The sequence below is a fragment of the Cebidichthys violaceus genome, unplaced genomic scaffold (assembly GCF_023349555.1).
Source record: "Cebidichthys violaceus isolate CVI_PGR_0920_01 unplaced genomic scaffold, fCebVio1.0.p SCAF_15, whole genome shotgun sequence".
Taxonomy (NCBI): Eukaryota; Metazoa; Chordata; class Actinopteri; order Perciformes; family Stichaeidae; genus Cebidichthys; species Cebidichthys violaceus.
In genome coordinates this window covers 8,733,848-8,805,936 of record NW_027176318.1, presented here as the reverse complement: position 1 = coordinate 8,805,936, position 72,089 = coordinate 8,733,848, and the positions used below count along the sequence as shown (strand labels likewise).

The 72,089-nt window shown below is 40.8% G+C and overlaps 4 protein-coding genes across 5 annotated transcripts in view; 1 reads left to right on the top strand and 3 right to left on the bottom strand.

Annotated features, from left to right (window-relative positions):
* ube2wb (ubiquitin conjugating enzyme E2 Wb) overlaps window positions 1-6,082 on the bottom strand; it is an 8,775-nt gene extending 2,693 nt beyond the window's left edge. The window contains exons 1-3 of the mRNA XM_068709845.1: window positions 6,050-6,082; window positions 5,033-5,124; window positions 1,637-1,739 (exon numbers count right to left, since the gene is read on the bottom strand). Of these exons, the coding sequence (XP_068565946.1) occupies window positions 1,637-1,739; window positions 5,033-5,124; window positions 6,050-6,064 (210 nt within the window). The 5' untranslated portion in view covers window positions 6,065-6,082. The remainder of the gene's footprint in view (window positions 1-1,636; window positions 1,740-5,032; window positions 5,125-6,049) is intronic.
* Window positions 6,083-8,017: 1,935 nt separating this feature from the next.
* Window positions 8,018-10,683, bottom strand: eloca (elongin C paralog a). Its single transcript, XM_068709844.1, has 4 exons — window positions 10,593-10,683; window positions 10,031-10,056; window positions 9,691-9,834; window positions 8,018-8,506 (listed from the first exon to the last, which is right to left on the bottom strand). Exons 2-4 carry the CDS (start codon window positions 10,032-10,034, stop codon window positions 8,316-8,318), a joined length of 339 nt encoding a protein of 112 aa, XP_068565945.1. The 5' UTR covers window positions 10,035-10,056; window positions 10,593-10,683; the 3' UTR covers window positions 8,018-8,315.
* A 7,537-nt stretch (window positions 10,684-18,220) lies between these two features.
* Window positions 18,221-47,226, bottom strand: jph1a (junctophilin 1a). The gene is made up of 7 exons (XM_068709842.1): window positions 47,134-47,226; window positions 46,513-47,013; window positions 43,187-43,955; window positions 26,400-26,518; window positions 19,194-19,927; window positions 18,882-18,978; window positions 18,221-18,710 (listed from the first exon to the last, which is right to left on the bottom strand). The coding sequence occupies exons 2-6, from the start codon at window positions 46,889-46,891 to the stop codon at window positions 18,898-18,900; spliced, it is 2,082 nt and encodes a 693-aa protein (XP_068565943.1). The 5' UTR covers window positions 46,892-47,013; window positions 47,134-47,226; the 3' UTR covers window positions 18,221-18,710; window positions 18,882-18,897.
* Window positions 47,227-47,828: 602 nt separating this feature from the next.
* gdap1 (ganglioside induced differentiation associated protein 1) lies at window positions 47,829-52,299 on the top strand. 2 transcript variants are annotated; one of them, XM_068709840.1, is made up of 6 exons: window positions 47,829-48,650; window positions 48,934-49,126; window positions 49,629-49,802; window positions 50,331-50,425; window positions 50,832-50,946; window positions 51,154-52,299. In XM_068709840.1, the coding sequence occupies exons 1-6, from the start codon at window positions 48,492-48,494 to the stop codon at window positions 51,504-51,506; spliced, it is 1,089 nt and encodes a 362-aa protein (XP_068565941.1). In that variant the 5' UTR covers window positions 47,829-48,491; the 3' UTR covers window positions 51,507-52,299. The 2 variants fall into 2 exon arrangements, with proteins under 2 accessions (XP_068565941.1, XP_068565942.1); XM_068709841.1 differs by having other exon boundaries at window positions 47,830-48,650; window positions 48,923-49,126.
* The last annotated feature ends 19,790 nt before the right edge of the window (window positions 52,300-72,089 follow it).

The window sequence follows — 72,089 nt, the reverse complement described above, 5'->3', positions numbered from 1 at the left end:
AAGAAGAAATCAGAGGTTATTAAGATGAATCATTGGATATGAGATTTATGGATGACCATTTCTATATTTTTAAACATTTACACATTTTGGTGGGCAAAGATACAACTTGGGAGAGCACTTGTCTGGGGAAAAAAAGTTGAGATTTTTTTTCCGTTAATGACAGAAAATAATGAGGACTGCAGTATAAGCTCAGGCTAAGCCTTCTACAGCGACATGAGGCTCTGGGATTAGGACAGAGGGGGCCGGTGATGGTGTGAGAGAGGGTAAGAGAGAATGGGACACTAAGAGAGGAGAACATGTTTTTACAAAATAAAGAAGACCTGTTCTATAAATAGGACGAGGGGGATACCAGCCAGCAGAAGGGTGCAAGAGTCGTGGCTAAACAGGGAGATACAGGAAGTGTGAGGCGCTAGAGTAGGGAGAAGGGGGGAGTCAGAGTGGCCAAAGAGGGTAATGAAGGCTAACAATGGGTTGAGGCAGTCTGGCACCAGACAGGGGCCTCACAGGAGAGTGCATCACAGAGCTCTGGAGGGGGGGGGGGGGCAGTCCCCCCTGCAGCAGTCAACACTGAAGATCCCTGAGGGCCCCGAGAGATCCGACAGAGGGCCACTTTGACAGCTTGTCCTTCCTATTTGACAGGATGCCGTCGTAAGTAGTTTAACTGATTTTCTCTACACCTACTCATCCTCTATTTTTAGGCTCCTAATGAGTGAAACCATATTGTTGAAATAAACTAATCCCCCTCAACTGTGGCTTCAGTGGGAGCTCTGTGCTGGTGTCTCTGTCGGTGATTCCTGGCTCCAATGTTTCCAAGCCGAGATTCATTCCACTAACAACCGCAGAGCCAAAGTGTTTCATGTGATTATTGCAGGCATCCAGTGGATATAGAGGACTGTTTACACAGCTCTCCAGCTTTTGGAAAAGAGAATCCATGTACTTTACCTGCAAACCAGCAGCGTGAATCAGTTTTGGGAGCCGCTTTAATAGTTAAGAACTTCATTCTTTGATCGTGGAAAATGGATATTGGACATTTATTGGACACTTTGAGTGACAGATGGGTGTCGTCACAGGCTAGCTACTAGCTCGGCCGTGTTTCTTGAGCCTTTTAAAGAATTTTTCATGCAAATATCGGACAAATAAAATGTCTCGCTATGTGGTTAATTGTACTAACAGTACAATTAAGTTATTTTACACATTAGCATTAACTAGCAGGTATTGATTCTGCGCTCACCATACCTGGTTTGTTAGCTTAGCTTGTTGTACTAAGAACTCAGCTGTTCATGTTTACCTGTAAGTACAGTACAAACAAGCCTGTTTTTTTGCTAGCCAAAATTAGCATCCCAGTTAAAATGAATTACAGAGGCACCTTTCTAACCAAACTAGCTTTTTAGCGCTAGTGTTGGCTGGGAACTTAGCATATCTTATGCTAATAGTGCATGGCCCTTCAATTCTTATATACAGTATGTGGTCCACATCCAGCTAAGCAGCTTGTGCATCATGGTTGAAGCAGAAAAGGACTTTCTAGATCCTTGAGACGAGATGGTTAATGGACTGCACTGACATGAGCCAGACAAAGAGCCTCACATATACCCACAAACAAACACACACTGATGGCTGCAGAGCAACCTGTGCTTACCTGAGGTGAATCAAATGGATATCGACTACTAAATTTGAAAAGCAGCTGAAATTTCTCTCCTTCATACAGTGTGCCAGATGCTCCCTCCATGTCTACAATCCACCTAAAAGAAAAGGCACAATATTAAAACATTTGAAAGATTTCACTCAAACAAAAAGAGTAGAACACATAAATATATGTACATTTAAATAATCAAAGCATCCAGCAGTGTGGGCCAGTGATTTTCCAATGTTGCTTCACCTTCAGACAACTTTAAGGCAAACATGTCTAAGATAATGGAGCGAGTAAGGCATGAATTCCTCCCGTCAGATATCAGGTTAACACTTCCTTAAACAACAAACCCTTACTATGCTTTAGGAGGAAATGGGTTTAGACATTGCAATACAGGTCTGTTTGCCATGCGAGATCAGTTGGTCTGACCCGGTCTCATTGGAGGGCGTATAAATAGTTGTGCTGTTTTAAATCCTTAGAACGCATTTTAGGCTTTTCTTGGTCATTTATACACCACTTCACACGTGTCACGCCACAAAGTTACGAGAAGAGGTCCAGTTATGTTCAGGCAACAAAACGACACTAATGGCCACAGCTAGGTTTACGCAACATTGCCACTTAGTTAGGTTCAGAAAAAACATCATCGTAGGGCTTAAAAATGATTTGAGCAGAGGTTAGACCTTTAACTAATGACATTTCCATCAACCTCAGCCGTACTTTATATTAGCTACTTATCAGGGCTGTCGAAATTGACCAAAAAGAAAGTTAAAATATTCCTTCTCAAAAAAACACATAGGTCCAAACTATTCAAATATTTATTTTGGGGCATTCAGAACCCGCCGCTCCGAGCTGAACTTTTGTTGGACTCCCCGTTTCTATTTATTTTGTCGCTCGCTTTGAAAGCGCCACAATGGACGAGGAACCGCTGATTGGTGAAGTTGAAATGATCTCTACAATACCTGCTCATTTTACTACAAAAAGCTAAATAAGGTAACATTGTGTTACTGCGGTCATGCAGTTCATTCAGTGTGCGCACAGCAGACAGCTGCTGCTTTTTTTCCCACAATCGAATACTAATTTTCATATTTGAGTATCCGTTTTCTTTTCATATTCGCCTGTATATTCAAATTTACAATAGTGTTAACAGTCCTACTGCTAAATAGCAAATGTTAGTATTCTTCATTAAGATGGTGAGTATGACGAAGGCCTCACAGAGCTGCTAGCATGTTGTTTACTAGTGATTAATATCATGCTGTATGTTATATCTCATAACTCTGGAGTAGATTAGTTGGAAACATATACAGGATGACTTGCATGTATCACATCTCATTATCTATAGAAAGGATCATACAAAATGTGAGCAGCCAATGCTGCAGTACGCGTGTAATCAAAAGATTTTAGTCTGCCTCATTCAAGTGACATTCAATCTTCAGCTGGGTTACGACAGCGGTTTAGTAATAATGTGATACTCTATTGATCTAGCGGACACAATCCATTTTCGCCTATGTGGCCAAGCTACAGGACTGTGCTGACTGAGCTGGGAGGGATTCAATGACTTGCTCGGAATGGAAGATGATCGCAAACACAGGGGCTTGATCCTGAGTCTTTGGGATGAAGGACAGTCTACCTGCTTTAATATACCTCCATGGCCATAAACCAGAGGCTTCGCTGGCAAAACGTCAAACATTTAAGTCCAGTCCGGATCATTAATTGGGATTGCCTGAGCATAAGAGAAGGAAATGGAACACTGACGGCAGCGTCACAATATCTGGCCTAATTTCTTTCCAGGCAAGCAGTGCAGATAGGTCAACGAAGAGACTTGTGGTTGTTGCTCGGGTTTATAGCCTCGTCTCTTTCAGATCTAGCCTCGAGCATGTTACCATTCACGCCTACATATGAGGTTAGCCCTGTTTAAAACTAACGCCCTAAGACAAAAGTGATCAGAGCGTCTGAAAATAGGCTTCATTTTCCCCCCAGGGAGTAAAGCTTCGAGGGAGGCAACATCATTGTACATGATGCTGAGTTACACCTGATGCAACCCACGCTGATCACAGGCAGTGACTCCAAGGACATTATGCTCCCCATTTCCTGGTGATCATCCAATCCAGTCAACAAAAATGACACCGAGCCATTTAGTGAGGGTGTGTGGGGGGGTACAGAGTACAAATATAAGAGACTTCTCAGTGCTTTAAAGCAGTAGTTTGCAATGGCCGCTGACTCATTACGGCAACTGCACTATCACACAGTCAACTGAAAGACATTGTAATCTAATGAGCAGCACGGAGAGACAAATTGTACTATAAACAAAAGCTATAAAACTTAAAACATGGTCACCTTATCACTGTCACACATCAACCATTGTCAGACAGCAATAAACACACACACACACACACACACACACACACACACACACACACACACACACACACACACACACACACACACACACACACACACACACACAGCGTTGTCACTAGTGGGTTTTTACTCCATGTCTGTTTAAAAAAAGGATAAGGTTCACTTGAATGTCAAGCAGGAACAGACTATTTGTATCTTACTCCTGTAGGACAGAATGGATAAAAACATGTAAGTCCCTACTACTGTCAGTCACTATGACAAAAACAAAGCCAGGCTAAACAAACCTTTATCATAGTAGAAAGAAGGGCACACCCATACATATCTCAAACCTGGGACGCAATGAACGAAGGAAGCTAGTGGAACTGGTTCGTAGACTTGTCAGTCATGCAAATCAAAACAACGTTCATAGTTGAAGATTGTTATCTAATGAGGTAGATCCCATAATCGCATAAGGGGATCTTTCATTGTTACATTACTAACCACAAGCACTGTAACATGTATTGTATGTATGGCTAGACATCTGTCTTAAATCCATATACAGGACTACAACTCAGTTCGTCATTCCTTACTGCTTATAAGACACAGTGTCATTCATAATAACATAATCGTGGGCGTTTAAGGGAACACCTAGACACCCGGACAGAAAGGTCAGCTAAGCAGCTTCTGTTTCTTGCTACCCTAGCCCAACTCCTGCATGCCAACCGTTACATATTTTATAAGGATGAATAATAAGTGACAGTGTGCATTAGAAACACTCTACTGAGGGGCAGAGTTGCCAGTCACCGGAATGACCCCGATTCTTCCTCACCACCGGTCACAGCTTTGCCTCTTAATACCTCCTGCCACTGTTCTTGCAAAAGTTACCTCTGTTGCATGTGTGGTACCAGACACCGGCTCATCATGGTGATCCAACATGACATTCTACAAAGCCACGTTAGATTGGTGTTCATTTATAGATGGAAAACGTATTCAATGACTGTGTGATAGTGGCCCCAAAAACGCTGCCACATAGAAACTAATCGCGCCAAATAAAAAAGAAATACTTACTGCGTAATGGTGTTCTGTACACTTTTTTCGTTGAGCGTCATTCCAGGGGGTGGATCATTTTGCATGGCTAATAATTCCTTTTGTAGCCTTTTCTGTTGGGAGAGAATGAGTTTGGGTTTCTACCACACCCACTGCAATGTTGAAACACGGCATCACAACAATAAACAAACCATAATAAGAAAAAATAAAAAATGGCAGAGGCAAAGAAAAACAGAAAGAAAAAGAAAGCGTATAGAAAATACCTGTTCCTCTATTTTACAAAGAGATTAATAACCAAAACAACGTGGGATATATTTGGATGATTAATTTTCGATTATAGTTTATATAAGTGTAAATGTAAGTAACGTCAACACGAAAACAAAACTCCACCCCGACAGATATGACTCGTTTACCGTGTACATAAGCCAAACTATGTGTTAAAGAAGGAACGTTACAAAAAAGCACGCAACAAACCCGGATCATCAGTGGATTGATTTATTAAATTGGATTTATGTTGGGGTTTTTTAAAGACAAGGCAAAATCTCGCCACAGCTATCTCCAGATAGGGATGCACCTATTCAGATCGAGAGGAAACTAGAACTGGTCAATCTGCTGCGTACTGTCTCGTTAGCTAGCTAACGTCAACGTCAGCCAAATAGCAACTAGCACTCGGTTAAAAACACCAGAACCAGTTTAAAACTCATAACATCACATTCCTTGAATCACCATCTATGTGTTGTTGCGATACAAACGCGTCGCAAGTCATCGATATATTTTCAGGAAGCTGGTTTCTAGCCTTGACTCGGTGCTGCTGGTGGTGATGATGATGCTAGCTAGCTAGCCTAGTTGTGTTGCTAGCAAACACTAAGCGCTAAACCGGAACAGTTTAGGATGAATCTCACCGCTTTTTACTTTAACATCATCACTACTTCGAACACATACATGCGCGTGAATTAAATTGTTAATAAACTACAAGGAAAGACCAGACTGAAGGTCAGGTAAATTATAAATATGCGATCGCTGTCAATGTATTCCTACCTGCATCGACGCCATGATGGAAACCCCCCCCCCTTCCTGCTTCAGAGCAGAGGACTTTACGTCAGGCTGTCACGTGACAGAAGTTGTTTTGACAGAGGCAAACACAATTCAACGGTGTGCACCGTCAGGTCACCTCTGACTCATTCTGTCGTTCACTGACTAATATAGTATATACGTATATATTTATATAATATAAGTGTGGTGGTAAAATGCACTTAGGTCACGTGAGTCAATAACCTCTGCTCAAAGTGGGATGAGCTGCCTGACATCCCTGATACCAAATATCGTTATCATGTTTGTCTTTTAGTTATCACAACCATGCAAATTATATATTAAAGATATTAAAAACACACGCTCCGATTTGTCATGTTATCATGCAGTTGAATATCCATCTTAAATCACACTACGGATGGATTATGCCTTTTATCATAGCATCTCCTTTTACATTTTGAGATTAATGAATATCTTATTTTTATTATATCAGCTAGAGCCCCCTTTTAGGCAATGAAGGAGTACATCAATGTGTCTTTGTCAGCAAAATTCATAGCTATTTATTCAACTGAACTGTAATTTGAGTAAACCTCCTAAGGTTTCCGCAAAAAAAAAACTGTACTCGATAGCCAATGTCAACTGAGATGTGAAATGAAATTACTTTGTAACTATGCACCATTTCCTCTAAAATCTAATCTGAAGTTAGACAAATTGTCTCATGAATGTGATTTGAAGTTAGCTCATGAATGCGATGTTGAAGGGCTTTAATTTTGAAATGCTACATCAGAATGTCCTGATTCTCTCTGAGTGACACCTTGAGGTGGTCTGCTATTAACCTGAGGTGAAATGATTTTGTAACTATGCACTATTTTCCTCTTCAATCTAATCTGAAGTTAGATAAATACCAGCAATAATATTACAATATATCATGCAGTAACATGTAACCATATTGGACATTTTTGCTTAAGGACATGTGTGTTTGCAGCAATATTTTTTCTGAATTATAGGATCATCTCCATCAACTTGCACGTGTAAATTGATCTTATATTGATCATTTAGCCATTTTTTCCCACTTTTTCTAGTGTAAATCAGAAAATGACATCTGAAATATCACGTCCAAAGCCTTCTGTAACATGTCTCATTGACCCCCTAACCAGCCAATCAGAGAAATCAAAGCATGTACTGTATCATCACTCCTTAATCTATTAGCATACAGTATCAGCATTGATTGGTTGTTTGGTATATGATCACTTTAAACAATGCCAGCTGTCCCGCCTTATTAGGCATGCAATAATAATCATAACCTGCTTTTCAATAACCGTAAGTGTACAACCATACTGAACCGTACTTAATGATTACACTTGGTCTCCAATTAATGAGTTAATAATCTACTTTACACATCCATCCATCCTCCCAAACCATTGATTAAATCAAGTGTCAAGTCCCTGCTTGACCTTAAAATGTCATGTTAAATGAGATTAACTGTTCTCCAAAATCTACTTCCATCCAACAATTAGAATTATGTTTGCAAGAACATGTCCTAATTACTTAAAAGCAGAAGCCATCATATTTGAGGCGTAACATCCTTTTACAAAGGATACAGTGTACAATGAAACACATTAAGTTAATATAAAGCAAAAGTAATATATTCAAAAAACATGTACATGTTGAGTGTTTACCTGTTATAATATTGCTCTAACAGAGAATCCAACACATTCTACTTGGTATCTATCCCATCTTCCAAACATCTCAAGCAGGTACGTCTAACCCCTAATGCGCAAAACACATAATTATGTATTTCAGTGTTAAAAATATGCCCGCTGTTCTTTGTGGTCTTTCAAACATTTTGTATTGTTTTACTTGAGCTAGACCAAAATACATATTAAAGTATGAAGCCGGTTTTTGAGAAAAGGGCATTTTAAGTCAGCGGTACGTCATATGGAACATGCGCTTTGAGGTAGCAATTTACAAATAAACTGTGCTCACCAAACTGGTCTTTATTAATCTGGAGAGGTGAGGGAACATTTATGGGGGGGGGCATATTTATCACATTCTGGGGCAAGTAATGCAGCCTGCCATATCCATGTATTACATTAAAATTAATCCTTTAATACTAATACAATTATGACAGAATGCCAGGTGCAAAAAGAAGTATAACATGGTGACATACATACTTATATTCAGGTTTCATATAAGTAAATGGCAAAACAATTTAAATATTCAAAAAAAAAAAAAATCTAAAAATGTTTTAAGCTTCAACATTGTTTTTGTAACTTTAACAATCCAAAAAGTTTGCAGCCATGAGCAGTTCCAGCGCGATCTCCGGAGCGATGGGGAATTCAGGTATTTCTGTGGAGCTGTTGGTGTAACGGACCTTGTAGGTGAAGTACATGCAGACCTTGGACAGGACGTGAGAGGGAATCTCCCTGAAGTTCACTTCGTTGGTTTCATTCTCAGCAAACTGTCCTGTAGATGGAGGGTTACAGTAGGTGTCATGAGCCGGAAACAATGAACTTAAATACAAAACTCTGAATTTATGCAAAGTAAAAATTACAACGATGAGTATCCTGTCCTGGATATAGCTATCAAACTGTATATCTACAAAATGCTACCCACGAGCATAACAAAAAAAAAAAGAAAAAAGGCACAAAACATTTACTAGGAGATATCAAAACCACTGTATGGAAGGAGCATAGTGCCACCAACTGGACACGCAGAATTAACACCAGAACCTTAATTAGGACTCGATCCCATGCCTATCTAAATCTCAAGCAAAGCATCACCACTGTACACATTTCCTATACAGCCTTACACACACACACACACACACACACACACACACACACACACACACACACACACACACACACACACACACACACACACACAAATGAGTAACAATGTCTTTATAAAAGTTAAACCCTGTTCATAACAAGTTTAGCACGCCTGAATTAGTAAAGATTCCAGTATATTTTAGCTACTTTAACTCTACAGGACAGTTTGATGAGTCTTAAAACAGTACTGCCTCAAAATATCCAAGCAACCGTTCTTTGTTCACATCTGTAAGCAGCACTAACTACCAAAAAAGCCTAATGCTGTGACACTACTTTCCAAAACATCATGTTTCTTAGATTATTGTACAGTCTCTCATTAGGCTCTTGGAAGAGCAAACCATGTCTGACTGCCAACATTTAATACATCTTAGACGCAAGCTATTTCTCCCCAGAAATATCACTCACAATATACATCACGATGGTAAATGGTCATGTGGAGTAAGCAACTCCATAAAACATCTTTCATTTCAGGAAAATTCTACCTGAACAAAATTAATTATTTGAATCTAATCTCCATTTAAACAGGTTAAAGACAATGACAGGTATCCAGCAGTCTGGATAGAAAACACTGAGCTTATCCCCTACTTCTCTCTGACGGCTCCCAAAAATGTGTCACATTGAACATAAAAAGAAAATTCAATTCAAACTGGACTTCTTCTCAGACTACCACTGAATGTGCTGATAATTCTGTTATGCATGGATTATTATTAGTCTACAAGATCTCAAATTATTTCAGTTTAAGTAAAGTCTGTATGCTAATTTTAACATTTAGAAGAAAATACAGCTATACTTTGACCACTTTGCCCGAATCCTCACCTGGTCCGCTTAACATGGCTTTGATAGTCCCAGATGTCAAAGCATGTTCTCTTTTCACAATAAATTCATGGCCATCTGAAGAGATCAGCTTCACATACATGGCATCTGGCCCTTCACAGCCACCGTAGGTTCTCTCTTCCCCGTCTGTGAAGCAACACACACGCTGATAATCTCAAACAGGTGGAAGCCAAGTGCTGCAATACCACACACATATTTTACCAACTGTAATAACAGTAGTGATACTTTTATGTGAACCAACATGTAATAAATTGGAAAACAAATGTATTAATTTCTGGGAAGGTATAGGATAATATGTAGCCTAGGTCAATTCATTACTTACCCATTCTGTTTCGTAATTTCTGTTAACTGTGAAAGGAAACATGGACAAATAAGTTACAAAACACCACTCGAATGAACGACTGTTAATTAGGAAACCAAGACCCCCGAGCACAAAATATAAAGTCGCCTTAGGCCGGACACTGCTGTTATGTAGAATAATCACTCCTAAATTACTGTTTTCGTTTGCTAACGTGAGGCCTTGGTTTTTTTGTGAATGTCTGACAATCACAGTGACGTTAACGTTAACCGAACAAATAGTTGAAGCTAACGTTATAAGTAACGTACCACAATCTAAAGTGGATATCGTTCAAATAAATAGCAATTAGTAACGTACAGTTGTAAAATGTCTTATCTAAAATTGGATTAGTGGTCATTTCTTTCTCTTCTTTAAGTGACTCCGCAGCCGTTAGTGTTAGCCAGCAAGCTAACGCCTTATCAAACGAAGGATAACGTTACAATTTATTTCAGCGATTATTTAGAGTTTCAAATTCATGTCGGAAAACAGTCCGAAACACGGCAACACAAGAATAACATGTAATCACAGATAAAACACAGTTTCTTACCACTTTGTTGTAGAATGTAGAGTGACGGACTGCGTTTCGGTTTCAGCTAACGTTAGCCACCAGGCTGTTACCCGGAACTAGTTTGAGTGAACACTCGTCCGCAATAAATGTCTTCCGTAGAATAGATTTTCGGGAGAAGCGGACCCATGCCGTCTAAATCCTGCCCAACCGAAACAAATGTCAATTTCACAATTAAAATGCAGTTTAATTTTTTGGCTAACACCCTCCTTACATTTTCTTAAAAGAAAAACGTTTTAATAACATGATAACTGTTGTAATGCTAATCGCAAAAAGCGCAGGTGATAGAATAATGTGCAAAGCAGAGGCTATTTCTGGATATTTACACGTCCACCGCCCGATATAAATCAGTGTCACTAGATAATACATTTAGATAAGAGAGGGGAAATGAGATTATATATTATTAATGTTAATGAAGAGCTGAAATGACTTGTCATCCATGAAGAGTTGAGATTGTCCTGTGAAGCCTATGGGGGGCGCCTGTGTTTCAGGTTACCCTCCCTGACTGTCTCCATTAGCTGTGATAGGGGAGAGCAGGTGCTGATTGGACATGACAGAGATATTTTGCAGACCCATAAATCTGGATTCAAGAAAGAATGAGAGAGGGAGAGAAATAGAGAGAGATGGCACGCACTCTGCACTACATACTTTCTAAAGTCCAGTTAGTAGAAATGAATCAATTCACCATATTGTGCATTCTTTTGATGACAAAAGCAAAAATATTCAATTCTTTAAATAGTAAATTTACAGGGCCCAAAAAGCACACATTTTCTAAACTAGATTATGAAGTTTGTTGTTTGTATCAACAGACAACCATTACAGTTCATAAAGTCTGTACGGTGTGTCTGCAATAGATCAGAGACAGTTGGGCACATACTGTAGTCACGGCCAGTTTCAGAATGTGACTTTGGCCTGATCCTGCCTGGAGTTCTGCTCATGGGGGGAAAAGTGATGACTGTTGAAATCTGAGACTTCCATATGTACGGAGAGTTATCTGAGCTGTGACACGAAGAGCAGACCAGCACAGTTGATACTCCTCATGGAAGATGGTAAGGAATTCCTTATACTGTTGCTCATTTACACACAGATATTAAGGTTCTTCTTCAACTGATGGGATAACGGAGACATTTTATTCCCAGACTTGTTTAATTGACTGTGCTCGTTGCTACAACAGATGTCAATGGTGACTTCTGCAGAGGTGACACCTGACCTGATATTTGTCTTACAGTAATACCAGGCTTAGCTATGCTGTCAGTTTGTGTTCCAGAAAGATCCAGTAGCCTCCTGCCTGTTGACTGCCAGTGTTGCCTGTTGACTCTCTAACACACACACACACACACACACACACTCATACACACACTCACAACCAAAAACAATCACTGACCTTCCAGTCCCCCATTACACCATTAGTGCTTATGATCAGAGCGTGCGGGTGGCGGCAGGCGCTTTGATGTGTCTCTGATACGACTCACCCCGCTGCAGCTGCTCTCAGCTCTATTTCGGGGAGGCTGCTGTGGGCCCTTAGAACAGGGCTTCCTTACACACACACCCATACACACACAATACATTCAAACGATCTTGTCACACCAAGGGATATCATCCATTCCTTTAACACATCGACCGTGTCTCTCAGATCACACTTTCTTGCACACACCCAGGCAATGAAATGGTGGGATGCAGTTAACTTGCTGGAAAAGGTACTTGTCCATCTTTATGTTTGTTAGTGTAATTACCTGTTGATGTTTGTTTGACATCTTAGACAGTCAAATGGGTCACATTCAGCATGGCTGTCATTCTTATTGGCTTGGGAATGTGCAGATACATTAATGTTCACTTGGTTTATATGTGTTTTAAACATTTCTCTCATCATTAAAGATACAACGTTATGTAAAGGTGGGTATGGTATGCTAGATAAGCAGACTAGGCCTTATTTTGACTACCTCATTTTCCACTTGTTTTTACCACCAGTTTCAATATGAGTTGGTCAAAAGTCAATGCACAGGATCATTTATGAACAGAACAATAGCTTAGTTGAAGAGGCCCTGAATGAAACCAGGTCAGAATTTTAGTCATTGTGGGGAAAGATGGGGGGAGGAATGTCTTTGGGCATATCTTTTATGAAAAGAGGGAAAGGCCTGTCACAATGAATTGGAGGGTACAGTTCCTTTGGCCTGCAGCAAGTCACAGTGCCCTGCAATCCTCGTGTTGCTCCGAATCACAAGAACCTTTGCAAAGGAGGAGCATCATCAGCAACCCATGGCACGTCAGAAACAATTATATCTCACTGGATGAAAGGTAAAATGACTCCATGGAATGTAATTAAGAATATTCATTTAAAAGAGCTCTGTTTCTATTTTTGTATAATGGAATTTGGTTTATGTAGCGTCTTCACTAAGAATATCAGCTGTAGCTATATTGTGTCATAATATGAAAAAAAACACATTAGACTCTGGCTTTATTGCGTCATTTCAGGTTCAGACATACTGAAGGCGCATCAGCTCACAACACAGTTGTGATACAGTAATATCCTTTGGGGACACACGTTTGTCCTGTGTGATTCCTGGATGAACATAACATCTTGCAAATTGTTAAATCATTCAATAATGCAGGAATGTGATTAAAAAAAAGTGAAAAGTGATACCCTTATGTACCCAAACACAGTGGTTGAGTCTCTTTATCAAGGGTTTCTTGGATAAATAGATGCGCAGGTAGCAGAGCTGTTAACAGACGTAGAGTCTGAAAAAACCTTTCTGAACAGGTTCAGCAGAGGGAATACTAACACAATGCATTCTTACCAAAGCAGCACTATTATGATCGTCATTATCAGCACACCCTGCAACACAATGAATATTCAAAGCCACCAACTTATGCAACCATTAAGACAAAGGGGTTTGCACATAATACTGAGTCACAAGCAGAGAATGTTGCATAAGAAATGACTTCCAAAGTCATAAAATGACCCTTTACATGTTTGTTTTCTACAAAACAGTGTTAGTTTATTGTTCATACAGAATGAACACCTCAAATGGCATAACAGACAGATAAATGGACCTGACAAGCATTTACTCTCAATAGCTTGAGGCTAATGCACCGTGTTGTTAGTTTGAACTGTGATGACTCACCCTACAGACCCCTATGATAAAACCCTCACCATAGCTCACATGTCGTTAGATAAACAGGACATGACAAGTCTTATACTGTATCAAAAATGCCATGTGGGATCATTAGCATATGAGAAAAAAAGAAAGTACTGCATGTCTTCTTTATAATTGTTTACTTTAGATGAGAGAGTGATAGCTTTATGGTTTTATGACAGATGAAGTGATGCTAAGCTAAGCTAGCTATGCAAGGCATGGAAAGGGGATCTGCTTAATACTGATGTCTGAGCAACAGTTTTTAAAAACACACCGGGCACCGATATCCCCTCACTGCTTACAAGCCTTAATCCAATTTTAGAAGCACAAGCAAGTTGCGTTAGTCAGAAGATGAAGGCTTGGTCTCAGAGAGGGGAGTTAAATATACACATGAGAAACTCTTGCTTTCATCTTAGTGGGTATATTCCAGACTTGTCTGTCCAAGCCAATCCTTACAGACACACATATATATATATCTATATATCTATATATATATATATATATATATATATATATATCTATATATACACCTTTATATCATGTTATTACAATCATTAATAATGAAAGATTACACTCAATAACAAATGTTACAGTACGTTGAAGCGCATTTGTTAACTGTTTATTCACATGTACTAATTATTTACTGTGGTCTAAAACTTATGAAGGCAATTCATTATGATTGGAACTATGTGATATTATATTTTATACCATTTATTAACTGTTTATATACCACTTATGGAGAAGTTAAGAAAGAGTTATAATTGTTGACAAATATTAAAGACTATAAATTGCCTTTCATCTACTTATAACTACATTTGTATGTGTTACAAACACCTTTCTTTATTGTCAATCTTGCTTTAAAATGGCAAAATGGGTGTATAGATTTGGGTGGAAAATATTTGAATATTTCTGGCTCTAGATTGTTACTTTTTAAGAGATTGTCATCTCTTGAATGTTTTATCATCAATAATTACCAGAAGCGTCATGGAAATGATTATTATGCTGTCCAATTAGGACAGTACTAACAGGAATTGATATGATATATTACAAATAAATTCATTAATCTATGAATACAAAAACTACATTTGTGAATTGAAAAAAATGTATCAAAAATAAATTGATTTACAAATTAATACTTTATTCCATTGATGAGTAGGTCAAATTAAGAAAAAGGTTTATAAAAAAGAACATTAAAAAAGACCATTGACAAGACACCGTTGGTCCTCCATAATGCACCTCTAAATTATTGTTTTTCCTGCCAAATTAACCTTTGGTGGCTGTGAAATCTTGAGAAACATTTTTCAGGTGGCTGGTAAGATAATTAGATGGCAAGTGGGAAACTTTTAACAGGCCACGGTCAGCGCAACCTAACTGAAATAAATGTCAAATTCATGCCAGGGTCAGGTTGGCATGTGTCACAGTCTGCAGTGAGCCCATATGGAGTCTGCTCCCCATAGAATAGAAGGTGCTGTACATCTGCCATTGCTGAATATAAAGATAATTGTAGATCATTTTCCAGCCTGGTCCGGATCGTAGCTGTCACTGGAATTAGTTATAAGGCTTCTGTGAATGTAGGATATACTTATAAGGTTTTGGTTTATATTCGTCCAGGACTGCTTGCGCTACCAAAATCTTGTCGAGCATGCTGTGCCATATCAGAATAGTAACAGAGATATTGTATACTATTACTGACAAGTTAGGCTTCACATGGAGGTTTTAAGTACCAGGATTACACACTCTTCTGAGTATTCCTTAAGGCAAAATGTCTGTGATACTATAATTGTCAGTTGCAATGACACCTGATATTGTAATCTGTGGGACAATGTAAACAAATAGCAATATGAGTGAGTTAGGATCTGAAATGTAGCCCAATCATCTCCAACATTTACACTATGTAACAGTTTGAGATGAGAGAGCGCTGCAGGTTTTGCACTGTCTGCCTGGCGTCAGGGCAGAGGGCACAGCAAGTGCAAGACATGGCGTTGCTGATTCCAGGCAGGTGCCATGGCTGGTGTAACACTACACTAATCCAAGGCCGATCAGCAGTGGAAACAGCACAATCTCACCCGAGACAAACTGGGGCACCTGCCTGCGCCTGCACCGCTAATGCGAGACCCCGACGAAGACTTTGATTTCACGCCTACTCTTTCCCCCCCGGATCTCATTATGAGAAGGTCATCATGAGGCCATCATTGCTGGGAGGCTAAGCACAGATGAGACGATGAACTTCGACGATACATACGTAGAAGTGAACAAGTGGAAATCCTTGCATCCATCAATTCCAATCCATCTGTTATTAATGTCAGTGTAATACATTCTGTTCCATTGATGTTTGTTGTAGAATATACGGAGTGCTGGAGTGTTTGTATTTCAGCATTAATCAAAAATATGAGAAATACGCAACATGTAGTTTAACAAGGCATAACATCTTTATTGTTATACACATAACTTCATCTCCAAAGACTTTGCACAAATCAGTGGGGTAACATGAACCTTGAGATATCAAAAGTCTCGAGCAGTTCCTCGTCATATCCTAAAATACTCAAACAAGTACATCTGCCTTTTACATCCCCAAATGGTACATACAGTACAACCAATTAGAAATAAAGTTGTTGTTTTTTTTCCACTGTCAAACATTATCATGTGCATTACATTACCAATTACAAACAAGTTATATTCATTGTCAAAATACAGGTGTGCAAATTGTTAGAAAAATACCAACTCATACCAGATTCTGGATTGTGCTCTGTAAAAATCCTTACAAATAGTATATAATAATCTATATATAAATGACTCCAACATGCAATGTTGCATTTCAAAAATTATCCCATAAACAGGCTGTTCTGTTAAACCCTCGGAAAACTCCAGTCTTCACCGTGCTCGTGTGAAGACAGTTAAAACAAGAAAAGAGGGCGTAGCAAAGACAGGGTGAAAAATTGTTATTTAATACATCACATTTGTAATATAACAATGTTTTTCCTTTTTTAATAATATAGTGTCTTTATCTGCTTTCATTGTCTATTCCACAATTTGAATATATTCTGATAGCTAGTAATGTGGACAATTTGCAAACATCTAACAGACTGAAGCATTCTCAAAATGCAATGTGCTGCTCATTGTATGACAGACAGTCAAGTTAAACCCCGAAACTGAATTGCAGCAAAGAAATCCGAGACATAGTAAAGCCCTTTTTATGATGACCAATGCTCACAAACACTTTGAATAAATAATTAACCTTGGTAGTGATGACAGTATATGTCAACCATATAAATAACCACTTTTAAAATCAAAAGAAACTCATGCCATACCTGCAACAAAGACTACGAACAGCTACGATGAGGCAAGTTAAAAGCATGATTCAGGTGATGACAACAGTCAAAGTATCCCCCCACAAGACAAAGTTAAGACAAGGATGGCATCTCCCCCCCCCCCCCCCCCCCCCCCCCCCCTCCCGCCCTCCCACTCCTCATCTTTTTCTGAGGTAAACAGTAGTACTGTTAAAGACTTATAAAGGCATCTCTCAGTCTCCCTGGTGCCACATTTACCATGGCCTCAACCTGAATAAATTCAACTTCCACTGTCCACAAGACTGTCTTGATCCAGTCTCACGAGCACGCACTGCTGGGCCTACAGAAGCAGCTGTGTGAACCGCCTCTTTGCATTTTAGTGGTATGCTGAAACATTGAAAGCAAAGAATAGAATGAAGGAATTCAAGCAAAAGGGTTCATTGACATGTGCAATGACACCGTTTTCCTTCTGATTTAATAAATAACATAAGACATTTGTTACTTCACTCTCGCAGAGCTAGGTAGCTTTTAAAGTGTGAATCTCCTTCATAAATACAATGCTGGCTGATAAGCAACACCCTCCCTCAAAACCAGTCTATTCAAATTTTGAGAGTTTGTCAAAATAAATGGAACATAGGATTTCTGTAATGGTACAACCTCCCTTCCCCCTCCCCCTTTTTGGCAAAATATACTATAAGCTTTTCTTTGAAAAAAACCCAAAACATATTGCACTTTCAGTAACATGAATGTGTAATGTCAAATTACAACTCAATTATTAGAAATGAGTAAAATGTCAAAATAACAAGGGAAAACAAATGTATTCACTCATTTTGAGAGGAGAATAAATTTCCTTTTCAACTACAAGACTGCAGGTAACCAACATTCAGAGAACAACATTGAACAAAAAAAAAAAACAGAAAACAAAAAAACAAAAACAAACGTTAAAACTGTACCATGCACGGGGAGTGTTTCAAAGCAGTGTATCCTGGGTTACTCGAGAAAAATGCGGTGATGATTGGGCGAACAGAGTAAGACTGGCTAGTGACCGTGCTAGCACTGACTGCTGGCAACGGCTGTGCCCAGTTTCCTGTTGCAAGAGTGGCGTGAACCCCAGAAAACGCTCCGAACACCCGAGCACGCTCCCGCTGCGACTGTCCCCCCCCCCCCCACCCCAACCCCACCCCCACCCTCGGCCGCCGGGCTCACATCTCCCCATCAAAACGTCAGATGGCAAAATAGAAAGGCAGCTGTTTGCTCCCGTCATCTAAAAGTGCATCTCCACACTCTTCCTGCAAAGTCCATCAGCCCACCGCTCTCTCTGCCAAGGCAGTGGCCTACAGAGACCAGTGCTTGGATCAGCACGCGCGTGGGTTTCAATTACTTCTTTTTATCAGACTGTGTATGTTTGGTTGTATTTTTAAACTTTTTTTAATCTTTTTTTTTAATCTCACTAGACACAACATTTCACCTCAGCTTTCAGAGAAGCCAGAGGAGTGCTAATTCACAGAGCTGGCCCTTAAGAAGGCCCAATGACAGGTTGGTGGTAGTGATGCCTTCCTCCTGATTCCCGTCGGTTTCACGCTGATTCCTAAACACCTACGGCCACCCCCGTGTCTCACTGGCGCCATTTTCATTTTTCAAGGCCAGCGATGCAACTGTAACCGGTTGCCATGGTTTCACTGCAACATAAAACAGTTTTCTTTGGCTTTATTTGGCTGCTTGTCACATTTCAGATACACATTGTGGCACACTGGACACACAAACACATGGAGTAGAGAGGGTAGATTCATCTTTAGAGATGCATTTATTCATCCGCTCCAAATTAATTTTTTTGAGGAAAATGAACTTACCTCAGAAACAGCATCATCATGTCAGAAAATGGACAAATATAATCGCAAGGCCAATATTCAGCAGCATTACCATAGCAACAAGGATCGAGTTAGGACCCTGCAAAAAATGACATTATGATAAAGATCAGATATCGCATGATAATCTACAACAACAATCAAATTATATGAACATGCAGCACATCCATATCCACAAACAAGATAGTTTTTTTCTTTTTAGCAAACACTCGACAAGGAAGCGAATAAGCGTATTTCCCAAAATGTCTAAACTATTCCTTCCAAAACACATTTGTCTATCCTTTCACTGATACTTACTGTTTCTTCCGTGTTTTCTGCAATCTCCATACTGGCTTTCTTTGTGTCTGCGAGGCTCTTTGGCTTTAGGGAATCCTGCTTCCTGAGTTTCGGGTCGCTCTTGTTCTCCCGTATGGAGGCTGGCTTAGGAGTGGGGGTACTATAGGACCTAGGGGGTTGTGGGGGCATACGTGCCAAGTCCAGGATAGTAGGCTCTTCTTCTCTATCCTCCTCAGGGTCCGGTGGCGGTTGGACCTTTATAGGGGTCTTCACGTAGTAACTGTGGTACTCAGTGTGGAGCTGGCCATTGACTGGCATCGCCGGAGGATGTGGAGCAGGAGCAGATGCTGGGGTAGGCTGCTGAATATTAGTGGGTTTGTTTGAAGCCTCGACGTGTACATGAGAACTTTTAGGGCCATCAGTGACGGACGGCCTCTCCTCTTTACTCAGCTTCCGACTAGACCGCTCATCCTTGCTGGTCTTATGACTTGACTTCTCTTCTTTGCTTGTCTTGCGGGACGGTTTTTCCTCTTTGCTGGTTTTGCGGCTGGTGCTGTTGGCGACCTGATTTTTCTTCTTGCTGGAGTGAGGCGAGGGGGGAGGCGTGGCTACAGGGCTGGTCACAGGGGAGCGAGGAGGAGTGGTACCTTTGCGGTAAAAGTGGGGAGAATCTTTATGGGAGTTTTCCTTCTTTTCAACAGGGACCTCTTTAATCTCCACAGGCTCCTTCAGTGGTTGTGTTATGTAGTCAGGTCCTACAGAGGTGAGAGAGGTGACACACATTAACATAATAAAATACATGGCTAAACCATAAGCATTCTTCTTATTATTCTTCGAAAGGATTTTGGAAAAAGTTTAAAAACTGTGTACATTTCTAACCAGGGATTTGCCTCTCAGAAAAACAGGCATTCAGCACTGTGACTTGAGTGTAATGATAATACATGAGAGGCACAAACATCTGCCTAGCTCACATATCCTGAGCTTTTTAACATATAGGCCCACCAAGATTCAAATGCCACCTTATCTGAGGTTCAAACAATTCAATGTTGACACTGGAGATCCAGCAAAATCCTGAAATTTCTGCTGTGACCACAAGCCAACGATGCCAGATTAGGAGAATGGAGCACTAAGGCTGCACTATCGCAATATGGCCCACTGCAAATTTCACATCGCAGGATTTCTTCAAGGCAAAATGTATGTTGAAATATAATTTCAAATTAAATCATCTCCATCATCATTTTAGACTTAAGAAAACATATTTGTTTGGTAGAAATTTCTGCAAAAATTACACCATAATAATTCAAATATGTTTTTCAATGAAAAAGAAAATAAAGATGTAAAAATTATCATTTGCTAATATTGCAAATCATATCACAATTGCAAAATCAGTCAAAAATAATCACAATTAGATATTTCTTCAAATTTGTTCAGCCGTATAGAGAACTCTTAACTTGCAATCCATCCTGCCTGACTGGAGAGTTCCACCGCAAGCTAGATTTAAATCAGAGGTGGCCCTAAGCACAGTCGAACTTTCAATTAAAATATTCATGAAACAACATTATATATGCAATCATTCTGCAAAGACTGGGGGAGACGGGGGAAAATAGACTGATTAATGCAGGGTCACAAACACCATTTCGCTAAGTAAGCCTCCTCTGCAGGCTCATTTTCTTTCATCAGCCATTATCTTTTATCAGCATGTTGTTTTCCGGGAAAGGCCCTTGTCACATCCATTCTCAACATCCAACCAACACGGCTGTGAAGATAAAGAGAATCGACCTTAAGGTGCAGTGATGACTCGTTTTTTGTCTGGGGAAGCTCATACTGTCGGCTACTTCTTTTCATTTATGGACTGAGGTCCTGGGCTAGTGGACACAGTATAGTCTAAATGCGCACTGGTCTTTTACTATATGTTTAGAATTTTTCTTATAGACATTATGTCCTCTAATGCGTGGACACAAGGGCCTGAATCTGAATGTAAATGCCTTTTGCATGTGAGAAAAATGACACTTTATCTGTCCCTTTGTCCTGTACTGAATTCATATTTATTAGAGACATCAGGCTCTTTGTTTGCCTGTTTTTTTTCACTTTGCCTAAATGAAATGGTGTCAGTGTGACTAAGAAAGAGACATTGCTGCTTTGTTTGAAGTACATCAGATGGCATGAGCAGAGAGGAATCGTGCACATCCCATAAAGACAATTTCAAACAGAGGGAAATATATCTAGAAATATAGCTAGAAGAAAGAAATAATACAATATAGAAAGAAATAATATTCTTAAGTAGACGAAAAGACTATCTTGCTTGTTTTTCACTCTTATTCACCCCCACCAGACACTATATCCTGAGTCAGTGAGGTGACGTGATTCTAATGTTGGTGCGTTCAGTATTGACTGAGTTATTGTGTTTAAAATTGTGTCAGAGAGCAATCAAAAGGATTTACGAGACGCCTCTTATATGCATGCCCCCTATTAAGTTTATACTCTGTAATTCAGTGGAAAATAATTCATATTGATTTAGATTTGACACTTATCCTCTCTAGGAGCAATTGTACAAACATCAAATACAAAAAGGGTAAAGTGTAGCCAATCCCATATCAGAGTAAACGTCCTTATCGCAGAATCTTTTGGGCCTCGGTACTCATAAGCCCAAAGTATTTTTTAGCTGCATGGCATTCCTAATTTGTTTCATGACGGCCACAACCAATAAGACCTACTACAAAGAGACTAGAGAGGGGACATTTGAACATCTGCGAGGCTTAATATATCCGCCGCGCTTAATTTCACACCATAACTCAATAAGAGTTAGGGCTTCGTGGGCGGGCCAGAGCAGTTTCACTCTGTTTGGGGACAGATTCCTGCGAGGGGTTCCAGGCATTTTCTGAATGGTTCTCAGCTCTAAAATGACCCACAGCCTCACACTAACATAGAAGTGCAACAAAGGCAGTCATTAAAAACTGCTTCCACTACAATTCTGAAGCAATGCTGTATTAAAAAATATGCTGAACATGCTTTTTTGTTTGTGTTTAAACACTAGAAAGCTGCTGAAGAAACTTTTTGACATTTTACTTTAATAAATCGCACTACTTGTGGTTGTTTTGTAGATACTTTAGCATGTTGTAGATCTTACTGTGGTGAGTGAGGGAAGACTATTCTTCCAGGTCAGCTGGAACATGTACTGGGACTCAATTACCCAAACGGCTGTGGTGTTTCTTTCATCTGAACAATACGCTGAGGCTGCAGCCTCCTAAGGAGGGCCATTAAAACGGGCCATGGTATTAATCATGACCAAGACAAAAATACTTATTTGTACAATAAGCACAAATAAATGTAAGTTAAGTGCATTTTATTCTTTTTTAAGAACTGTAATATATACTGTCTTTTTACCTCATCGTTGTCTCTTCGGGGTTACTAGAATACACGCTTTTGGTTAAGCTGTGGTTGACAGTTTGCCTCATGTTAATCCACAGCACATTTTCTGCTCCGGTGCACTGTTGGCAAAACACACACGCTGACACATGCGATCATATACTCTCACAAAACACAACAGATCGGCTCTTTAAGACCCAGCCTAACCCCTACTGACCTGAATATGAGATGGAGAGCAGCAGCAAGAGGGGACCTTCGGTATGCGTGTGCATGCATGTAATGTACAGTATATGTGTAAATGGGGGGGGGGGTACAGCATGTGCTGCAATCACCATTGTGCATCATCTTTTTCACCACCTGAATCTTGTTTATCATGACAATTAAACACTGACCCACGGCTGTTGCTACTTTTGAATGATGACAGGTCTTGGTTACTGTCAACGGGGACAGAACAATATACATATCCCAAGGCAAACTGTTTGCTTAAGTGTTTCCTTGTCAAATGTAATAGCATGTCTTCCATGTGGTAGTAAAGGGCATTTCTCCTGGTATACATTTGGTTATGTTTTATTCTGCACTGTTGTATGTAAAAGTCTGTTCAGTGGGTTGTGATCTCAGCATGTTCTCCACACTGTTATATTTAATATTCATGACTCAATTTGTAGCTTTTTAGATCTTCTCTTTCTTCCTCCTACTCACACTGGCAGATGGGCAGGGGGAGCTGTCATTGTTCAGCCAGATTACTTCCGCTACTGTTACATAGGGTGCGTTTACATGCACACTAGTATCTTGATTATTATCAAAAAGATAAGGCTCAAAACTGGGATACTAATGAGCATGTTAGCACACTTACTCGCATTTGCACTCATACACACACACACATGCAAATAAAGTAGGCCCATTGATCTGTAGCGACTGGCTGTGTGTAATCAGGGTCTTCCTGTGCTTTGTTTGTATGTGGCTTCATGCAAAGGACATGGGAGGCCTCACGTTCACGTGAACTGACATGTGACTGATGGACACAGGGCGGGTTGGACGACACTGAATGAAAAGAGTCAAATCCGGACGTTGAAACAAACACAAACTTTACGGCTATAAATACATCCCAATATTTGAGAACCATGTATGTTTTTTTTTTAAATCTGCCTTTCATACTATTCTGATGCACTTTTTCCAAAATAATACTTTTGAAATTTGTTTGGAAAAGTGGTATCGTTCAATGGTATCGTCAAATAATTAACATGCTGTATCCTTGAAAGAAGTTGCTGCATAACTTTGAAGTTCAGCTGAACTGTCATGAAACTTACTCCACGGCACCTGCTGCAATGAATATAAAGCAGCACCTGCTCATGTCTGGTTTTCAGCCCTGACAGGTCCAGGCTTTTATGGTTTCACCTGGTCAAAGTGTACCTTGACTGGGTCAAACAGGGCGAAGCGGGATCCCTGCTCCTCCTCCAACCCCCCCCCCCAGCACCCTGGCGACTGGCTGAAGGAAGGGACAGCTGCTCTGCGTCAGCCCAGGAGAGTGGCGAGTGCGGTGCCGAGCTACTCTCAGTGCATAAGGATTTCAGCTATGTCTCCATTAGACCCCAGTGAGCACACATCGGCACCAAATATAGCCCAATTAACGTCACCACTCAGGCCACGCCTTGCTAACCCTTGCTGCTCCCCCTCCAGGGTGCTGTGTGTGAACCAATCATAAAGGTCAGGGTCCCATTCCCTGTGACCCTCTCTTCCCTTTTGAAGTACACACTCCCAATCTGGGTGATAATCTGCTATGAGTCTGAAATGCCAATTACAAACAACAAGGGGTTTAGACCCCGGTTGTTACCCTTAGAGGACTTATTAGAAGCTGTGGGATGTGGGTAAGTGAGAATATTTCCACTGTAGAGGTAGACATCGAGGAAGCGAAGCAGATTAGTTTGGGAAAGTCACACAAATGCTTGGTCGTCAGATTGAGCGGCTTTGATTCACTGTAGCATCGAGATAGACAAAACGACAAATACAGAAATGTGTTCTACACCTACTTGGAATATTTTAAACAGTGCATTTTTTTCTTTGAAGTTAACAACAGTGGTGGTCATTTTGCCAGGAAGCTGCACATAGGGGAAACTGTTTGCACTCAAACATGGTATAACGTGCCAAAGCACAAAGTAGGCCATTCCAGATTCCCAAAACTGCTCTTATGTTCTGAAAGATACAAAGTTATATAATAACTTTCATAAACTAAAAATAAGATTTATGTATAAGAAATGTGTTTTTTTGCAGGTGCCTGTCTGGCTTTCGGCTGGGCTTACCAGACACGCTTACGTAACTGAACGGAACACTGCAGCTCAGATGTCGCCCCGCGCTGCACATTATTATGACATCGCCTGCTTTCTCATTCATGATCTGACTTATAAGGCAAGGACACTCTTCGCTCAGACCCGTGAACCCGGAGATAACCCGGCCTGCCAAGCATGAGCGCCGTTTTCCACAACACAAACAAGCCGCAGGATGTCTCTGGCCCGGGCTGGCCATTTCTGCGGCTTAGTGGAGGGACGTGCTTGAATGGGTCCCATTGTCAATCTATGTGTCACCCACTATTTTATGGTGACTGTTGGCAAAGTCCCAAGGTCGGCTAGCTCATAGGCCTAAATATATTACAAACAGTGAAAGAGGCAACTGTAGTACAGATCTTACGCTGTAAATAAAAATAAACAAAAAAATGTATGACATGGCAATTATGGCACTCCTATCCATCCAAATGACGGCTATAGAACAATTTAAAATTACTAATTCAATGTATGAGTTTGCTTTGCTGAAATTCTATGTTTGTTTATCTATTATACTATATTTAAGCAAAGATAAAAATCCTGCTCCCAGAAAATACCAGAATTAATCAAGAAGGGGGGAAAAAATAAGGCAATGCTACATTAAAAATTCAATTTGGATTCACTCTTTTCTGATGTTGCCCTCTTTGTGCCCTTGTGTTCCACCGCTGATCCCACCTCTTTGACCAAAAAGGATTTGTACCCCTCACTATTTGTGTAGTATTATATGTCTGGCATGGCCTTGTAAAACTCTGCTTACCTTGTAAATGAACTAAACAGAGTTGAGTCGACACCCCCCTGTGAGCTGCTGTATACTATGGCAGCGTGCCTGTTAAACCTCCACGCAGGGGAAAGATGAGAACTACTCGGTATGGGAGCGGTAGGTATCATTGACCTTCACGTACATACCGTACCTACAATCCACTAAAGTGCTTAAGTTTGATATGAACAGAAAACATCTTAGCTTTTCTTACTTGTTTTTGGCAGAGTGCACGGCTACAAAGTTGAGCGAGTATCTCCGAACTGTAACAACATGCCCTTGAGCGCAAAGAAGAGGTTTCCATCCAGAATACACATACACAGGCCCCCATTGTGGTGTCAGAAGTCATCCTGAATACCTCTCTAGTCTTTGATTACAGTCCTGGAACTGGAATCTGGAACTGGGTAAATGTCCCACTGTCGGGGGTGCAACAACTCATGTGTTAAACCAGGCTTCTGTGATAATCTTAGCAAGGAATGCAACTTCATCTCTGGGTCAGTCACGTCTTGTCTAAAATGTCGGAAAACCTTGTTTGCATTCATAGCCTGCCAAGGGTTTATGGAAATGTAGCCCCTTGAAATATAGTCAAAGTATTGTATTTCATCACACACGCTGACCTCCCTAACCCCTCAGTGCACCTGCAGTCCAAGTGTTTCTTTCAGAGAGTGGGAAAGTATCTAGTATCTTCGTATCGCTGCTGAGGCAGTGTGATGTCCACACTTTGCCTCTAGGAACACACTTTAAAATATACACAGGCGCTGTGTATGAAGACTTGTTGTTAAAGGTTACCTGGCTGGTAGAAGTTGGGGGCGAGCTCCCTAGCAACCGCCCTGGCAATTTCCGAGTCGTGCACAGCAGAGATGGCAGCCTGGTCTGCAGCCTCGCTTTTTGTCCTGGCATGGGCCGTTCTGGAAAAAGCAGAAACAGAGACTATATTAGAGGTGCACGGTTACTCCAAAAACATAAAGAGGATGTGTGGCACCATGTTTGAAGGAAGTGTGATAGATATCGAGAAACATACATGAACAATTGTTTAACTGGTCTGCGACTGTGCCTGCATGCTGCCTTGTCATCCATGACACTTACATCATCATCGGCTTTTCCCCCTACTATCTTTTTCTCTGTCTTGCTCCTCCTCTCCTTCCATACCTCCCTCTTTCTCCTCATCTTTGAGCTGTATCACTCAGCCTGTCCCTCTTGGGGATAACATAACACCTCCCCTTGTGCTTCTATCGCAAATCCAAATCCTGATTTTTCCAAATGGAGCGCAGCCACATCCAAGCAAGACCTTAATCCAGTCTGGAGCAGAGCACTGCTGCTGAACCACACTGGAGCAGAGCCCAAAAGGCGCACGCACGGACACACGCAGGCACGCACACATGCACGCACACACACACACACACACACACACACACACACACACACACACACACACACACACACACACACACAATCACATGATATGGTATGACATAGTATCATATGGAAATTCGGAATAACCCCTTGAAATGTCATTCACGGGTGTCGTGAATATGGTATCATTTAATTATCTTGTTGTTTTTATATATATGTTTTTTTTCTGATTTTGAATGTCTTACTATTTAATATTTATATAAATATTAAATAATATGCCAAAATCAGGAGGTCATACTCAAACAGAGCATGAAAATGGATCATCCATTAAGCATTAATGTCATTATGGACATACACAACTGTTCCTATAATAAGAAGACAAGAAAGATGATATTTATTTACAGGTAGAATATTCCCATCAGAGGGAGCTTTAAACATAAAGGCGTTCTTAGCTATTGACTTAAAACAATATAAACTTATACAAACAGCAGGTAGTGTAATGATGGCTGAGTTTCAATCCCATGCCAGTCAGCAGCAAAATATATATATGTTTTACAACATTTCATAGACCTTGGGAATCCTAAGGAAGATGTTTTCAACTCTACTCAATAAACATCCATCTTCAAAACGTAATGACAATACGTAGCAGTGCCTTAACACCAGCAGCCTGCATCCACATGTGCTATACTATGCTGATGCTCAAAAACCAAAAGGCAGAAGAGTAATACATTCTGGAATCAACGTGAGCTTAGCAGTAGCACTGACAGACATTATGGGAGCGTAACAGGGTGAGACAGACAGAGGCCCGAGGGGGTGACCTGCTTAACAAATCCCTTGAAAAGTCAACCTCAAGATACTGTACATGTAAACGTGGTTGTGCAAACACAGAGCCATTATTATAGGAGGACGCATTCACTGGCAAGGAGGATGTTACAGTTACAACACACTGCCGCCACCAGACTCCCTTCAAAAAACACCTAAATATGCAACGATATGCATCAGTTAAAGCTAGTGGATTAGTCGCTTACAGTACGAACAGCGAGTGCACCTCTTACACAATACATGACAGTGCAACGTGGATCCAGATGGACTGTCCAAGTATCACTGTAAGTATTGACAGCTGTGCCTTGTGCCCTGCTTAACCCCACTCATCCATCTTCCTCTCCCTCTTTCTTTCACCATCCCCTCTTTCTTTCAATCAATGTTTCTGTTTTTTTTTTTTTTTTCGATTCCTTTTTCATCTGTCTATTGACACTGCATCCCCTCATACTCATTACTCCTCACCCTCCCTCCCTCTGTCTTTCTGTCAGAGTGACCCCAACGGGCAGATGTCTCTATTTCAGACTACTTCTCTGTCCTTGGACTCTGGGCTGTCCTGTTTTTTTTTTCATGTGCTGGGACAGTAAGACATTAAAATGCATTAGGAGCCATATGCTGGCTGGAGAGAGTCCCTGCTTCACCCACGGACAAAGGACACACTCAGGGTGCCTCTTGAAAACACTGACCAGCTGCAGATAAAAATAAGATTTAAGAAGTTATAAAATATCAGACAATGCTTTGCTTCTTTCTATAAGTTATTGCAAACACAGGAATTCCACTGGTGTGGCTAAAAGCAGCTTACTTACAGTCTCACTAAAGAGCACTTCCCTGTTTAAAACTGACATTGAAGCATTCCAGTTACATCACACCACTGACATGTATACCGTAGACATCCACTTGCCACGCATGCTGTCACAAGGACATACATGCTTCTATTTCTGAAATGTGTCAAATGTGCAGGCAAATGAAAGGAGGCATGAATGCGCCATGAATGTATACAGCGTGCCCGGGACATATCCTGAGGATTTTAACAGTTCCCTTTAGGTACAGTGGGCATGAAGTCACGGGCAGACCCAGGAAGCGATGCCGACTGTTCACAGACAGGATGTCTGGTCGTGGGAGGTGACAGGCAGAGAATGATGGGAGTAGAGGTGTGATCGAGCAGTGGAACAAGAGTGAAATGAGAGGCGAGAAAACATGGGCATGTGGAGCGTAGAGACGAAGGGGTTGGTTGGTTTTCTTCCGGGCATCGGAGAATTTCATCTTATGCTCACTTTTAATCAGACTAGCGAGCGACACCAGCACCTTCCACAATGCATGGACTGTTAAACCTGCAATGATTGATTTTTTTTGTCCACTTGAGGGCAGCGCAACAAGCGGTAAACACAACGTTGAAATGTTAATAGTCCAATATTCACTGTCGGGCTCTTTAGCTGCTAAAAAGCTCCACTATGCTCACCAGCTAGTCTCTAACTTTGTCCGTCAGCCATAAAGTGCTTGGCAAGTAGTGTACAGTGAGATTTTCAGAGCTTCTGCATTATCAACAGCTGCCTCAAATGGTTAAAAGCAAAGCACATGAGAGCGGTGAGAGTGAATCCAAAAGAGGCTTTTAAACCGAAACAATGAGGAAGATGATGAAATGCTTTGTATGGCTGAGGGAAATTGCATAGTAAGGGTTCGAGCAACCCCTTCCAAACTGCACACATTCCTCTGTTAATGTTAAAATATTGCTTGCAGCAGCTTTAATATGCATTACCCTGCGATCTTGTGGCTTGAAATGCCCATCGACAATGTGCAGGAGCACGCATGAAGATGCCAAATTATGTAATGCATTGTCACACATACAAGGCAAAACAAAGTCTGGGTAAACAACAATATGCAAGCTCACGATTGACCTTTGAAAAAGTTTGAGGTTCTATTACTTGTCGGCAGTCTGCAGCCTACTTGCTTGAAGCAGATCTGCCTCTGAATATAAAGCAACACCTGTTCATGTCTAGTTTTGGGTTCTGCCGGCACTCCTGTCAGGTTGAGCGCTGGGGATGGGTCCAAGCAAATCAAGGTATTTAAATCCGTAAATGCACCTGCTGGCACAAATGCAAATATCACACAAATACAAAACTACATACACACACACACACACACACACACACACACACACACACACACACACACACACACACACACACACACCAGTTTGTAGAAATTTGGACAAAGTGTAGAAAGGAGCATATACTTTGAAGCAATTGTTTTGGACTGAAGCTCCGCTCGGGAGATGATATTGATGAAGTCCTGGTGAGATCCATGGTTGTTTCATTACTGTGACAAACAAATGAATTGCTTATTAAAGTGTTGAGTCAGTTTGGCAGTCAGTGTGGCGGGTGCGGCTCTTTGTCTCTGTGGATTGTGTGTCTATGTGCATCTGTGTGTGTTAGAGATAAAGAATGAGGGAGAGAAAGGTTGGAAACCAAGAAAAAGGTATGGAAATGAAAAGGAGAGACGAAGCTGCAAAGAGAAAGAGAATGACACCCGGGAATTTAGAACTGCTGACTTATGCTTCTCAGTCCCTCTAATTTTACTGTAGGGTTAAATTTCAAACCCAAGCTCACATGCGCTCCTTTAAGGTTTTTCAGAACTAGGCCTCCCGCGTAATACCGTATGTGTGTATCTATATTATGCGCCTGTTGTGTGTGATTGTGTTTGTGTGTGCATATTCCCCCGAGTGAAGCTTCAGTCCATCACTCCCCAGGCTGTGGCCTATTTGAGGAATCTCCATCACATATGCTGACACAGTTCTGCACCCCCCTTCCTCCACCCTTTCGCTTCTTCCAATAACGCCCCCCCCCCCCTTCCTCTTTGGCTCATCTTCCTTCTCTCCATCACGGTCTCTCCCCCCACCCAAGGTGTCCAAGCTTGGTAACTGGAATGCTGACTTGTACAGTATAAAATAAGATAGAAGATTAGTCTTGACCTCGCCCGTGGTAAACATCAGCACCCAACAATCTTCTTTTAAACATCATCACTCTCTTTCATCGCCCACGACTAAGAGAAAACTGCTGCCATACAGCAGGAGTCATATATCAAGACTATGCTCCATTTGATGCTCCTGTTCCGAGTGAGCAAATCTGCTCATGAAAGGATATTATACAGCAACATAAATTATTGCCCTGTATCTTACCCAAACAGTCCCCAGGTCCAAAAGAGCAGCACCGCACATCACAGAAAGTCTGCACAAATTAGCACTTAGTTTGCCCTGCACATATCTCTTTTATCCGTGCAGGCCTGCTATTGAATTCTCGGCTGGTGCTAATTCAGGATTACTCAAGCGTGACTAACACCATTAGTGGTTAGCTAAAACCAACTCTGAAATTATTCAGGAATTATTCCTGGGTTGAGGTCTGGGCTCACATTACCAGGGTCTGCAGTGGTGGGGGGACAATGGCTACAGCAAATGAGGTTTTAAATGGGAGACAAAGTAGCTGTTATTATGAGATAAGCTAACTTTATCCTGGAGAGAGAGCTATGGAGCAGTACAATGAGAATATTTGGGCATGGCTACTGTACTCGAAGCGTTTTAGATCTCAGGACATCCTGGTGGTTTGGCAGGCTGGGGCTCTGGGAACATTCCCCGTCTTTCTCTTTTTCCATCCTGTTACTCTTTTCAGTAGAGATATGTAAGCCCAACATAGAAAAGCAGCATCTAAGATCAATTAGGCTTATTGAATTTTCCCCCATTCTTATGACTGGCCCAACAGAATCATATGCTTTCTGAATAACAAAATGTTTTTCTTTACAATAAACACTAAACACACAAGGTTTGTTCAAGGTAGCATGGCACAGTATGCGAACACAAATGCATAGAGCACTGAAAAAAAACAAAAAACAGGCACTTGAATAATGTAAATGGCGCAACAGTATGAAAAACGCTTGCAAGGGTGAAAGCACAAGGCAAGGTGCAGGGAAATGGATCAATGAGCAGGCATGAAACATGGCTGTGTCCAGCAATGCAAACACCTTTGTCTACAGCAGAATATTGTAGAATGAAGGGGTACATGAGAAAAACACACTGACTATCTCCAGAATCCCTGGTGGAAAACAATAATCTTGACTAAAAGCACAGCACTGTATGACATAGCTTAAAGGGAATGATGCAATATTTGGGAAATACATTCCCTTTCGTGCTGAGAGTTAGATAAGGAGGAGGATATGAAGCTACAGCCAGGTGGTCAGCTGATCAAAACAGACTGGAAACAGAAGCAAACTGCTTGGCTCTGTCTGAGGGTTAAAACAAAATCTACCAGCATCTCTAAAGATCACTAATTAAGTTATATATTTGTATTAACTTTATAAAAAACAACCTCAATTTAAAAAGTTGTGGTTTTAGTTCCACACATTTGTGAAAACTTAACTATAATATAATTGAATGTGTTGTAGTATTTTGTATCTGTATCTTTATGATTCAGGATCCATTTTTATTTAGTCCCAAATAATAGTGTTATTCATGATACAAAGGATAAACTGGTCGGTAGAGACATTTCTAGGAAGAAGAATGAGAAGAATCCGTTTTGATTAAACTGGAAAAAAAAATCCCCAGACTCGACTGACATTTTGGGCTGTGGATTACAAACATACCTAATCTTCTCTCACTGGTGTTCTCTATTCAGGAGCTCTCCACTGAGACTCCATCTGGCCTTCGTCCAAAAAAACATGGTACAGGTATGTGTGTGTGTGTGTGTATGTGTGTGTGCCTCTGTATCAGGATTTTAGTGTGTGAATGTGTCAAGGTGTTTCTCAGAAACTGCGAATATGCGTATACGGAATTACTTTATCCTAATAAATACTGTGCTATGCGTTTGTGTGGTACATGTTTAGAGCGCTGTTGTGTTTGAAGGTCTGATACGGACTCCTCTGACTGCAATGTGAGTCGCGTTGAGAGAGTGACACAGAATCCCTTGCTGAGATGATCCCTCTGGTTTTGGTGAAGGGCAATGGCAGGGATTCAGACCTCAGCTCTGTGCTCTTTGTGTCAACACTGCTAGTGAAACATGGCCACAGCTGATACAGCTAATGACACAAACGGGGGGAGGAGGGCGATGGTGGCCAAACCATACACTGCAAGGGAAACGGCTATGTTGTAGCCTAACTGTGACGTTTTGAAGCTTGAATTTGATTTTTACTGTCGCTTTGAGGCAGACAATTTTAAGAAGGGATGAGGAAACAGACACTATTAAAGCTGAGACACCTGTCAATCAAGCCAACATGGCCTGAAATATCTACCATTTTTTAAGCCTTGATGTTATCCGAATTATCAACAAGAAACATGTAGAAAACATGAAATAAAACATGAATGGACGCCTTACTGCAAAGAAAACACTTAACTCACATGTAACTCTGTTACTAATATGAGAAATTGGCCATTCATCTAATTGTTGTAAATTAAGATAAGTGAGTACAGTATAGTTGTCTGAAGCGCACAACCTCACTGAATGCAAAGTTTACTGATGAAAGCACTGTTGCAAATATTATTTCCATTATTGATCATTTCTCTGATTCTCTCATAATTGTTTTGTCCATAAAATGTTAGGGTTCTCAAATCTGTATTTAGTTTATCGGGCCAGATGACCAATCCACGCTAAATACAGATTATTTGAAATCATTATGAAATTTAGTGTCTCTCCTACATTTGTTGAGTGATGGCGAGCTACTCAATACATTTTTAGCACCATAACAATCCCTGAGCCCTATTCATCTTTTTTAAAATTTGCACACACATAAGACTTCATAAAATCCCGATAGTTAAAAAAGATAAGAATGTAATAGGAAAGGTCAAGAGGCCACAGGCATATACAACGGACCTCCCTCAATATAAGGAGAAACCCCCACCCCAATAACAATAAAGGAAAGAAAAAAAAAAAACTAAGCTAACATAATTTAGAAAAATACAACAAAAAAATTAAAACAACATGAAGCACACAAAATAAGCAGAAAAACGAAAGTAAACAAAAATCTCCAAAAAACAAATAACTAGATGACACAATACGGGTGAAATAAAGAATAATCACAATGATAAACAATTACGATTTTGGAGAAAAAAAGCTCAAAATATTCAATTTAAAATGACAACACACAGAAAGGGATATTTGGTATCCCTGCTTGACTTAAACAATTAATCTATTATTAATTGTTGTAAAATTGTGGTTCACTCTCTGTCAATTGACTGATTGACACACTGACTAATTGTTTCAGCACCAAAATGAAAGCAAGCAAAACATTAACTGACAAAAACATCACTTAAGTCAACATTCTGAACTCAAGATGAATCTCAGGACTGGATCTACAGGTTTTGTGTTTGAGTCAGGCAGCAGTTGTCTGTTTTCACGCTCACAAGCTGCAGCACACACACACACACACACACACACACACACACACACACACACACACACACACACACACACACACACAAACTGGGCTCTGCTGATGCAAATCAAGATTTGTTGTCACACGACTATGCAGCCATTAAACACTTGCAGCATATACACAATGCAGACATGCAAGCAAAAGCTTTTAAACAGCACCTTATAAATTGGGCTACCTCTCATGCAAATGACTGTGTTCACTCTGATTTACACACACAAACACACACACACACACCAAATCTACATGAGAAGTTGAAAAGGACCATTAGTTAGACGTGCCATAATGAGACCCGCTGGGAATGAGTGTGAATAAAGGACACACTGAGGTGACTTCATAGCGCTGTATCTAGTCTTTCAATCTTTTGTAAATCTCCAGCTGGAACCAGACACGTCGCTCAGGCCTTAAAGGATGAATAAACACAATGTGAAACCAACAACGCCTCTTCACTCCACTACTTCATAAAGAAAATCAACAAATGGCTGACACGATGATGACACCGGTGAGGCAGTAACCATGGTAACCACCCGAGACACTTGAGCAAGCTGTCCAACCAGGCATCTGGTCTGTATTAATGAATTTGCAAATGAACAAACCCACACTACAGCCTACTGTATGGGTAAAGTGTTGCACACACACACACACACACACACACACACACACACACACACACACACACACACACACACACACACACAAACGTTTTTGAAAATGTGACAAATCTAAAGTGAATACACTGTAAAAGATTTACAACTTGGCTGAAAACAGCAAAACAGGCACACACAGACACACACACACACACACACACACACACACACACACACACACAGACACACACTCCATGGTGTGTCTCATTTAACTACGAGGCTCAACATCCGAAGCTGGACCTGTGTGCGAGTGAAGGTCACATTGCCTGGTAACCACTTGAGCTTAAGGAATAGTTTTAATTATGGTCTGTGCTCTCTCTCTCCTCCAATCTCCTGCCACCACTCACCCCACGGTCTGCGCACACAAACGCACGCACACACTTTAATATACACACAACCATCAATTTCCTCTTCAGTGCAAAGCCAAGAGGAGCATTAGCATTAGGTTACATCTGCCCACAGCTGCAAAATTATGATCATGCAATCTATCTTTTAATGCTATTTCGTGAGCTAAATAGAAGACACGTGACTGAAAAAGCAAACTACTATGAAAAACACATATATACAACTCATATGTACAATAATGCCTCACTATGATTGACTGTAACTGCTAACTATGTATGTGTCAGCGTCTGCATCATTATAATAATATAATGGAGTGGAATATTGTGAAAAGATAAGTAAGTAGATGATAGATATATTCAATGCAAAGCCATGCTAACAGCAAAACAGACCGACTCATACAAATCCTAAAGAAAATGCATCACGGACTCACACATCATCTATGCGTGAGATTGCATGAGCGGTTGCATGCTTCACGAAGGGATTCAAAGCGGAAAAGCAATACTCCGAATCAACAAGAGACGTGATGATTTCGTAATCCAATCCGTGAACATCTGGAGTGAAAGCGGCCTAGCAAGCCAATCAGAGCGGCTGAACAGATTTAGCGAGGGCACGTTAGTATCCAGAGGTCAATGACACACGACTGCGTTAGCAGGTACAAAACAAAAAAAACAGACCGATTTTAAGAGTTGCTTCAGGCAACACAATTTGAAACAGACTCACTTTGTGCCGCAGAGAAGAGGATGCCAACTATCTGTGCATTTTAAAGACATTACAGGGGATATTTAATGTGATGTTATGTATGAATATGGTTGGATGATATATACAGTGAGACAATACCAGTCACTCTTTGGTACCTATCAGTTTAGTAGTTCAGTGAGCTGATTTATGGCAGTATTGAACTTTATCTTGTTTAGTGCTGCAACTGCTAATCAATTAATTTAATTTAAAATGATCTGCAACAACTTTGACAGTTAAGTTAATAGTTTTGAGAAAAAATTGTCAAAATTCTGATACTGAATATTTTTGCATCGCAAGCAAGCAAGACCTTTGAAGAATGATTAATCAATAATGAAATAAATTGCTACTTGAAGTCCCAATCAAAATATAGTACAATATTGCAATATGAAAATTACAAATACTGTGATAGAAGATGTCAACCATATAAACCATCTCTATAATATATATGCAAAGGTCTAAATAGCTAAAATCAGGTCACCAAAATACAAAACACACAGTTAGGACGATATGTGAAATAAAATACAATAAAAGAGTGTGTTTTGCTTTCCCACTGCATATCTACTTTAAGTCACAGTCTGCAAGTCTGTGGACACTATTTTGAGGAGTTAACAGGTTTATTCCCTACCAATGTTGCTGCCTCTGGAGCGGCTCAAGCATCACAATAACACTAAATTGACAGTTACTAAGGATCTCTTTGTGATATTGAGCTGCAGCACCTTTAGCAGAGCCCACAGCTCATTCTAATGTAATTGTTATGGACTTGTAAATCAATGACTCTTATCTGGATTCACCTCATCAGTAGACTTAAGAGCCATTGATCCATGTTGCACACGTGTTTGAGTATTGATATACATAATGAACCACTGTAAAATAACGTACACATAATAACAGTTCTTGAACAGGTGCATGTAGTTAGACACGATTGCACATTGACATTTGGGATTTTTTACACAATGTCTTGTCATGTCATGGGAAATTCTCAGGAGGATCGCGCACACACATGAACACACACATGAACACACACATGAACACACACGGGGAAATCCTTGGAGATCGAGCTCACTGAACAGAAACGCTATTTGCTTGTACTCGTTATTTCTGTACATTTGAAATCACAGTGTGTCTAATACCATATCCAACTCACTCCACCGACTAAGGTTCTTATTATCCGCTGTTACATAAACAGTTCCTTCAGAGACAAGTAGATACGCTACAATCACATTCACTGTTTAATAATGGAGGGAGTACAGTGTTGTAGGAAACTCTACATTAACTGAGTTAAAGACAGATTACAGAGGGAATGGAGGAGTGGGTAAACCATCTGTATAAGGAGTACTTTTGCATTTTTGAATGATTGCAGGTGAACCGCTACACGAGTTAACCTCTTCATAACAGCCTCGGACTCCCCATGACTCCTCCCTCTGACCACCCGCCTGCCTGACTCATCCTACTCCTTCTTGAGAAGCTGCAGAATTATGTGCCATTCTTAGAGAGATTGCAAGCCACAGCCACACAGTGTAATGGCAATTTGGTGAAACCCAATCCTATCACGGCTGCTATCGGCACAGGCCAGCGCTCCACTCGCATTTACACACAGCCACTCCCCACAGGCCTTCTCCTCTACTCCCCCAGAAGCAAAGCTTTCATACAGTGTAAGTGTAAGTCAGACAATATATCTATCTCAGACAATGAGTCCAGCCGTCATCGACACTTTCTTTCCCTTATCAAACCCACTCTGTTGGTGTAAACTACTGCAGGCTGAGGGTTGATTTCTGCCAACATTTTCTCCACTTGGGAATGGAGAGAAAAAGATGAAATAATACTCTCACTCTGAAAACGTGTTCATTTATTTTCTTCCTAGATCATTCCTTTATTCTGGGATGCAGCATGGCATCATAATGTGTATCAACGGCAACAGTGATGTAGCGTTGTGTCTGTAGAATGAGAGATACACCTTTACTAGAATGTAATGAGTGTCTTAGCATGTATTCGTCTGTTCCCCTCTGCCTGGTTATATGCTCTGATTTTTAACATCACCTCCTTTTAAATTGATTTTGCGTATTGAACTGTAGACGCCATTAATTACTTTGAACACAAGGGATTATTCTATTATTGTTGTACATAGTAGAATATATAAATATGAAAAAGTTTCCCTTTTACCAAGCCCTTATAGCTTAGCGCAACATCGGCCTTTCCTTATATGAATTCCTCTAACACTCCTTCGGTGGTTCCATCGACTGTCATCTATCTGCTAACTCTGATTTACCATAAATCAGAAGAGAACACGACATAACGTAATTTTGTTTCACTGTGGGTCATTTGAAAACTGCTCAACTAACTCCCCATGCATGCGCCATTGCATCAGCTACATTATTAATAGCTCTTTCGTATGTACAAGCTGGCAGTGACGTTGGTCATTAATGTCACTGATATAGATAATATGAGGCACATGTGGCCGGGTATTTCTTGTGTGTGTGTGTGTGTGTGTGTGTGTGTGTGTGTGTGTGTGTGTGTGTGTGTGCATCATTTGATACTGTCAGCAATAAATTGTTATGTTACCTCACACCATCACATCGCCATAAATATGAGACATGTCTGGGGATAAATATACTGTATCATGTGGCATGCTTACGACTCTGACTCTGACTCTGATTCAGACGACTGGCAGTCCCTTCCACACTTACAGTTACTGTAAGCTTTGTGCCTCATTGCTACTGTACACACACACACATACAGACACACACACACAAGAAAATTAACCCAATTGCACCTCTGCCCCTATTTGGAGCAGAAGAAGTCATCCCCATCGAGGACAGCCAAGATGGAGTCTTACATGATGTACTGTGGGTTGGGATTATTTTGTTCACATTTTGAAACACAGGCTGATCTATAACTCTCTCCAAAAAGGGCAGGTGGTGAGTGGCTGAGGTCATCACACAGCAGGTGATAAACAAACACCCCTGGATACAAACGCACCACACACACACACGGCACACACACTTTCTCTGTTCTCTTGCCAAACGATAGCATCCTTATCTCATCTCTCACATCAAAACACACAGTTTCTCCCATTCACTCTTCTCTTCTGCCATTTATGTGAACACACACACACACACACACACACACACACACACACACACACACACACACACACACACACACACACACACACACGCACACACACAGACACACCCACGCACAGACATTCAGGAGAGATGATAGTGTGAGTGAGATGGCGGGATGCTATATCAGTGGTGGGACGGGTATATATTCCTGGCTGGTGCTGATAAGCCAACTGATGCCTTGCCTTATTTAGTCAGTACTCACTGCTGACACGCAAGCAGAGTAGCACACACCGCATGCACTATATGTATGTGTTTGTCTTGTGCGTGTGTGAGGTGTTCCTGTGTGGAGAGAGGTGAGTTCTGATGAAATGAATGCATATAGATAGTGTGTGTGTGTGTGTGTGTGTGTGTGTATGTGTGTGTGTTTGTAAGAGCGGGTGTGTGAGAGAGAGGGAGAGAGACAGAGTGAATGGATACACATGCGTAATGTTTTACTACTGATTCAAATGTATATAATGTATTAGAAGTTTAAAATCGTTTTTTGGTACGGTCATCTCCTGGACACCTATCAACCTACAGTCAGGTGTGCAAAAGTTATACTTATTTTGGATTGCCACCAAAATCTATCCAATTTCTTAACCAAATGAAATCTATTTACATGTGGGACTTAAGGACACGCAAAACAAAGCCAAAAACAGCCTCACTTGCAGAGGTGATGATGGTTAACACTTAACACATATCATTAGTCTCAACTTTTTGCTGATTGCGGTGAAGAAAAAATAAGCATCATATAAATATCTTTCGTACTCCAGTGGACCTGCATATTTGGTGTTGGTTAACCTTTCACTAGAGCGTGCAGAGCAAACAGTGCTATCAAATGGACACACACCCTTGGCCTCCACGCACGGACGGGCTTACACTTTGTTTGTTTTGGCTTTCCTTTTAGCGGTCTTAGCGTTGGAAAGGCAAAAGAAAAAGAAGCAGGGAGAAGAAGAAAGAAGCTGTGTAGAAATGTAAACCAATATGCAACTCCGTAGCTTTAGTGAGGTCATTTTTAACACTACACATACACACACACACACACACACACACACACACACACACACACACACACACACACACACAATTCCTTTTAAGACTTCTGCTCTTATGAGATAGCATAGCGAGTTTATGTGGAACAAAGGCCATTACGGTAGATTACACAGCGTATAGACCGACACACCACTGAGCCACCAGGATACCTAAACTGCTGATCTGTAACAAAAAGGCTTTGTGGGAGAAGCATCATGACACGGTAAACTCTTCAATGGCACTTATCTCAGTTCACAGGCCTCTGAAACACACACACAAACATCCACACAGACACACACACAGACACACACACACACACACACACTGAACGCTGGTTGTGCAGAAGTGCATATTACATAGATAAGGCTGACTACAGTGAATGGGGGTCACAGACACAGAACTCCACTCCACTTCAGCGCACTAGCTCTCTATCGATTGGCTGATCGCAAGAATGACGTCATTAGCTCCGCCCCAGAGGCAGATGGGATAGCTCTTCTGTACAGTAATTCACAGAGGAGGGGTGGGTGTGCCCCCTCTGTACCCTTTTTTTTTTTTAAATTCTGCTCTTTTCATTTCTGTCCACTCCAGACCTCAAAACCTCTCGCTCAGCACAGTCGCTGCATCCCCCATCTTATCCAATCACCATTTATCCCCTGGCTCTCTCACTTCAATCCATTCCTACTCCCTCCGTCTCCTCCACCAGCTCTGTCTCCCTCCCCTCCCTTTGAGTCCGCTCCACATTCAAAGACAGAGAGTCATGTGACGAGAGCCGGATCGATATGAGCGCATCTTTTGCCATGCACTGTATAATGAGACTTGCATAACCTGCTTACATGCAACTGTCGCAATCTGCCATTCTAGCTGTTCGTTACACAAATACAGTCTTAGAAAGATTTCAGACAGGAGAACGGAGGAGCCGGCTGGGAGATTTCCAGCAGCACACGATGGAGCGGCACGTACCAGGCAGTAATTTGATCACTTACTACAGTACAGGGGACCTCGTTTGCTGCCATAAACACTTTGTATCAGCTTGAATGCTTTTACTGTTGTTGCTTTAGCGCTATGCATCAGGTCATGTGTTTCCTTCTGCTGAAAATTGTTGCTCTAATGCACAGGCAAATAGGAGATGAGATGGCTCTTCCTTTCAACACATTATCCATTTTTCTCTTTTACCGGTGGGTTTGTCACAACCTCGCTGGCCTTCGCTGAGACAGACACAGACTCATAATATTATGGGTGTTATCTGTGGAGCAAACAGTATGCAGTCCTTTTTACACTAAGCATATTAAATCCACCTTATGTAATCTTTATCTTATATCCCTGAAATCTGCAGAATAAAGCCGTTTCTCTCCCCGCTCGCTGGAGAGGAATTATTAGATTTTAAAAGAATGTCTGGATATTATAATAAAGCCTGCTATTCATACAGTCTGCTATTACTGAGCCCTACTCCCTATACTGTTATTCATTGTCTCCATCATATTGAGTGTGTTCTTTTATTTTATCAGCTAAAATAAATATAGATAATCTTTCAGTCTAAAAAAATGTTGAAATAATGAAAGCCATTACAAATGACCAGAGCACAAAGTACTCATTTACTTTTGTTTAGCTGGTCTGAGCAGCAGCGCCCAAATCCTTTAAAATATAATTTCTTTAGCCATGATAGTGTCGTGACTCTAAAGATGAGATGGATTGCCATAAAATTTGGTACCGATATTCCTTGAGCACAGAGGATGTATCCTAAAGACTTTGGTGATCCCCTAATTCTTATTGTCGTGCCACCCAGCAGGTCACTCATCCCGAGAAACACGTCAACATCTACTCGATGGACAGTTTTGGTTTTGAGTGAAATATGAAATTGAGTCATACAATTTAGTACACGTTCATGTTCCCAACAGGATGAAATGTAATAACTTTGGTGATCCCCATCCAGTGCCTTCGTCAGGTTAAATGTGACTGAGGACATTTGGTATTAGTGACCAAATACCAAATGTGTTCAGGGATAAGACAAGGTAAATATTTACCTGTGAAACATCCGTATAGCATTGTCACCATGAACGTTAGCATGCTGACGTTAGCATTCAGCTCAAAGCACTGCTGCGTACAGCCTCACAGAACAGCTACTGTGGATGTAAAGTCTTCGTCTTGTATAGTTATACAGAACATATAAAAGAAAAAATCTGGAAGTTTGTGAAGCTGTGCACAGCAGGATTAAACTGATTAACGGATTCATTATTTTTAATTATTTGATTCACTAATTGTTTTGGAATTACCATTATTTGTGTGTGAGTGTACATTTTCTCTGTGCCGAGTGTGTGTCTGTGTGTTTTGCTTTGTTTGTATTACTCAGACTTGTCAGTATGTTTTCATGCATGCAAATTCACGTGCACCTCTGGAGAGAAAAAAAGAAAAAAAAAAAATCAAAATATTTGTTATTGCATAGAGACCCTTTCACAGCTTGTACACATCCTCACTGTCTTCAGTCTAATGATTCCCTGATGCTGTGAAACCAGAGGATGTCAAAGTGATGCTGCGTATGCTGAACTGTGTCCCAGTAGGAGGGAGGCTTTAAATGAAAAGGTCACATCTCATCCACCTGTTAAAGAGCAGATGTCACATCAGAGCAATACTTGGCAGAAAGAGCAGGTATTGTTATTGGGCACACGAGACGCACCTGGCGCAGGTATGGCTATACTGCTCACACACATGAACTCGCAGGCACACACGTCTCTCTCTCCCACATTCACAGACCAACACACACACACACACACACACACACACACACACACACACACACACACACACACACACACACACACACACAAGATGCCTGACCCCTCTCCCTGGGAATGAAAGATATGGGCAGAGAATAGTAACAGAATGATCACACTGGCTACACAAAAGCCTTGACTGTTGATGATGAATAAAGGTCGGCGCTGTTGTCATGGGACTCCACTTACACAAGACTGAGCCTTCTATCAGACCAGGAGACATTTGTCAGGCCACTGCTCTGACTCTTCAGTGGTGACAATAGAGTCCTGAGGATGTCCGCCCTGTTTTAGATGTGTACACAGTATACACCCACATGCACATGCAGAAGCATGAATGAACACATACATAAACACAGTACCTGGAAGCTGCTATTTCCACTTTACTCCTGGCAATGGCTGCAGCCCTCTGTGCCGCCTCCACAGCCCGGTCCACCTTCTCTTTGGTTTTGGGGTTCTTAAGCGGAATCAACTGCTTCCTTATTCCACGCACCAGCACGTTATTTTTGTACTTCCCTTCTTCTTTGGTGCCATCTGGGAAAACTGTGCACCCGTAACCATGGCGCTTGTTGTTAAGCCACTCTCCCTCGTACTTCATCCCATTGGATCTCTCTGAAACGCCAAATCCATTGCGCTTGTCGTTCTTCCATTCCCCCATGTAGGTCTCAGTGGTGGTGGCATCCACATGGTCCTCGAGAGGCAGGTCCTCGTCTGGCAGCTCGCCATCGCCAATGGATATGGTAGAGTTGGCATCGCTGGAGCTGATGCGGCTCATGGCGGCATCGCTGCGCGCCGAGCTGCGCTTGCTGGAGATTGAGGTCCGAGAGTCAGACTTGCGCAGCTGCCGAAGGCTGCCAAAGAGTGAGCCACGGCGGAACAGGCCCTTCTTCTTACTGGTGACAACCTCGCTGTCTGAGTGGAAGTTCAGGACGAAGCCACCACGACTGCCTGTCGGTGTGTCTGTGGGGGAGGAGAGGTCCTGGAGCACTGTGCCGTTGCTCTGCTCAGAGCGCAGGGAGGCCAGAGACGTGCGGAGAGGAGAGCGGATGACTGTGGCCATGCCATAGGGAACACTCTGACGCACTCCATAGCCATGTCGCATCCCACCCATCCACTGGCCTTGATAGGTACCTGAAGAACCAAGGTGAGAGGTCAGAGTCACTGAATCAGATTAGTTACAACTACTTATCAGATCCTAGTGGGTCCCAACTGTTTACCACTGCTGAATAGGATGAAACAATGCAACACAGTATTGAAATGTACTTTAATACAAAAATGGCATTTTCCACACATGATATTTAAAAATGTTATTGCTTTTACAGTTCATAATTTGAAATCCTGTATTTACCAGGTAAACATTTTTGTTTTGTTTGTTTAAATCATGACTCATTCTCTGAGAAACTCTCTCTATTACCCATCAAATCCAAGAAGAGACAGTTAGCATCGGCTGGCATGATAGAAAAGTGCTCTCGCAATGATTTTGAGAAGCAATGCTGCTTGTGTGTGTGTGTGTGTTTGCTTGTGTCTTAACAGGCTCACTTCTGAAAAAGAGTCTCTCTTTTATCTGAATCAATTTGAAATGTTCTGAGCTTGTACACTACAAGCTCAGAACATGTCTGCAGTGAGGGATTTCTATAAACTATCTAAACACAATCTTAAGTGCTCATCTAGATGGTGAAGTCCTTAAGGGGAGTGTTTGCCACAACACAGATGATAACAGAAGAGTATTTTAAGATATGTATGTCTGAATAGCTTAACCTATATCTTCAAGACATACCAGGGTTATAGTTACAGTGAGTTTGGATTTATCTTGGTACTAGTGGGGACAGCAACAAGAAGGTTCATCTGTTTCCTCTGCATTTTGCCGGCCAGATATTCTCTATATCAGCACTAAGAAACAGCGTTACACATGTGGGAGCACAGAGGAGCCTTGCTGTAGGGGTGCAGAGTATGTCAGCTAATGAAATGTTTTCTCTCCTTCCCCTCAGATCTGGGACTGTGAGCATAACTAACTCAATCACAGAGATTTGATTAAGGCACTGATACCAAGGATCACTTGGGATGAATGTGAATCACTCAGCTAGGAGCCTATTTTCAGGCGGCCAATAACTCCCCCACTGACAGTAGGCACATTCACCACCATCCGTTTGTCTCTGACGACAGGGAGTTGCTATGAGTCACATAATGAGAGGAATACTTCATTAATCCCATTTGGTGCTGCTGAGCCCAATGAGCATGTGATGTCCTACTGTAGCTTCTTCAGAGCATCATATTGCAATACTGATCCTAATAATAAGAAAGGCCTGTTAAGCCAGCACTCGAATCTCATTGACCGATACAATTAGATAAGCCATAATGGTCAGATTCTAACAGAAAATGATATACTAGCCCGGGCAGGAATTTAGATGGATAAACAGTGTGAGATTAACAGGCTGGCTCTGCACTGCAGTTGAAATCGGTGACCCTGCAGATCAAGTTATCAGGATGTTGCAGGGTCAGACGGCCAGATGTTCTGTAGATCCTCTAGGATCAGCTGATTTCCCAAGCCCAGCCCTCTGTAACCATCAATTGAGAGGCATTTATTCTGCACCGTACGGCCGTCGTTAGTGGAGATGATGCTCACACAACGACTTGGGTGTTTCATAACCAGACCGTCTGTAATAGGCCTTCTGCATTGCTTGCAAGCACTTGTGTTTGTGGGCCTGTCAGGATGTTTCCTCCCTGATCACACAGGTCTCTAGACAATCTGTGAACACACCCCTGATTAGTGAGATCAAAGCTCTGACAAGGGGGCTCGCACTGACCTCTCACTTTCAGTCAAAGTCCAAGAGAGTGTCCTCCGTATGACTTGGCTGAAGGCGTTTGTGCATTTCCAATTCATGAAGTCAATTAGAAAATGTATCCAAAGTGGAAAAACATTTTCATTATTTCTTCTTTTAAACGTGTCAGGTTTAACTGCATTAAAAGTAGCACTTTTAAGAAGAAGAAGAAGAAGAAGAAGAAGAAGAAGAAGAAGAAGAAGAAGAAGAAGAAGTTTATTTTCATCGGGAAAGCTGGCATTTATGCAAACGATACACCTGAAGAAGAGGTGTGTTAATGCAGTTAAGAGTGGTAAAGAACTAGGTGATGACTGGCTATAAATGGCACCAAACAGACTGCTTTGCTCTGATTTCCAAACTCCTTCTAACCGGGGCATGGTGCCACTGAGCTGGCAACAGGAGTCACTCTCCTCCCACAGTCATATGAGGAGCAACCGGTAGTTGCCAAATGAGATGTGCACTTGGAATAAGAGAGGAACTATCAACCTCAACTGTATCCAGCAAGTTAACATCACAAGCGTGATAAGTCATTGTTTTGTTTGTTTGTTTGTTTGTTTGTTTTTTTTTGGGGGGGGGGGGGGGGTAAATGGGGAGCGCTGACCACGGTGCGCAGTGCGCAATATCAGCTTCAACTCAGATCATATCAGATGGAGATTCATGCACTGGTGTATTTCCAATATCCTCCATCAGTTTGAGTCTGAGCATCCTCTCTCTCACACACACACACACACACACACACACACACACACACACACACACACACACACACGCACACACACAGGCTATAGCGCATCATCAGTCGCAGCCGTTAAAGCGACACTACACGTTAAACAAACACTGGGACATGTTTACAAGACAGGGTTTCTTACCGCCATCGCCATAGGTTTCGATCCCATATCCATCCTGCAGCCCGTTGCTCCAGGTGCCGTCGTATCTCGCGGGCGTGTTGTGGCTTTGCCGGATACCGTAACGACCCTTAAAACCGTGACTCCACTCTCCGCGGTACATCCACTTCCCTTTATTCTCCACGCCGAGCCCGTGCCGCTTCCCCTGGGACCAGTAGCCCCTGTAGGTATTCCCGCTGGGCCAGGTGTACACCCCCACTATCTCAAAGCCGTGCGACCAGGACCCGGCGTACTCGCCCTGGCCCTTGGGTCCGGTGCAGATGCCGTGTCCGTGGGCTTTGCCATCCTCCCACCCCCCGCAGTAAGTGCCACCGTCGTCGAAGTCAAACCTTCCGCCCGTCATTCAGATATAGGCTGAAAATAAAGCAGATCGTGCGCTGCTGCAGACTCAGGCGTCTCCAGGACCGTGGTTCGGGGGATCCAGGACCGGTGGTGTGATGAAAGGATGAGCCAACGAGATGATGACTAAAGAAACATACAATAGCAGGGTGAGGATAGTAGGCTGGTACTTCCAGACACTGACATGCAAAAGAAAAGGCATGCGTAACGGTAAGTGGAAAGGTATGAATGGTGGGCGTCATTTACCGGAGGCGCACGCCGGATTCTCCGTTCTGTGTCGCTCGTCTCCCCCCTCTCACCCACTGATCACAGAGGGAGAGAGAGGCGTCGAGTCCCTGCTGAGGAAAGACACTGGGCCAATCGTAACGTCACGCCAAAGGGACCTCCCACTCTACCATCTCTCTCTCTCTCTCTCTCTCTCTCTCTCTCTCTCTCTCTCTCTCTCTCTCTCTCTCTCTCTCAGTAAAGAGTCTGGACTCCCCTCAACCTCTAAAGCCAAACTGCTACACATTTGAAAGACGTCTCACTTTACACATATCTGAATACCCACATTACTATTTCCCATTACACCCATGTAATTGTACCAATTATCTGTTGTTATCATGAGTGAGTTTAGGATTATTCTTGTTTATCTTACTGCCCAGTTAAACAATAATATCAAATACTATGACTTACTTTATGAGACTTAAAATATAAGCCATATATATATATATATATATATATATATATATATATATATATATATATATATATATATATATATACACACAGTATATGCAGGCTAAGTATTTTAGAGAACACTTGTAATAGTCTTATTATTGTTTGATTGTATACTCTATGCTATCTATTTCTAAAATGATTAATTCATTAATTTAATAGTGTATTATTATTACTGCTAATAATATTATATATATATATCAGAGCTTAAACACAGTTATTGTTTGAAGTGGGTGGATTGGAGAAGTGTTTTAGTGAACACATTTGTCAGTAACATCATTTTTGTCAATCAGATAGGTCATTCCACCTCTAAAACTGATACAAACTATATTACGTGACACCAGTGGCCATTCATATTATCACTTTCTGCATTGGGCTGACCAAAAGCAGGTTGTGCCCACCAACAGCTTAGACATTGAAGGAATAGATAACAGCGACCTCTGCTGTCTAAATGCATTTATTGCATAGCTGGAGTGATATGATCGAGTTAACAAGTGTTAAAGCATTTGCTGCCTTTATTTCTTACATTGTGAATTTGTAGACCTATTTCGTTTAAAGCCTTGTATTTATTGGTAATAATGTATGCATGCATATGAAACATTAGTTCGTTTATAAAGAACATTTAAATTTGAATGGCTATGGGTAAAATATACTGTAGCCTACTACTACTAACACTACTACTACTTCCGGAACTGATAGCAACAACATGTAGCCCTCGACGACGAGAAGGAGAGAGAAATGAAGACGGAAGATGTGTCTCGAAATTCTATCAAATTGAAGAAGAGGATTAATGTTCCGCTCCAAGCCAGGAGAGGGCGCATTATTTAAGATTTGACTGTGATAAGGTGTGCTGCCCTCACTTGTCCCCTAACACACTAACAGATAAAATGGCGTCGGAAAACAGCCCGGAATCCCAAGATGAGAAAACGGCTCTTATAGAGAGGGACCCAGAACAAGATGTACATCAAGAATGTGGCACAATCGCAAAACAAGGCGAATCAAAACTTACGCTTTATCACTGGACGCAGTCTTTCAATTCTCAGAAGGTGAGCGTCTTTACGTTTCAGCACCACAGCGCAGTGGACAGCTCCTCACCACAGATTTGAACAGATCTCCAGACAAATCTTTCTAATGTTACGTTTGTCATGAAGTCAGTGATTATTTAGCCAATCGAGTTGGCTGTGGACACTGCTATTACATCTGTTGTTAAAATGTGTACTTTAATGCAAAATATGATCTGTTGTGGCCTTTCATTTGGTCACTTACTTATAGAAGGTATTTGATCATTATTTATAGTACCACAAGTAGATGTCTAAAGTTGTTTTTCAGGTGCGTCTGGCTATAGCAGAGAAAGGTTTGCTCTGTGAGCAGTATGACGTGAGCCTTCCTCTCAGTGAACACAACGAGCCCTGGTTCATGCATCTGAATCCCACCGGTGAGGTGCCAGTTCTGATCCACAATGACGACGTCATCTGTGACCCGACTCAGATCATGGACTACCTGGAGCAGAGTTTCAATGATGGTGAGACCAAATAAAGACTTTGTGGTAACTGCTTTGATGCATTACAGCAGAGCTGGATAGGTACAAGGCGCGCTCCATTCAACAGACTTTACTACTTGTTTTCATACATTGTTTTCTTCTTTCAGCATTTGTGTTTAATCTTTGATTTCAAATAAAAAAAAATTGTTTTAATTTGTAGTAAATTTCATATTACTTTCATTCCATATTTTATTTTTTTTCCATTTTTTCTTTGTTTGCGCTGATCCATGATACCTTTGTTCTAAGAGTCTCATCCAGTCGCCTTAAAAGGAGAGAAAACCTGGTAAGCATGCAACCATTTAAGCTAATTAAAAATGTACGTGTTTAAATACCGACTGTTTTTCCAACTTTTCCCAACCCTTGCGTAGTCGTTCCAAGGCAAGCTTGCAGTGTGTAAAACCACTTTGATTCTCTTCTGAGAAAAGTTGAAAGGAAACGAAGTGACAGCATTGCTCCTTCCTTTTGATGACTTGTTTGCCTCCAGAAGGCACACCCAAGCTGATCCCTGAAGAGGGCAGTACATACTACCTCAGAGTGCAGCACTACAGAGAGCTGCTGGACTCACTACAGATGGATGCCTACACCCATGGCTGCATCCTTCACCCTGAGATCACTGTGGACTCGCACATACCAGCATATGCTGCCACCTGTATACGAAGTAAGACTCACTGTGATGCTTTTGAGTAGTTTTATACAGCTTTGGTCCTACAGCAAGTATGCTGCCAAAATGTGCCAAATGCACTTTCTGTTGTACTAGATGAGACCCCTTGTTACATATTTTGAATAATTCTACAGAGACCTCACACTGTCAAGATGGTATCATGAAGGAGTATTTTTCTAGAGTACACTCATACTGCTTAACTACTCAAATTCCAAATGTGCCATTTAGTTAAAGACCTTTAATTCTTGTCTGCATGCTTTATAGTTAGTGTTACTAATTTACTGTTAACATGAAACTATCCGTGTACAATCAGGAGAAGTGAAAGAAGAGGTATACTTTCCTTTCATGCAATATAATATATATATACTGTATATATATATATATATATATATATATATATATATATATATATATATGTATACATATAAAATATAGACACACACTGGCACACATCTGATATTAGCAGACTTTTCTCTAAAAGTCATAAAAATTGTCTCTAACATGATGCTGTGTTTTTTCTGACAGCACAGATCGGAAACACACAGTCCGAGCTGAAGAAACTGGCAGAGCAGAACCCAGAGCTTAAAGATGCTTATGTAGCAAAACAGAGGCGCTTGAAAGTAAGTTATTCAAGTTAGCAGAGCGCAAGTCAGCAACTAGTGAAATCCATGTGTTTTGATGTGGCCACCTACATTTAAATGTATTAAATTGTACATTAATGTATTACATTAATTGAACTAATAGTATCTAGCACCTGCAGACAACTGTAAATAACCAAAACATTTTTTATTTTCTTTAACAAACTATAGCTGAAAGAGTGCAGTGTGGGTTTTTGTATTAGTAGTATGTAGGTTTTATGGCAATTATTTTTCGGCAAACTAACCAGGCTTAAAGGCATAAACTGAAGGCATAGTAACATAGTAATGTGTCAAGCAGTTTGTCTGTCATTTTGCACACTTCTCTGTCTAAAATGTGTCATAAGGTAAATGTGCACAAATGCATTTCTATATGAAAACGTTTTTGCAGTCCAAGTTGTTTGACCATGACAACATGAAGCACCTGAAGAAGCTTCTGGATGAATTGGAGAGTGTGATGGACCAGGTCGAGACAGAGCTACAGAGGAGGGTGGAGGAAACACCAGGTACACAACCACAGTAGCTCGTCACTTAGCAGCCAATTTACCATTAAGAGACAAACTTAAATAAATGACACAATTACATTTTATGACTGTGTTAATATTAACAGTAGTGGGTCTTGAAACAAAGTCAAAATGAAAGGCAGTAGCGTTTTGAATATCATGTTATCTGTTGCCTTTCATACTTCTTGCCTCCTTGTCTTCCACTTGTAGAAGAAGGCAGACAGTCCTGGCTGTGTGGTGATTTCTTCAGCATGGCCGACGTCTCTCTGGCAGTCACCTTGCACCGCCTCAAGTTCCTCGGCCTCTCCCGCCGCTTCTGGGGCGACGGTAACCGCGTGAACCTGGAGACGTACTACGAGCGTGTGGTGGAGCGGCCGGCCTTCAGGAGAGTGCTGGGCCATGTCAACAACATCCTAATCTCTGCTGTCCTTCCTGTGGCGTTTCGCGTGGCCAGGAAGAACGCACCGGTTATTCTTGGCACCACCCTGTTGATAGGTGTTCTAGGCGGAGCTACATACCTCGCTTTTCTTTACATGAAGAAGAGGCTGACCGTGTCCTTCTGAGGGAGTGTTTGAGTTGCTTTGGGACTGAAAGGCAGATAATCACCACCAAATTGTTTCCAAAATCATTAAAAAAATGGTGTAAAGTTAAAGTACATTGCACAAAATGCAGAACAAAGTAGGAAAAAGTGCAAATATAAATATATACATTAAATAAAATCTATAAACTTCTGTAAAAAGAGCATATGTATGTACCATTCCTCTCTGAAAAAAAGTGATAATACATGTCCAAATATTGGAACCTTTGACTGTAAGCCATGCAATTGTAGTGTAACAGTACAAGCAGCTTCTCATATTGTATGCCTACTGTAATTTTTCAGTACCAACACAATGCAGACAGTATCTGATTTTAAGTATATGGGTTGAAATGTGAGAAAACACCAGCATGGTCAGACATCCTTATGTGAACTTAAATCACTATTATGAGCCTATGTTTTGCCCAATATGTTCTTTTCTTAATTTATTATTTGATTATAGTCCATATTTGCCTGTTAGAAATGAAAGTACATTAGAAGCCCACAGCCTGCTGTCTGTGTCTGTCTGTCATCATATAACAAACTGATCAGCTCAGCAGTTAACACTGTCAAATGCAGACACATGTTTAATTGTACAAAGGCTCTGTGGGATCTTCCTGTTATCACACATGCACCGACGTTTTACTGCATTACTTATATAATTGTTTGAAATATTCTCTACGTAAGAATATCTGAATTGATGCTTTTCTAATTTCATTTACATCTTCTTCAGACCATCATATTCAAAATCTGTGTGAATAAATAAATAAATTAAACTGCTCCCAAACCATCTGGAGAGTTTCCTGTTATTCAAATATAATTGAGGATGACAGCAAAAAATCAGCGTCATTTAACAGACTATCATATACCATAAAGGTCTTCAACATTTTAGGATTGTCACATTTTAGGGATTTTGTTCGCCCCGTCAGAACAACACTGACATTTAACATACGCTCAGCTTGGATTTGAACTCCTCCTCACGTGAGCTTGGCTTCACACAACACCGGCACACTCTAGAGCTTTCAACAAAGTCTGGCCTTTGTTTGCAGTGTCCAGAGGGCTGGGTAGTGTAGCTGTCAAAGAAATGCCTCACACGTGTTAAAGCCACATGCGAGCCAAGCTGTCAAAGGACCATAACCTCATACTAGTGTGTTAGCTCTGGAAAATCCTACCCCTGCAAATGGCAACCAAAATGACATCACTTTTTGCTACAAAGCTATATCACAAAGGTGCCATTTTAATGGATAAGGGTCAAAGTCATTAAGGAAGTGCAAATGTGCATTTCAGATACAAAGTGACCTACATTTCAATTGTGTTCCTTGTTATAAACTAAATCTGTTTTACTATGACTTATTTATGACTTCATTTGACATGCAACACTATGAATTTTTTATGACTTTATTCGACATGCAACACTATGAATTGTTTATGACTTTATTCAACATACTATACTTTGAATTTTTCTAAATGCTGATAATGAGATACGCCAATGGCCCTCCTCTCACCACACCATCAGAGCTTGCCTCCACTTACAACGTACAGTATGAGAGAAGTGGATGCCACAGTGACGCCATTTAGTGTGAATGTGAACATGTGTTTGCAAAAAGCTTGTAAACCAATTAGAAATGATCAGCGCCCCAGCTCTCTCACCTGGTCAAAAGCAGACTCTTAAATCATGATTGTCTCTCAGATCTTGAAGCTTGGTAAAGCTTCCAAAATCAAGGATTATTTTCCTACTTTTTTCATAACCCATGTAAGTCTAGAAAACACACCAAAAAGATTTTACGGTAAGTAATTGTTCTTTGTATATAAGAAACATTTCACCAACAAAAACCATGCTTCTTATGATTGCAAATTAGTTTGAAATAACATAACATACACAACAAAAAACATAATGAATATGAAAACTGAAACAAACAGGAGATTATTGACACACTTATACAGGTAGGCAAAGGTACATTATTATTAAATACATTTATTAAATTGTGCAAAGTAAAGTTCAAATTTTGAAGAGTCGACACTGGTGGGGGTGTTGAAGACAGAAGGGGCAGGTTGAAGATCTAGATGATGGCAGGTGGAGTGGGACTGAGCTCAGTGGAAGAAACCTTGAGCACCGGATGTGATGATGAATGGGGAGGAGGGTCACATCGGGTCGTACTGAAATGACAACTGACTGCAGAGAAGAGAACAGGTCTTTAAAGTTTAACAGGAAATATATGATTGGCTGAGGGAGACCGTGACGAAATCGCCCACTGTCAGCTGATAGAGTAGGAGAGAGAGAGAGACGTGTGAGTGAATGAGAGCATAAAAAGACTGTCCTAATGTAGGAAGTTAGAGCAAATCCCAACATTATACATTTTTCATACACTGTATGATTATAAATACTATATTTCAAAATAGCACTCCTATAAGCAAAGCTCTCTATTGTACTTTACTCTAAGTAAATAATCAATGTTAACAATTTGATATTCAACAAGGGATTTGGCAATCCTAAAATCATTATGGTGGCACCAAACATCCTGAGCCAAATTAAGAAAAGTGATAGCAGTCAAAGTCTATTCTGAATCCAAAGTTACAGGTCAGATATGCTCCTGGTTTACACAACAGGAGTTTGGTGCGAGTATCTTACCACAGCATCCTACATCGGACACACCGGAAGCCTGAAGTGAGCTCTGAGGCACACTGGCAAAGTTTTCACAAAACTCCACACATTATGACCCATTAGCAGGAATGAAATAACACTGTATATTACAAAACAAATATTTTTGTCTATTGCTTTGCAGATTGCAGATATTTTAAATCATACATGCAACAAGTCACAACAAACGTTTACGCTGTTGCAAGTAACTCCACAAATGATCCTTTTAACATTGTTAAGCTGTCTATGTTTGCAAATTCATATTCAAATGCTAATATATTGCATCCCGTGTACTGTATGGTAACTATAGCCACACCCAAATCTCACCTGCACCTGAATTTGGGAATTAGTCAGTTGATGGATTTAAGACCTTAAAACTGATTTGAACTGAATTATTTGGTGGATAATAGTTATTAAGACAAATAATAATAATACGTCTTTCTATTAATTCTTTTTTGTTTGGGTGGCACGTTTCACTGCTCAAAAAGATTACCCAATTAGCATTTTACTACTATGACTTTTTAACTAATTTTCTTCAAGGTACTATCCTATGATTTTGTTATGACTTTATTCAACATGCTATACTATGACCTTTTTATGACTATCCGACATAATCCATGACTTTTGACAAAGTACCATCTAATTCATCTCTCCTGATCATTCACTGAAGACTGGATCAGTGGTGTAGTTTCACCACAGAAACATTATCCAAAGACAACATTTAGTGACACACTAGAGAATGTATGGCGAATATGAACAAAACCTATAAAAAGACATATTTAGTTGATTTCAAAACTCAATAACTATGTGTTACACAATCTTAAAAACTAAGATTTATCATTGACACATTTGTTGTCATTTCAAATAGGTAATGCACTCTAATTCTGCTTCTACCATTAAATGAAAGCTTGAAAATGCATTTTTCTGTCTGATGAATATAAAGAAGTAAACATGTCCCCACTAGGGGACAGTGTTTCCTAAAACAACACTAACCTCTGAGAATAAATGTGAGAATACCATTCATCCCATAATTTACTGGGATAGTCCCTGAGCCCCTGTGTGTTTAGAAGTGCTTGTATTTTAACATTCTTTTAGAAAGCTACTACTCTGTACAACATATCGAGTGATATGCATCCCATTTAAGCAGCACCTTTATTTTTATTTGCGGAAATGTATTTATTGGTGGACTGCTACATATTTAGACTGCAGTTGCACCCAAAAGTGAGAATATAAAGCTCTTGTTGGAGCTGGACGTGGTCACGTAGAGTTTAAATGATCAGTGATGACATCAGAGTCAATGTCATGTAATATAAGAAGAAGCTGTCAGTTTATTACTGTATCATTAAACAGTCCTAAACCCCTTAGCCCGATACATACAACGACATATTTAAACGGCTCTTACCAGTGCATGTAGGCGCTGTTGGCAGGTATGCTAAAATACATAAAGACTTTTAAAGGACATGTTTCCAATATTTAAAATGAATGTTCACTTCCAGGACACTTATGTGGATCACAGATGATGAGAAGCTTTAGGCAAACATGTCATTGAACCTGAACTATGAAACATATTAATGTACCTGCCAAAAGAAGTTTATTGTGACAACCACAAATTAAAATGTGCAGAGCAAAGATGAATTAAGGATTTAGGGCCAGATTAAAATGAAACATGAACAATTAAAAACATGATTAAGTGCCCTCTAGGGTGCAACTTCCAATGGGGAAAGCATGATTAAGTGCCCTAGTGGGTGCCTTTAAATGGAGAAAGCATTATAAAGTGCACTCCAGGGTGCTCTTCCAGTGGAGAAAATGTGACAAAGTGCAGAATAGTGTGGCCTCAAAATGAAGAAAACACGATGCCATATAGGCTGCCCTACATGCTAGAAAACCTCCTGTGTTCTGGTGCCCCCCCCCCCCGCATGCAGCTGGTGCCCTTTTAATCTTTTTGGCCCCTGCCCCTCAGACAGCCTGAGTCTGCCACTGAGTTTGGCAGCTTCCAGGTACAGATGCTTCAACAGACCCCTCAAAGTTGTACACTGCACTATACATTAGGCTTGCACAGCCTAAGCAGTGTCAAAGGTGCTGCGATGAAAGCTAATGTGTAAATGATGAGAAACCAAACAGTGGCTGACATCCTCGATGATGTGGCATTAGAGTTGAGTCACATTTGCACCAAAGCTTCTGTTGTACTGTAATGCTTAGTCCAACTGGCAGATTATTTGTATTCCCATTTAGAGCGCCTTTAAACCCCCCCGGTGTACGTTAGAGATGGTGACTGGCGTCAGGTCAGACCACTAACAGAGAGTTGCATGCAGTTTCTTCGCTGCCATTCAAATAAACAAAAACCAACTGCGTCTCAAGGCATCACAGACCTTCTCTATTTCTTTCTCCCTTTGACTCCCTTTTCTATGAACACAGCTCTCCTCTTTTACTTTTCCCAGTAGGGAACGTCTACGTCAGAGGGGATGGGTGGGGTAGTGCAGGTGTCTGTTTTGGGAAACGGAGAGTTGCATGGAAACCCCCAGCAGACATGCATGCCCACAGATGGACAAACAGAAAGTGGAGAGAAGAGAGAGAGAGAGAGAGAGAGAGAGAGAGAGAGAGAGAGAGAGAGAGAGAGAGAGAGAGGTGGATGGAGTTCTGCGGTAAAGTGTGGTTTGGGTTACTGGGAGTGATGGATGGAAATATGCATGTGATGTAAGCGGAAACGGGGGAGCCAAAGACAAATATGTAGTGGAATTGATTTGCAAAAGTACAAATGTTCAATAATAGTAATTTTTTCAGTGTAGGGATTTCTTGCTTGATCAAAACTCTGTTTTAAATGAGCGAGGCAGGTGGACGGTGGGGTGACGATGTGTGAGCTGTGTTGGACGTCCACAGACAGGCAGGCTGGGTAAACAGAAACCCACGCAGCAGTCGCTGACAGCTAAGCCCACTTGATGTGGCTCTTTCTCCAGCTACTAAGTGAGTGGGAGCACGGAAACTTCCACAGGCACTTGTTGCAACCGAAAGCTGTGAGCTGCATGGGTAGTGGTAGATTTAGGGGAAAGATGGGATTCTGGTGGAGCAGAAGGTAAAGTGTATAATATAAACCAGAGGAACAATGGAGCGATCAGGAGAGAGGAACAAAGGGGATGTATCATCCAATAGTCTACATCACATCTGCACAACCAATTCTTCTTGCCCTCTTACTGGTCAAGACAAATGGAAAAGATGTTGGAGGAGATATAGAGCTTTAGTTGTCTAAAGTGACATTACGTAATGTGATATTACATAATGTCACTGTAGACACAGGAAAGACATGGCAAGATGAACTACCTCACTGAATGGAGCAGCAGCTGTTTTGCTCTTTGAATAGTGTTAACAGCAGTTTTTTGTCAGCTTTGTCCAATGAGCATTTTGGTTGCATCAGTCATAAATCTTACTCTCTTATATGTCACTGTTATTTTTACTCTTATGGTTACTTTGGCAACGCCGCTCGGACTCAATGAGGGAAGATGTCCAAAGCCTGTTGGCACAATCAAAGGTGTTCTGAGAAAACCTCCGGGCCTTTCCAGAAAGCAGCCGTCCCCGCCTTTCAGAGCGTCTGCGATATACTGTTTGCTGAGTCGACAGAGGTGGGATCTCACAATGTTGACACTACTTTTAAAATGACCCCCCGTCGGCTTGCCCTTCACAGCTTTATGATGAAATCCTGTGCCACCATTCATCCCCACATGTGCTCCTCAAATATTTAAACGTGTCCTACATAAACACGGCCGGGCAGGAGAGATGATACCCAACGCAGTTTGGCGCGAACCTACCGCGTTATAAATCTCATTTCAATTGGCCAGATGTGGCCAAGTCAAACTCACCATCAGCTTTTTATTGTGCTCATGGGCATGCCATTATCATTAAAAAACTAACCATGGTGATGAACGGGAATCTAAGGTGATGGGAGGAATCTTCTTTGCATGAAAAGTGGACAGATTTAACAGGTAGTGCCATCATGGAGATACTGTACAATGGCAGGACAACTGAGTCACTGCAAAAGTAAGGTATATAGAAAATAAGAAAAGAAAAGAGACTACATGTAAGGAGGTAAGTGTGTGTCTGGGTGTGTGAATTCTTGTATCCACACATCAACTTGGCACAGATCAATGTGACTGTTGCTTTAATGTATCGTCTGTCTCGTATCAGAGGTCAGTGAACGTCGCTCCACCTGCTGTGACTGTGAAAGCGAACAAACCCTGTGAGGGGGCAGCCGAGGACATATAAACGGATATCCTCATGTAAATACTGAGCTCACCTCACTCTTTGAGGACATTTCCTGTCCTATGATCTCCTGAGGCAATAATGCCCGAGCTTCCACGGAATAATAATAATAATAATAGAAGTGTGCTAAAACAAGGGAAAGTCATGAAAAATGTACAACAATATTGACAGACAGTGTACTAATAAAAGTGAACTGAAAGAACCATACATTATGAGACCAGATACTGCATGTACTTTGGATCCACCTGCCATTAAAGCTTTAGTATTTTTTGCCCATTCCTCCTCATCAAACGAGACAATTCCCAAAATATCAAATAAATGGTTCTGGGATACTGCTGAATAATTGCCGTATTTCAAAATGTAACGTCGTACACCACAAGTCAACGGAAAAAGTAATCACATTACATTTGAATTTGTTACTGCCCAATCCTTCTGGCTCAGGTACTGACTAAGCAATGCTCTCACATGCAGTGGGTAGGTAGTAGATTCATATTTATTGCTCTATCTTAAATTTGTTAATGTGATTGAAGACTGAGAACATTGTGCTGCTGATATGTCTCAGATTTAACTCTTTACTGAGAACGGCTTAATCTACCCGCATCAACACTCTTCTTACCTGGTCACTACTGGTTGTTGAGGTAGTATTGTACCTCCCGACATGTTATGTCACGTGAAGCCCCTTTCTATGAGGTGAAAAGAAGCTGCTGGAGTCTCCATGGAGATGGAGGATACACCTCGGGATTTACACTCGTGTCCACATGGACTATGACTTACCAGCAGCAGCCCCTCAAAATGTCTGCACAACTTCCCGAGTTCCTCACACATTTAGGTGAAATTTATAGGTTCACTTTGTGCTATCCAGTTAGTGTAGCTATTACAAAACCGGCTTGCAACTAGTAACATTCTGAAATAGCATTTCAAAGCTTATCAGACAGGAAGAGAGACTTAATGGTTCTGTAATGGCTTTATGGAGCGAACTGTCTACATAGCTTGTCTTTCTGGCACATGCAGGCTTAGTGATAATGCGGAGACATAAACAAAAGCAGAAATGATTTTCCCAGGTATTTTCATTGATTGCCGGCAGACAGAGGAAATATAGGCTATAATGGTCCAACTTCCTGTGAGATATCCAGGACACTGAACTCTCAACGAACGGTCTTCCTGAAGGATTGTTGCTTTATAGTTTGATTTTGACACTGCGGACACACCAGTAGCATGCAACTACATATACCATGATATGATTAAATATAGATGATCAAAATGAGAGTGTGGCTAGTTTCTAGGTTACATCAAAATTCAAAGTCTTACACACTACTATCAATATGTCTTTGTATATGCCCAGTTATGATCATTTGACAACATTTGCTCTGAGCTTTAATACTAAAACAGTACTCATTGTGGTTTAAAAAAGTAATAAGTTGCTGCTGACAATTCATTTTTGGTGAAACCACATACCGTTTGACTTTTCATTTCTTAGAAAAAAGGCTGTATTGCCATTTACTGGAGGAGGAAAAACATGAAATCTGGACTTGTAACTTGTATTCGTAAGTGGTGTTCTTGATTACAGTAAATCCAGAGTGGCCAATCTGATATCCCATTGCTGAATATGCAAGATGGACACAAACATGAAAATAAGTTATTCATTTGTTGCTGACTTTATTTCTACAGGAAAGGCAACTCTCAACCATCACAGGTCAATGAGTTAATGCCACTCATAACATACGCAGCTGAGGCTTGCTGCACAAATGCATGCAAGCACCCTCACTGCTTATTAGCCTATAGTTGATTGATTTTGCTTTAGTCTTATGTTTCTTGTCAACAATATACATAAGGGTCAGGAACTGAATTGATCAAAGTCAGCTGAGTCATACAACTTGTCCTCTATGACCTGACTGAACATTACAATACAAGTTGCAAAAATGTTTTCCTGAAAACAAATCCACTTTGAGGAGGGTAGTGCATTGTGCGCGTGTTTTAATGTGATTCGTGCTTTGTGTGTGCGATATCGGGTCATTTTCTAGTGCAACCTTTGAACTGGTGTTATAGTTCTCTAAATGTCTACATATCTTCAAAGAGACGTTCAATTTACAGAGATGGGTCAAAGCCGGAATATTCTCGTCAGTGTGTCACAGATTCCACGTCTATGTTACAAACCAACATGCCATTTCCAAGATAGCTGCCAGAAAAGAGGCTTTGCTAGTAGCAGAACAAATTAATATTGATATTGATATTGATTCAATTTCAATATCAACTTTAGGCTTGAAATGATTAAAAAAAACATTGAATGCACATTCTGCTGTTGCACTTTTTCCCATAATAACAAATCATAAAACATACAACAGATTAGTTGACTAATTCTGATGCTAGAGTAAATAAATGTAATTATTGTTCGTAAAAGCCTGCCCAGCATTTCTACCTGATGTTCCATGCGTGGTTCTGCTTTCTCCAAAGCACAAAGTAAGGTCAAACAATAATACCTTCAGTACCAACAAGTTGTAGATGTCATTCAGGACAAACCAAGAAACTCAGAGGATTATGCTTCGATGTGGATCAAAAAGAACACTTTGAAAATATCATTCAAATTAGATTAACTATACTCGTATAAAACACTTTACACTTTTAACATACTTCTAAAAACTTAACAAAGGCATGAGAACATGCTGACTGTGTGGATTATCTCTAAGAATTGAGCAGGATAACAGGTGAAACTATATATGGTATTCTAAGCAGGCATTGGCAAGCAGATTTTGCTTTGGCAGGGTTTAAGTGGCCTCCTTGCCAAGCACAACACTCAGCATAATGAGAAACATTTGTTTCAAAATGAACAATCCACCGAGCCTCGCAGCATTCAATAGCAACCGAGGGAGCTCATATTTCATTGTATATGGTGAACATTGATTGTATTTGGTAGCCTTGGCTCAGAGCCATAGAAATATATCCATAAAGATTAAAGGTCCGTCTGCTTTATAGATGACTGAGAGGTGTAGATCATGACTGGAGACCAGCAGGGTGTGCGATAACGTATTTTGAGGGAAAAAACTACGTTTGCGAACACTTTCTCTTCTGGACTCTGTCACAGTCCGACAGATGTGCCCAAAGTTACATAACGTTATGGATAGAAGAAATGAATAAACAATAAGTTATTGTGTGAGGCCAAGAAGAAATGAAATAACTAAATCACAACTGCATCTCTCTGAGCATAATGGCCTCCGCATCTTGAGTGGCAAAATGGTAAATGGAAGAAATGACATAAGCACAATCGCTCCGTCAATAGGTTTGTGTGGTGTCAAAGGTCAGTGCTTACCATTTCTGGAACAGTTTACAACACTGGGCTTTCAAAGTTAATGCATCTGTGCGAGACGGATGAGGAAAATTGCGCTGTATTATTCATTCGTCCAGAAATTAAGGGATCCATACACAGTGCGTCTGTGTTTGTTTATTCAATGCCAATTTCAATTCTGTTGATTTGTTAAAAAAAAAAGAAGAAGAAAGTAATGCTGCCTCAACAAAAAATAAAATGGCCTTTTAAAGTTTCTTGTTTGGCTGCGTATCTCAGCAGTATTTCAGTGTAACAAAGAGGGGCATTAAAGGGGTTTTAGAGGGTTTTATTGACATGGCTGTATCCATGGAGGATTAGAGAGGTCGGTTTTCTCTAAGTAGCCTGAACCCATTCACACCAGCCAAGTGGAGAGAGACTTTTCTTTCCACTGTTTGGAGTTTTCAATTTTGAGACTACAGCAAGGGAGTTGGAGTGCTAGCTGAGACCTACGAGGACAAGGGAAGCGATGGTAATGGTTTTGCAGTTAAATTCTTCCTGTAAGGTGCTTTAAGGGAGATTGTGCATATTAGACCAAGCTTGTTGCATATTATCACTTCCTCTGAACAATGGACAGGAGTCTCTTAGTCAGTTAATGTGAGAGAAAACAGTTGTCGAGGTTAATCTAACTGGGTTTTGAGATGCATCGTTCAGGAGCCTGCAGAATACTGTCCAAACTCTAGGCAGGGAGAGTGTAGGAGCCAAACTACATGGTGGTTTATTCTGGACCGAAGCCTCCTGATTCTGATTTCAACCACAGAAGCCGAAGTGCATTCATTTACGGCTACTAACAGATCACTCTAGATTAGATCCACTGTATGCATCTTTGAGCTGTCGAGTGAACATCATCACATTCTCATTCATAATGAAAAGGTGACGGGCTGACAAACATCACAGTTGACTCTCATTTTTACAAACGGCAGCGACTGCTAACTGAGGATTTTGAACTTTGGCAAGTCAGTGAACCCCACACTGCCAGCTCATTTTCTACAACCAAGCCATTGGATAATACCAAAGGATACCACAGGCTTGAGGAGGTGATGTGATGTTGAGACCCCCGATGGGCTCCAAACAGCTTCCAGCAAGAAGCAACTGCTGCTGTGTGGAACTTGATCTCGGCCGAATCACAAACTGCTACTGCACTGCCCTCCGTTGGCATAGCAGGTGTGTTGCATTAATTGTCAATGACAAGGCATATGTTGTGACAGCAATTTTTAAAATGAAAAATAAAATCAAATTAGGTTTGACAAAGTGGTACAGTACAGAATGGACAAAACGGTAAGTAAGAAGAGGATATGACATGTGTCCCAAGCTGGACTTCTATCGCCGGGATGTCTCGGTCACATGAGACACACCTTAACCAGCAGAGCCAGCAGGACAGTAGTCCCACAAAGTACTTTTAGTTGTCCCATTCATCAGATACTTTTGACAATCTCTCACAACATTAACCACTTATCGATCTTCCACTTTTTATAGCTGTCCTCCAGAGAAAATGAGCTGAGCTGAGCTATTTTTCCTTTCCGCTCTTATCTGCCAGAAGGAAGCATGGGATACTTCAAGCTGTATGGAGAGGGTGACTGGGCGTTGGGAAGGCTGTGCGATGGGTGTCACATGACTTTTAAAGTGAGAGAGTTCAGCAAATTGCCAGATATGAATTAACATTTAACGCTTGACAGAAATCATTTGTTCATAAAACATATTAGTGTAGCTCTGTGTTATCACCATGGTGTCTGAGGTGAGAAGTGGAGGGCCACATCGAGGGCTTTATGCTTTTGGAGGTTTGGTGTGAGGGCTCAGTTTCTGGATGGCAGTACTGTACTAACAAACATTTGCACCGATGTGGATTTGCACTCACACCAACAAACTGCAAATGCAGCGTTTCAGTCCTGTGAGTAAGACCTCTTTGAAAATGATACAGCGCTGCCATCTAAGTCGTGTCTCCACACACTGTTATATTATTCGGCCTGCAATTGGCAAGATTAGCCAAACTTAAACACTGGGTGAAACTGAAACTCACTCAGAGATGATATTTCGAAAATGTCATGCTCTGGACGTTTTGAATTGTATAAACAGAATACAGCTGTTAAATATTAATGGAAGAAAAGCAATTTACATTGTCCTTCAACAGACATTTGAGCATACATAATGCTGCAATGCATTCCCCATTCTTAAAAGTAATACGGTCAGAAGGGACCAAACAAAGCCCTAAAAGGTAAGCACTACAGGTGAAGAGTGAGACAAGAAAATGCCAAAAATAGGGATCATGTACATTAGAGTGGATAAGAGCTAAGAAGTGAAATATACAGTAAAATGAATGAATGTGAAGGAGAATGTCTTCTCCATCACTCTCCTTTGTTCAGAATGGAGCAATTGTGATGATTCCTGTTCTGACTTGCGAAAAAGAAAGAGTGTGCACGGCTGATAAAAAGAGCTTTTGTATGGAAGAGCATTCATGAAAAAGATATTTCAATGAATCAAAATCAACCTGCATGCAGACAGGGAAGGAGCAAAGAAACAGGGCTTGTTCACTGTCGCGGATATTGCACCAAAACCTCACGCTCCAGCTTTCAACTGCAGACAGATTGTTTTTCTGACCACTGCTTGTTCCAGCCCTACCCTGCTCTGTCCATCCCCGGCCAATCCAGACTAGACTCAACCCAACATAGGCTGTGACCGTGTCCTGAAGCTCACCTAGAATGCAGCGACAGGCAAACCAGCAGCAGGAGCTGCGCCCGTGGGCACAAAATAAACCCCATCATCAACTGAATGAGGTGAAACAAAACGAAACGGCCACATGTTGGACAGTATTTTTGTCTTAGAGGTTGAATCCGCATCTTATTGAGGAAAGTGAAAGTGGACATCCAAAGGGTAAAATTAGGTAAGGGAGGGATTGTATATCAGGCAGTTGTGTTTGTGCTTGGCTCTAATTGGCCTAAAATGTGGGTAACCATTACTTTGATTTGGGGTTGGATGATGTACTGTGCTGGATGATTTTATTTCCATTCTACTCAAAATTAATTATTTATGTACATATAACCATAACCTGAGCAACAACCTGCTTTCACTTTCTCTCAGAGAAGAGTTTATACTGCAACTGGAGAGGTCACAAGGGCCACACTGTGTAAAGAGGCCCCTACATTACTTAAAGGTATTATGGGCTTCAATGGAGAGTCTGTGGCACATGACTGAATTGTTGCAATAAAGGATGATAAATGACCAAATCTAATAACAATAATGTTGAGAATACTTCCACTTTTGGTTCCCAAATGTCATAAAAATGAATTGGTTGGAACTGAATTTACAAAATCATGATGTAGGCTTAAATTCATTTGGTTAACAAATGTAAAGGTTTTTTAACCACACACACACACACACACACACACACACACACACACACACACACACACACACACACACACACACACACACACACACACACATCGTCTGACATGTAATCCATTTTTTTTTTTTAATTCTCCTTCTACTTAATAAAGTTCTGCCAACAATCCCCACAGGCCTATTTAACAATCTATCTTCCTCACTGTACATAATATGCCCTGGTGTATGTGTATGTGTGTGTTAACCCCTCTGTGAATTGCACGCATTTTACTTCACCAGCATTTGTGCCAGGCTGCGTCATCTCTCTAATGACTCTTTGCAATAACACTGGCAGAGTTACGTCAGTTACATCCGTGGGGAATCACGCAGATTTGAGAAAACAACCGGTCCTGGGCACACGTGGGTTCATTAAAAGCATTTACCAGGCAATGTGACGCAGTTGTTGTAGTTAAAGAAACATTATCTGTATCATCTTTCAAAATATTATTCTTAGGAAAAAGACTAAATATGATGATCTTGATTTTATCTGCAGTGAAACTATATGACGCGGTATATTGGAAAGAAACGTGGCACTGAACTGATGTGAGCACGTTTCCCACTCGTGATGTTCATCCTGTTTAGTTTCCCTGAGACATTTCCCTGAAACAGACACATAAGAGCAGATAACACAAATTGCACAACTGAAAAGAAAAGATACAGATCTTGACACATTAATATTCTCTGTCAGCTTACCCAAACATGAGTAAACCAATTTTTATTGGCATTCAGAGGCACTCAAAAAATATTTTATGCTTAAAGTGCTTCCTGATATGTTCAACCTGTCCGATGAGGCGGGGATGAGAGGGAAGGCAGAGAAGAAGGGAATGTTGTTTGGGAGTCTTAATAGTATTTTCTTTGAGCATGTTTTACGTCACTACCACCCACGGCTTTTCCTCCACATATGGTGGAGTTCCAGGAATGTGTTTCCTTAGCCTGTTCTTGATGACATGGGTCACCTCACAGACGCTGCACATGCCGGACCGGCAACTCGAGGCTTAGAGCACTTGAAGGGTGGATACCGTTTTCAATGTTGTTCGACGATAACCTTGAATTTGCTAAAGTCCAGTTTTCTGTTGACAATGTACTTTCTAGGCTATACAAAGCGAACATTTGTATTGGTTTTAGTGTTAGAAAAGAGATGGTTTAGATGGCATAATATGCATAATAACAACATAATAAAATGCATTATTTCACACTGTGTTTGTAAATGTAGTGCATCATTAATACTGACAGTTTAAATTGAACAACACTAGAGCTAATGTATCATATTTATTAGCTACAAAACATATTGTTTTTGTGGCAAGGTGGCAGAGCCATTTAAAGAATGCACGCATTCACTTTTTGGCCAAAAGGCCGATGAGATGATAGATGATCTGTAAGAGAGTGAATAAGCCTATGTCCTAAAACGTCACCCTGTACCTTTAAACTCTGTATTCAAGATGAATAAATGAAACAGCAAAAATGGAATTTGTATTCAAGTCTTCATCTCAGGGCAGTGATGTGACAGAAGCAGTATGTTAGTTCCAGGGTTCAAACAGATTTACCATTTCAGTTGTTTTTTTTCCATGACCGCTCAATAAATGAGAATGATGGAGGACGACCAAAGCCAAGTACGTCTTCTGCTGGCAGGGTGGCTGTCTTAACTGCCTTTGGCTGGACATCTACTTTTTCACTCTATAAGATGAATATTTCACACTTTGTAAAAATAACTAAAAGTCCCAGAATGAGGGACACTGACACAATAAAACTAACAAATTCTGGATGGCTGGAAATCCCCAATTTAGTGTACTTTAAACTAAATCCAAATATGCCATGATGGTTTTTTAACTCTTTCCCATACTGCAGCATTATCTCTGAGCCTGGAAGAATCTTGGACAGAAAGCCTATGTAAAGCAAATAAATCTTTATTAAATAATCCATTTCACACCCGATGGTGCTTGGTGTTCTGCGAGCTCAAAGTCTTCCAGTTAAAACAGAGAGCAGCAGGCTGTGGATTCCCACTTAGATGCCACTTGGATGCAGCTGAATGCTAAGTTGAGATATTTATGTACAGTTGGTCTGTGTTTACATACTGTGGTGACTGCACTTTTCCAAGATTTTGCACCACATTCGTAGGATCAACTAATATGAGAGGCAAGTGTTCAAAAACGTAACTTCTTTCTGGTGGGCAAGTAGACAATTTTGGAATATATATATATATATATATATATATATATATATATATATATAGATATATTATCTATTGATATATATTTTATATATATATATTACCTTGGTGATCCCTTGACCTTTCCTCTGGTGCCACCATGAGGTTGACATTTGTTTTATTTTTTGTAAAATGTCTCAGAAACTATTGGATGGATTGCCATTAAATCTGGTGCAGATATTCATGGCGCCCAGAGGATGAACCTTCATGACTTAAGTGATAACCTGACTTTCATTGAGCGCCACTAGCAAGTCAAACTTTTCCCTTATCTTGTAAAATATCTCAACGTCTAGATTGTTTTGCACAACATTTGACAGACATTCATGGTGACCATATATCCAAATGATGCTTCCCCTGACTTTTCCTCTAGTGCCAACAGCAGCTTGACATTTGTTGTTGATGAGTGAGATGTCTCAAAAACTATTGGATGGACATTCATTCATACATCCCATGCCCTTCATAATACAATTTGATAATTATCAACAGAGAATTTTTTTTTATACCTGCTAAACATTAGCATGTCAGCATAGTCATCGTGAACATGTTAGCATTTAGCTCAAAGCATCACTGTGCCTTAACAGTTTCATAGAGCCGCTGGTGTCGCTTGCTGGAATAAATCTCATAAAAATGTCTTCTGACGCCACAAATTATTTGATAATTTACATATATTATTCAAGTTCTTGTGCTGGATCTTGATGGAACGCATCAATGAACCATTAGCTGCTGTTCCTGTCACTACATCTCCCCCTCCTCCACACTGCATGCACGAGGCTCACACTAACGTTTCAAAATCAATTAAGCCATATGCCAGCACCACACCGCATAACTGTTTTCATCCTCTGAAATTGCAGGTTTCGATAAATATAGTGAGATTCACATTTGTTACAAAACAAGATTGGATGGGGTAATTGAGAAAAGGGTTGTTGACTCCATCAAAGCAGTGTGCAGACTAACATTTTGAAAACTCCACAGTTTAACTTTAAAAGAATAGGAGAAACAATTTGTTTTCTTTTCAAAAGTAAGAACATTAATACTATTCTCTGTACGATAAATAATAAGCAACAGCCAGCAGCCGATTAAATTAGCTCAGCATAAAGCCTTGAAACGGGGAAACAGCTAACCTGGCTCTGTCTGAAGATGAACAATATCAACCAAGACCTTTAAAACCTATCAATTAACACACTTTTGATTTGTTTTTGTATTACAGCCATAACCAAACCTGACAAAATGACATGTAAAAGTTTGAAGGGCTTAGCTAAGCTAACTTGCTGCTGGGCTGTAACTTCATATGTGTAGACAAAAAAGCTGTATTGATCTTCTCATTTAACACTTGGAAAGAAAGCAAATATAACTTATTCCTTTAACTCAGAAGAGAATCTTCAATCGCTTCAACTTTTACCTCAACTGTATATACAATCTAGCCGGCTCAGCCCGCCCAGAAGAAAAACAACCTAGCTGGTGTCTGAATTATGGAAACACTGGTAACTCAGAGTGCATTAAGAAAAGCCTCTGAAAAAGAAAAGATATTTTGCCAACTGTTCTCATTGACAAATTTTAAGAGAAGGTAATATTACATAATTTGTTGAGCATATGCGTCCTCACAGCAGTTGACACCATGTGGATCTGAATAACACCACCTTCTCCCAAGGATTTCTCCCGCCAATGGTGAGAGAACGAGAGCGAGAATGGGACTGCTCCAGATCCAATGATCACTCTCGAGACAGTCATTCGTTTTTTACTCGGACTAAAACTTTTTTGGATGTGTCTCTTCCTCCCAAAGGTCACCTACCAAAAATCATGGCAACTGAAGTGCATCCTGACATGTGAAGGAGTGCGTTCGAGAGAGCACCTGTTTTTCTTATTGATGGGCTTGTTTATACCATTAGCGTAACAATACTTGTTGGACTGGATTTTGAGAAAGCTTCACAGACTTTGTTATTGGCACAGGGGAAATGTAACTGGGTGAGAAGTAATTTGATAGTGTGGACTTAGTAGCCTTAAGCACACACTGAATTGCACATTGATTGGAATGATTTTCACAGAGGCTATAAAGCTTTGAGAGAGGAAAAGGAAAATTGTCTCTCCTAAATGCAACACCTGGTAGCGTTTTAAGGAATGGATTTGATTGTCAGCAAATCTGCATCAATCATACAGGTGACCATAAAAGATGGAAACCACTTTTTAAACAGACATTGTTAAATGCAAGTTGGGGCATAACACTAAATAATCTGAATGCATACTCATAACTTCTATGGTCAGTGGTTTTATTGGGATTGGAACCCAAAATTGAGACGATGACATTCTAACAGCGACGCCTTTTTCTTCCACAGACTCCCTTCATCTGGAATCACTCTGCTACTGTGTGTCTGGGGACTGAACTCTGTGGGTCAGGGGGCAGAGCAAGGTTTGTCTTTACAACAGTGCTGAGAAATACCTCGGCAGGACACTGCTGCTCCGCTGAGCCATGATCCATCCAATAACAACAATAGACATAGAGGAGGAGGTGCAACACTAGCTGATGGGAATGGGATTCGGGTGAAATTTCTCATTAAAATATTGATTTTAGCCGCTTTTAAGAGTTGACTTAGTTGCCTAAACTTGCCTGCTAAACTTTGGATGGAATGAACTGGTAGACATTATGAGTTATATTCATGCTGCTGCTGTGTGGAGGAATAGAACACTCATTCATCTCTACATTTCATCTGAATTTCAAGTCAAGGGAAGTCAATTTTATTCATAGTCACACATCACATAAAGTGGGCTTTACAGGCCTACAACAGCGACAGCACAAGCTGTTTAAGAGGACAAGGAAAATCTATACAATGCACCTGACAAAAACATTCTGGTGAAATAAAGTAAACTGTAAGTGCATGAGTGCATAAGGGAAAAAAACTGGGGTACAACTCAAAGGAAGGTTAGAGGAAATTTAATATGAGTCCAATAAAATGTGTCTAAGGAACGATCAATTTTTCACATTGTACCAAGTCCAAGGTGCCAGGAAGTGGGGTAGAGCTTGGAGTCAGGGGCTGGGAATCTTAAAATATGGAGGAGGCCCAACACTTCCAGATGCAGAGGAGCAGCAGGGTCCTCTAAAGTGAGGAGGAGCCAACAGAGCACATGGCAGACCAGCTGATCTTCACTACCTTGATATAAAGTGTATATCAAGTTGTGACAGCTGGGAGTTCATTCCAAAGAAAACAAGCACATTTGCGTCAGGATTTTATATTACCTCTGGGACTAATGTAAAGGAGCGCCAGCTGAGAGCTTAAGTTATACGATAGAACATAAGAGGTTAAGTTTGTTATGTGTAGCACAGTAAGATCATGTCATATTTTGTGTGTGTTGTAGGGTGGTGCCTGGGCAGTCATAGCATCAGACGTCTTGATGAGCTGTGAGGACAGTTGTGGGTATTTTGGCTGGAAGAAAAGTAAATCACTGTTTCACATCTGTCAACCAAATAACCATATGTTTTTCACTTTTTTGGACAAATATCGGCTCATAAAATGACAGACACGGTTTGATTTAATGCAGGGAAAAATGAGCATGGCTTTGCATTCTCTGCCTTTTCATATTTCATTGAATCCTACCACTGTGAATTTGTTCTCATTCTACTGACAGCTGTAGGTTTTTTAATACATTCCCACCGCTGTTCCAAGCACTACAAATTCTTCATTCGCCGGCAGTCCCAGAAAGTATCTGCAGTTTAGGTTTGCTCTATTTTCATTCCTCGTGTGGCCTCAAATTCAGTCTTATAGTCTGAGATGATGCTCATCTGGCTAAAAACAATACAAATGGACAATAAGATGAGAAAAGACCTTGCACTAATTGTAACCATGTGCAGCTTGTGGGAACACTGACCACTTGTGCAGCAGTAGTGTTTCTTGATGAGTCTCTGTAGCACTTTGATATTCGGGAGACAGGGACAGGAAATGTGCATTGTCTTGGGGATGCTGGGATACATACGCACTCCCCGACGAACAAACCAGAGCAGGAATCCAGCAGCTGGGTGGATTTGTTTTGGCCCAGGGCCGACCAATCCATGGCCTCACAAGACCCAGACAAATTTCCTGGTTGATAACAAGCAATTTCTGTCACAACAAGCAGCACAGCTTCGGGAAGATTGACTATGAATGCTATTTAAACATTTCAGAAGGGTGTGTAAAGACACTAAAGACATGGATGGGACTATTTCCAGCTATTGCTACAGGTTACTTCAAGGTGCTCTAATTTGTATTTTTTTATATTGCAATGGACCAAATGACTATGCGTAATGTTAAAGGAGACACTTGTAGTGACAAACCCACAGACATGTAACACCCTGCGGTTCCCCTCAGCTCTATGGAGCGTTTTAGCATCTTTCAATTTTTTCAATTGATTTCACGGCTCCCAATTTTGCTATTTTGATCCACTCTCATGGCTCTCATCAGCATCACCTTCAGCTATGGCAGTTTTCATCAACAACACAATGGGAAACCCACTTTGCGTTACCTTTCCAGCACCAAACAACAACCAGAAGAACCGAATTACCGAAAAGAGATCTTAGCTGCTAAAGAGCCAGATATTATATGCTCACCAGCTAGTCGCAAACCAACTATACGCTATGATAACTTCATCATGTGGGAAGTATATCTAGAGCTACAGAAGTCTCATAACAGATAAATAGGTAGTTCTCAAAATAACACATGGAATAAATGTTACATCCCATTCGGAGGACATATGATAGTCTAAACCCAACCGAGTCTGGGACTTTCCTTTAACAGCAAAAACACAGTAAAAAGATTAA

What these genes read in the sequence shown, in the direction of transcription:
- eloca (XM_068709844.1), bottom strand. An exon ending in AGCCATGTTAAGCGGACCAG is followed by an intron (nt 8,507 to 9,690) that starts GTGAGGATTCGG and finishes CTCCATCTACAG; the next exon opens with GACAGTTTGCTGAGAATGAA.
- jph1a (XM_068709842.1), bottom strand. Translation starts at nt 46,891, where the DNA reads ATGACGGGCGGAAGGTTTGACTTCGACGACGGTGGCACTTACTGCGGG. An exon ending in CGAAACCTATGGCGATGGCG is followed by an intron (nt 43,956 to 46,512) that starts GTAAGAAACCCT and finishes TTGGTTCTTCAG; the next exon opens with GTACCTATCAAGGCCAGTGG. An exon ending in CAGAAAACACGGAAGAAACA is followed by an intron (nt 18,979 to 19,193) that starts GTAAGTATCAGT and finishes CATTTTTTGCAG; the next exon opens with GGTCCTAACTCGATCCTTGT.
- gdap1 (XM_068709840.1), top strand. Translation starts at nt 48,492, where the DNA reads ATGGCGTCGGAAAACAGCCCGGAATCCCAAGATGAGAAAACGGCTCTT. An exon ending in TGCTGCCACCTGTATACGAA is followed by an intron (nt 49,803 to 50,330) that starts GTAAGACTCACT and finishes TTTTTCTGACAG; the next exon opens with CACAGATCGGAAACACACAG. An exon ending in GAGGGTGGAGGAAACACCAG is followed by an intron (nt 50,947 to 51,153) that starts GTACACAACCAC and finishes TTCCACTTGTAG; the next exon opens with AAGAAGGCAGACAGTCCTGG.